Source organism: Lucilia cuprina, chromosome 3 (assembly GCF_022045245.1).
Source record: "Lucilia cuprina isolate Lc7/37 chromosome 3, ASM2204524v1, whole genome shotgun sequence".
Taxonomy (NCBI): Eukaryota; Metazoa; Arthropoda; class Insecta; order Diptera; family Calliphoridae; genus Lucilia; species Lucilia cuprina.
The window spans coordinates 36,868,792-36,935,392 of record NC_060951.1 but is presented as its reverse complement, the minus strand read 5'-3'; the positions used below and the strand labels follow the sequence as shown (position 1 = coordinate 36,935,392).

The window sequence follows — 66,601 nt, the reverse complement described above, 5'->3', positions numbered from 1 at the left end:
TAGTTCAGTTCTAGTTCAGTTCTAGTTCAGTTCTAGTTCAGTTCTAGTTCAGTTCTAGTTCAGTTCTAGTTTAGTTCTAGTTCAGTTCTAGTTCAGTTCTAGTTAAGTGCTAGGCATGGTTTCGCTTTCCATGCAGAGTGAGTAGTTTTAAGATAAATGTATAAACAATTCAATATACATATTCGTGTTATGATGCATTTTTTTATTAACAATGTTTATATACATTTGCCTATTTTAATAAACATGTTTGTAAATATAAAAAAACATGTTGCACATCGTGCTGTTAAACTTGAGCATGGCTTACCACCTGCTTAATGCAGAATGTTAATAACAGTTGTAGTTAAAATCTCAAAGCGTACGGTTGGCGGAAACGGAAAAAAGATATAAAACGAAATAAGGAATAAACATGTTTATTAATTAATAAAATATATGTGTAAAATTAAAATAGTTAAAAAAAAAACAAATACGTTTATAATAAATAACAAATTAAAGAAAAAAATCTGCTTTATCACAAAAGAACATTCATGCATCATTATTAAGCAAATAAATCGATGAATTTGCGGGCAAATAGAAATAAAAATATTAATTGTCTAGTATTTGTTTTTCTTGATATTTTGTGTTAGAAAAATAAACATAGAAATTTAAATTTTATTTAATATTTGCAATTACAAGTGAATGTTTTAAAAGTGAAAAAAAAGTTCTAAGATTTAAAAAAATATATATAAAAAGTGTTTAAGCTAATTTCAAAAAATGCGTCGTGTTTTCTATAGTATTTGTTTGGCTTTAATGTTTAACCAAATTCTCGGGATATGGGCTTTAAAAGATCCTGTTCCTGTTGAGTCTAGATCTTCATATCTGACATCTACTGAAATGGAATTATATCGTCATAGTTTGGAATTCATCGAAGAGGCCGCCTGTCGTAAAGATTTAAATGCAACTTTAAGGGGACTTTTAAACGGCCAGCAGTGGGCAACTTCAAGTAAGTTTCGTTTACTTATTTTTATAAATAATTCACAACATGTTTGGCTAATTTATGAGTATTTGTTTTTATTTACATAACTGCAAATTTTACAATATTTCAAATTTAACATTCATTCATGTCATTCATTGCGTAGATTTATAAATTCAGATGGGTTCAATATCACCTCTTTACTAAAATTGACGGTAGTAAACAAAATAATAAATAATAGGATTTCCTTTTTCTATTTTCTATATAAAGAAAACTTACAGAAAATTTTTATTAGCAAACGTAAATTTATTGAAAATTTTCTACTGTAAAGAACATTATACAATTTAGTTTTATATTTTTTTGGAAAATTTAATATTAATTTTATAGTTTTAAAATATTTTAAGAAAATTTTAATTTTTTATAAAATCTTCTTCAATTTCTTGATTATTTTTTGCTATAATTTAATGATTTGATTTTTTTTGGTATAAAAAGCAGAATTAATTAAGATTTGTTTTATAAAAAATACTTTTCTATATTTATGCTGTCATTAACTTAATCATTAATTTATTTATATTTAAAAAAATTCCTTGACATTTTTACAAAAAAATATATATAAATAATTTCTTTAATTATTCAAACATTTTTTTAAGATAAATATAGAAATTATTTTTTTACTTAGAATATTTTTTTGTTTTAACAGCTTATTGCTGCCGTCTTTATAAAATAGACTTAACTCAGAACTAGAACTGAACTAGAACTGAACTGAAACTGAACTAGAACTGAACTAGAACTGAACTAGAACTGAACTAGAACTGAACTAGAACTGAACTAGAACTGAACTAGAACTGAACTAGAACTGAACTAGAACTGAACTAGAACTGAACTAGAACTGAACTAGAACTGAACTAGAACTGAACTAGAACTGAACTAGAACTGAACTAGAACTGAACTAAAACTGAACTGAACTAGAACTGAACTAGAACTAAACTAGAACAGATCTAGAACTAAACTAGAACTGAACTAGAACTGAACTAGAACTGAACTAGAACTGAACTAGAACTGAACTAGAACTGAACTAGAACTGAACTAGAACTGAACTAGAACTGAACTAGAACTAGAACTAAACTAGAACTGAACTAGAACTAATCTAGATCTAAACTAGAACTAAACTAGAACAGAACTAGAACTCAACTAGAAGTAACTTGAGCTAAACCGAAACAAAATTCTATAAAAAATGTCTATTAGAATACAAATTTTCGATAAAGTTTCTTTAAAAATATAATTTTTTGATAAAACTTCAATAAAAATAGAAATCTACAATAATTTTTCTAAAAAGATAAACATTTTCTATAAAATATGTAAATTTTAATTTTTAAAAATAGAAATATTGGAAAAATATCGATAAAAAAAATAAAAATGTTTAAAAATTGTCTATAAAAATAAACTTTTTGCAAAAATATATATAAAATATAAATTTTGAAAAAATATCTATAAAAATAGATATTTTGCAAAATTTTTTGTAAAAATAGACAGTTTGCAAAATTTTCGAAAAAAAACATTAATTAAAAAAAAAATAAAAAATATATATAAAATAGAAATTGTGGAAAAATATCTATAAAATAGAGATTTTGGAAAAATATCTATAAAATAGAGATTTTGGAAAAATATCTATAAAAATATAAATTTTGCAAAATTTTGTATAAAAACATAAATTTTAAAATAATTTCTATGTTTAATTAAATAATGACTACATTTAGTTTTTTATTTAAATAAATTTGTTTTATTTTTATTATATTTACGCATTTTGTTTTATTTTTTTATTAAATTATTATTTCAAATACAACACTTTTTTTGAAACGTATTATTTTGTTTTCGAATATTTTATAATTTAAATTAATTCTGTTTTTTTTTTTGTTTTTCTTTAAGTAAATAATATTATTTTAATAATATGCTAAACATTTTTTTGTTTTTAATTTTTTTTTTAATATTTTAATAATATATTTATATGGTTTTTTTTAATATAATTTGTAGCTTTTTTATTTTGTTTTTTTTTTAACTAAAATATTCAAAAAGTTTTTTTTTTATTTTAAAAAATTTAAAAATATTAGCTAATTAATTAAATAATAAAAATTAAATATAAAATATATTACAAAATTAAAAATAAATGATAAAAATGTATTTGTTCTAAACAAGCAACTTAAAATTATTTAATAATAATTAAAAAATTATAATTAAATTAATATATAGTATTTAATTTTGTGTATAAAGAAGAATTGTTTTTAATTATTTATACACAGTTCCTGTGTTAATTCATTTAAAGACTATTTAATTTTATTTAAAAGATTTCTTGCAAAATTATTAAATTGTCTTTTTTTATTGCCGTCTTAAGAGAACTGTGTATTTGTATTTAATTAGCATATGATATGCAAAGTCTATATTTAATATAGAAATTATGTTTTTTTTCACTTTTCTTAATGGAGTTTTTAAAGCAATAGAAAGTAATTGAAAAAAAATTAAATTAATTAAATTAAAATAAAATAAACTATAAGTCCTTTTTGTTTTATATTTTAAAAGTTATAAATAAGTAAGAATTAAATTTAAACAAAGCTTTTTTATATAATTAATTATTTTTTTTTTCAAATTTTACAGACACCTTTTTTATTTTATACATATTTTTTTTAATTTGTTTTCAAATTTTGGGCAGTTTTTTTGTTTGTTTTTTTTTTCTTCAATTTTTAGTTAATTATATTTTTTATTGCATTTTGTTTAATTTTTATATATATATTTTTTTTTGTAATTCTATTAAGGATTCGGGCAAATATATTGAAATCAAAATAGGTGTTTTTTATTTTTTTGTATTTTATTTGTATGAGAACCATGACTATTTTTAATAGATTTTCTTTGTTGATATTTTATAATTAATTCGTTTTTTTGTATTTTTTTCTTATATTTGTTTAAGGTTTAAGATAATTTTTTTTTCATTTAGAGTGGTGGGTTTTTTTTATTTTGAGATAATTCTTTATATTTATTAAAGAGAAGCAGGAAAAATAAAACCAATGGTGAAAAGTTGGATCAACTTGATAAAGGTAAAAAACTAAGACAGTGAAAAATCAAGTTTTTAACTCATAGAAAAACAATTTGGCACCCATAGAAAAAATTTAACTACGAATTTAAATCAAAAAAATTTGAAAACTTATTTTAGGATAAATTTTAGATGTCTCTCATTCAGAAATAATGATTCGCTGTATTGTAGTTCATTTTCGAATTTCTTATATCATAAATGTTTTAGGAGAAGTAATCGTTTACCATTTCTATTGATATAGATTGCTGATATCGACATGGAACTACGTGAAACCAGTTGCGTCTTCAACGTTGTCTAGAACTGAACTAGAACTAAACTTGAACTGAACTTGAACTGAACTAGAACTGAACTAGAACTGAACTAGAATTGAACTAGAACTGAACTAGAACTGAACTAGAACTGAACTAGAACTGAACTAGAACTGAACTAGAACTGAACTAGAACTGAACTAGAACTGAACTAGAACTGAACTAGAACTGAACTAGAACTGAACTAGAACTGAACTAGAACTGAACTAGAACTGAACTAGAACTGAACTAGAACTGAACTAGAACTGAAATAGAACTGTTCAATCACAATAGTTGATTTTGTTTGTAACAACTGTTTATTGTTTACAAAATAAAAAATTCACAAAAAGGGAATGTTATACCAAAAGTTAAATCAAATTTTGTTTTTTTTTATATAAAACAGATTAGTTTTTATGTAAAAGAAATAATGTTGATCCATTATAAATTCAATAGGTTTCTTCTCTGATACAGGATATTTTATGAATTTTATAAATATTTTATTTTAATGTATGAATGAATAATTATATTGCATGATTGATAAAGTTATAGGCAAAATATGATGTTATTTCAATAATGACAAATGTACGTGGATAAGTTGTGCATATTTTTGGATTAGGTTGAACTTCATTTGTAATCAAAAAAGTTGTTAAAAAGTTTTTAAATTAAAAAAACAAAAATCTTTAAAAAATAACTTAGTTTAAAAATTTATAAAACAAATTTTTTAAAATAGAAATTAGATAACACAGAAGAAACTTTAACAACTTGTTTGAGAACTTTTTAATGAAGTTTGTTTTGTAATTTTTATGAAAATGTTTGATGTTGTAAATAAAAATTGTTATTTTTTTATTGTTTTTTTGCATGGTTTTTTACAATTGTTTATATATATTTTTTTACAATGTTGTTGTTTTGTTTTTAAAAGGCTTTTTGTTTTAATCAAATTAATTTTGTTTGTAATTGTATTTATAGGTTTTTAATGATTTCTTTAATTAATTTTTTGTGTATTTTTGTATTTTATATTAATATTTATAAATTATAACATTTTTTATTAATTAATTTTAAATTTGTTTAACATGTTCCTTTTTTTATTTGATTTTTTTTTTTAATTTTTTGTTGTACAATTAAAAAAATGTATTTTAAACGCATTAAAAGTAAAAAAATAATGAAAAAGAAATTTATTATAGAAATATAGGCAAAGAGAGTAAAAGAGAGAGAGTGAAAGATAGAATGATTTGTGTTAAGAGTTACAACTAAATTTGTAATGTTTTGGAAAATTGGGGAGGGAGTTTAAATTTTTATTTAATTTTTTAAATATAATTAAAAAATATTTACTAAAAAACGCCTTTTTTGTTGATGTAAGTTTTATTAATATATTTATATTTGTTTTTGTTATAAATTACCTAAAATCTAAGGAAAAAAATTATTAATAATATAATTATAATTATGTATTTAAATAACATTACAAAACATTTGTTTTTTATTTTATTTTTTTCAATTTATTTAATATAATTTTTGTTCTAAATGTTAAACAACAGAACGAACTTATGAAGGAAAAACATGTGTATGAAAATGAAAATTCTAATGTGGAAAAGTTTAAATGTTAAAACATAATGAAAAATTAAGTTATTTTTTAATTTACACATTTTGCAGAAATTTCTTTCTTAATCTTATAGAGTAAATTGAGCGCGTGTACTTTATTTTAGCTTTTTAATTATAGTTTGAAGTTAAGATAATAGTTATTAATTTTTGTTTAATAATAAAAGGGGTGTTTTGGTGGTGGTTTAGTTTTTATTTAAGGTTTTGTTTCTTGAATTTTTTTTTAAGATATTTTTTTTTTGTATTTTTTGTGCTTGTTTTAGTTTTGTTCACTTGTTTTTTATAGGTTGGTTTTGTTTGTTTTTTGTTGGTTTAATTAAAAAGGCATGCTAAAATAAAGGCCCTCATCGGGGGCCACACGCAAACTCTATAAGAAACGTGGTGGTCCTGTATTGTACGTCCCAGGTGGTGGATGTTGTTGTGCTGCAGGTGCCGGTGAATGTTGTCCCTGACGCAATACATCAAAGGGTGAATTTGAACGTTGCATAAAATGATGATAATTATTAGGAGGTAATTGATGCTGTAATCAATGAAAAAAGATCAGAATTTTCTTATTTCGAACAAAAAACACGAAAAATGTAAATGAATTTTAAATTTTGTCGAAAGAACAACTTTTTTCTAGCAAAGTTACTAGAAAACTTAACAATCTTAACAACTTTTTACTATAAAGGATCATAAGAATGTGAACAACTTTTTACTAGAAAAGTTAATCAGAATCTAAACAACTTTTTACTAGAAAAGTTTATCAGAAGCTGAACAACTTTTTACTAGAAAAATTGATCAGAATCTGAACAACTTTTTACTAGAAAAGTTGATCAGAATCTGAACAACTTTTTACTAGAAAAGTTGATCAGAATCTGAATAACTTTTTACTAGAAAAGTTGATCAGAATCTGAACAACTTTTTACTAGAAAAGTTGATCAGAATCTGAACAACTTTTTACTAGAAAAGTTGATTAGAAACTGAACAACTTTTTACTAGAAAAGTTCATCACATAAACGATTTCCTACTAAAAACTATAAAATTTCTAAAAAATTATTCGACACTTACCTGTAAACCCCGCAAACCTCCCATTGGTCCCACTGCGGCTCCTCCTCCTCCACCTCCTCCGCCAGCACCCATTATATGACTCGAACCATCACCCAAATCCAATTGCAAAGACTCAGGCATATCATTCGTACTACTGGCCGAACTACTAGCATTCGCTAAATGTAGCTGTCCCAACGAAGCCGTGGCCATAGCAACATCAGGCATCATATCCGATAAATGACCAGCGTTAGGACCATCTGAACAACCCATAGCACCACCCTCAGCACCGCCCATATCCAGACCTAAGGCACTGCCATGAGCAAAACCACGATAATCACCTTCGGTTATAAGGGCGGGCAAATCATTGCGATGATGTGCTGACGCTGAAAGTCTAGCAAAATTATGAGGCAATCCCGAGCCCATGCCGACGCCAGAACCAAAACCTAAACCCAACAAACCGGCGGCATGTTGACGGGGGAATGTTAAATTTCTGGTATAACAGGCAGGCAGACCATCGGCCGCAGATGTTGAGGCTGCACCACATGATGTTGAGCCGGCAGTCGAGCCCACCGAAGACGATAGATAACTAGCGCCCATGGCCGAGTGTCTAGGCACTGAACCGGCTGAGGCTGCTGCCGGTGAGGGTGGTGGCGATTGATCATCATCCTCCAGCAGACAACAGTCGTCGACGGACTGCACCGTGGTCGTAGAGTCGGCCATATTTTGTACTTCATCTTGAACATTGCGGGTATTGCTAAGTAGTGATGTCTCTAGTAGATCCGATACAGCATCGGGTAGATTGAACTCTCTTACCACACGCAAACGTATTTGTCTATCGATTTCATGTTTGGACGAAAGAGGCAGATGTAAAGCCCTCTGGCACATGGGTGATTGCCGTAGTTTATGTTCACGTTTTAGCATAGCAGCCAAGGTTTGTGTATCGGGTGGTGGTATAGCAGCGGCAGCAGCTAAGATATCCACAGTATCGGTACCAGAACCCACCCCCGTATTGCCTACACCACTATTCGAGGCGGCATTCATTCGAGAAACCATATACAGAGTATCAGGTATGTCGGGCATTTGCCGAGAACGACGCATTCTCATTAACTCAGCTTGATGATGTGATGAAGTCATGCGATCTTCCAGTAATGCCTTCACCTCTTCAAAATATGGCATAAATAGGCGAGGCCTAACAAATAAGCCTTGATTTTTCCCTCCCCTTATCCAAGCATTGATACGTAAATTCTCGCGTTCATCGCCAATCATATGCGAGGGCGGTGTACTCACTAGGCCACGACGTATTGCCTGGGCCAACACTTCACTATTAGGCGGTAAGACATGATCCATTCTCACTAATGGCAAAAGGTCTGAGAGTATTTCTCTTAGTTCTACATCACTTAGATCACGTTTCTTGACACCTTTACGTGTTACCGAATGGGCAGTGTGCGATAAGAGATTCGGTTCTCGATCCTCCATGCGCCGTATGAGCTCCTGTTCTCCCCATTTGAGTACAGCCTGTAGAACTTCCAATTCGGAAGCTTGTAAAAAATTCGATTGCAAAACGTGAATAAGTTGTGATTTATCGAGTTGATGCAAAACAGGTGATGAGATAACTGCAGAGAATTCTTCGCGTAAATATTGGCAAGCTTGACGGAAAACCCACGCAGAACCATGGGGCTGAAGAAAAAGTAAAATTCCAAAAAAGATTTTTCAATAAAAAACATTTAACATAAATATTTTTTCCAATAAAGAGCTTTTTGAAGAAAAAGCTTTATTAATCATAGCTTTTTAAAGTATTTTTTACTAATTAAGCTTTTTCCGAATGAGATTTCTGAAAAGCTTTTTTGTACTAAATGACTTTTTAAAAGTTCTTTTATCAAACGACTTCCTGCTTACAAGGCTTTTTTATTCAGAAAAACATATACTTAAAAAATAAAAAGATAAACTTACCTGACTTCCCCACTTGAGCACCGTTGGCAGAGTGTCCAAGGTCAGCCACTCCAATATGAGATCTTCGCAACCTTGTGCTAAAATATCCAATTCTAAAAATCTACCAATTTGATATAATTCCATAGCCTCCTCGAGCGGTGTCGGTCGTGTTCGACCCGCCGTCAAGGCATGAACTTCACCCAGCGAACCAGCCGCTGCTGTTCCCGAATTTGCTCCCCTTAAAATTAATGTTAAGTCTACGGTATCCAAGTAAATGGCATGTAAAAGAACACGAGCATAACGTTTTGGTATCACGGTTTCATCCAACACTATACGCGTCGGCACATGCAGAGCACGCTCTGCATATTCAGCATCCATATTACGTGTTCGTCTAGCTATGAGATTACGAAAGAAAGGCGATCGCGCGCTTAGAATCGCTTTGTGGCAAGGTAATTCCAGTTTCGGTCGGAAACCATATTCTGAATTCCCCGAATCGGGTCGATTGTATTCGCCACCCAAACCCACTACACCCATGGCTGAAGAACCACTAATACCGCCTCCACCACCGCCACCATTCTCGGAGGTGAACACCAAAGCAGCATCAGCATAATCTCCCGTTTCGAGCAGATAACGCAAATCATGTTCGAGGGGATTGGGCGTACCGAAATCATCGCCTAGTTGACGCAACAGACCAATATCCATGCTGGCATCATGAGGACATAGATCGCCGGTATAGAGATATCTTAATAGGGAGGCAAACATTTGAACATCTATGGGTGAGGTGGGTAGCTCGAGACAAATACGAGCACCAAAGCCGGGGCAACCGGCTAAAAGATCACGAAAATATGTGCAACGTGAGGAGAGTATACAACGGTGCACGGGAAATATGGCGCCACGGAAGACGAGATCACAGTCTGTACAAGTCTTCGTTTCAAAAAGAGCCGCAAGATCTTGTTTGTAAGTGGTAGCGGGAGGCCGTGCTAGCTCGGCTTGCATCTAAAAGAGGAGGGTAAGGAAGTTTTTTATTAAATAAATCTTTAAAATGTTTTTTGTCCACTTACCGATAAATCCCTTAGTGCTGCCAAAGCTTCATATTCTTCACACAATGCCGCCAGCTCTAAGGGAGTCCAATCCGAAACAAAATCTCTCAGCACTCTAGCATGATCACAGGCTTTTGAAGAACGCCGTCGTCTTATGAATTTACGTTTAAGGGTGGCAAAACCCGTAACACGTTTACGTCGTTGTTCCCGAAAATGGGGACCACCACCACCCGGACCGCCTAGCGAAGCGGATAGTAATGAATTGGCCCCTGTGGTAGGTAGTAATAAACTTGTACTAGTACTTGCACCTGCTGGCATACCACCACTACCACCTCCGCCAGATGAATGACCTTGTGATGTTGTCATTACAGGCGGATAACTACCAGTCGATGCATTGGCACCCATTGTAAATGTGTTTGTTTTTGTATTTGTTGTTGGCTATTTTGCGTATGTGTGTGTGTTAGGTTGAGGGGCAAATGACGACGATAATGCAATCAGCAAGAGATTAGAAAACCTTATGACGTAGTTTGTGTTTTTATGCTGTTTGTTTGTAGCAAACGCGGTTTCTAATCTCTCAACTCTCTTTGCTTGTTTTTTAAAGCTTTTAATCAAAACATTTTCTTTGCTATTTGTAATTTCTATTTTAAACTTTAATTGTGATTTTTTTTAAGAAAAATAAGTTGTCCCAACTATGAGAACAGCATAATAATGATTTTTCTCCTGTTTATTGGGAAGTTATTTTAGTCTGAAAAGAAAAGAAATATAAAATAAAATTATTTTTTTTATAGATTCATACTAAATTAAAAAGTTTTCCTAAGGTAGTTTTACTTAAAAGCTTTATCGTGCAATAGTTTTCTTTTATCGAAATATTTTTTTTTGACATTTTTACTATTTTTATATAAAAATCACTTCTTTCAAAAAAAAATATTTTTATTAAAACATTTTTTAATTAAAAGCTTTTCAAGTAAGAAGCTTTTTACTAAAAAAACTTTTATAGTTTTTTTAATAAAAAATATATTTTACTAAAAAGTTCTTTTATTAATAAGCAATTTCAATAAAAGGCTTCTTACTTTAAAACTTTTTCACTAAAAAGCTCTTTTACTAAAAAGCTTTTTTATTAAAAATATATTTAACAATAAACTATTTTAAAAATTTAAATTTTAATAAAAATCATTTTTTTCAACAAGTTTTACAAAAAGCTCTTTTAGTAAGAAGCTTTTTTCTAAAAATAAACGTTTATAGTTTTTTAATCAAAAATATATTTTACTAAAAAGTTCTTTAATTAACAAACAATATTAATAAAAGGCTATTTATTTAAAAGCTCTTTTACTAAAAAGCTTTTTTATTAAAAAGCTATTTAATAATAAATTATTTTAAAAATTATATATTTTTATAAAAAGCATTTTAACTAAAATGCTTTATAAAAAATGTTTTCATTTTTTACCAAAAGTTGTACAAAAAGCTCATTAAGTAAGAAGCGTTTTACTAAAACAAACTTTTATAGCTTTTTAATAAAAAATATATTTTACTTAAAAGTTCTTTTATTAATAAACAACTTTGATAAAAGGCTTTTTTAAAAGCTCTTTTACTAAAAAGATTAATTAAGATTATTAAAAAGCTATTTAACAAAAAACTATTTTAAAAATTATATATACAAAAGCTTTTTTAATAAAAAGTTTCTTAAAAGCTTTTTACAGATTAATAACAATACTTTATATACTGCAAAACTTGTTAAACTAAAAATCTTTTCTCAATTAAAAGATTTTCTGTACTAAAAAGACTTTGATAATTTTTTTGCAAAAGAACTTATTGTTTTTTTGTGAAAAAGCTTTTTTATACTTTTTCAATTAAAAACTTTATTATAAAGCCTTTTCACTAAAAAACTTTTCAAAAGCTTTTAACTAAAGAAAATACAAAATGTTTTGTAAATTAAATTTTGGTTTTTTATTCTGAAATTATATCCAATAAACTTTCTAAACTGAAAAGCTTTTTTCACAAAAAATCACTAAATGAAAATGCATTTTTACCCAAAATATATCCACAAGAAACTATTTATTGAGAATATGTATTTTTTTTTTTTTTTTTTTTTTTTTTTTTTTTGCACTAAAAAAGCTTTTTTGGCAATTATTTTTTTTGCACTAAAAAAAGCTTTTTTGGCAATTATTTTAAAGAAAAAATATTTTATCCTTTAAAAGCTTTTTGTCTCTGAAAGAATTTGGTTAAAAAAAATAAAAAAACGTTTTGTGTAGTTATTTTTATTTTTTAATTTTTAATACAATTTAAATATATTTAAACAAAATCGCAAAAGTTTAAAAATTTAAAACTTAAATTCTGTTTTAAAAATTTTATAATTTTTTTATTTAAATTCCCATTTAAATAAAAAATAAACTAAACTAATTTCTAAAACTATAATTTAATTTAGAATTATTCTACAAAAAAAAAAAACACCCACACAAACAAATAAATATAGTGACATTTTATAAAACCACCTGTCAAAGTTACATTATTATTACACAAAAAAAACACTAGATGTACAAACGCACAAGCATACTCTCTATCACAGATATTTCCAATTTACCCATTTATTTTAATATAATTTTCTCTTTAATCTAATACGTACACATACATACATAATATGTATGTAAGTAAATACAAACGAACTAACAAACAAATCAACTAAATTTAATATTCATATCTACGACAATGTTATATATATTTTTTTTAAGAAATCGAATAGAACTTTATAAATAAAATAAAACAAATTTCATTTTAAAGTTTTGAAATGTAAAACAACAACAAATACCTTTAACAAAAAATAAAACAAAAACAAGATAAAAAAGAAATTAAAACAAAACCAATGACATTATTTATAATATCCATTTAACCTTGACCCACTCAACAAACTTTTCCAAACAACACACAAACACACACACACAGAAGGAAAGAAACACAATTGTTGTGTGTTCCACCAGAGAAGTGGTGGAACCAACAACAACAACGAAAAACAGAGTGAATGGTTTAAAGACAAACAAACGTACTAACAGCAGAAGAAGAAGACAACATTCAGCAGCAACACCATCATTTAAAATATTGTACATATATACTACACACAGCTACACAAGTAATTGTGCAAGTGTTTAAATAAGAGAATGTGTGTCTGTGTGCATTTTTTTCACAGGGCAGGAAGTCAGGCAACAGTAAAAAAGTTACACTAACTAAAAACTGTAAAAAGAACGAAACTAAACTAAACAACACTAAAATGTGCAATAGTATACATGTACGAGGGCGGTATGAAAAGTATTTTAAAAAGCTATATTTCTTAATATTAGATTTTCCAACAGCTTTAACCAATAGCTTCAGTTCTAGTTCAGTTCTAGTTCAGTTCTAGTTCAGTTCTAGTTCAGTTCTAGTTCAGATCTAGTTCAGTTCTAGTTCAGTTCTAGTTCAGTTCTAGTTCATTTCTAGTTCAGTTCTAGTTCATTTCTAGTTCAGTTCTAGTTCAGTTCTAGTTCAGTTCTAGTTCAGTTCTAGTTCAGTTCTAGTTCAGTTCTAGTTCAGTTCTAGTTCAGTTCTAGTTCAGTTCTAGTTCAGTTCTAGTTCAGTTCTAGTTCAGTTCTAGTTCAGTTCTAGTTCAGTTCTAGTTCAGTTCTAGTTCAGTTCTAGTTCAGTTCTAGTTCAGTTCTAGTTCAGTTCTAGTTCAGTTCTAGTTCAGTTCTAGTTCAGTTCTAGTTCAGTTTTAGTTCAGTTCTAGTTCAGTTCTAGTTCAGTTCTAGTTCAGTTCTAGTTCAGTTCTAGTTCAGTTCTAGTTCAGTTCTAGTTCAGTTCTAGTTCAGTTCTAGTTCAGTTCTAGTTCAGTTCTAGTTCAGTTCTAGTTCAGTTCTAGTTCAGTTCAGTTCTAGTTCAGTTCTAGTTCAGTTCTAGTTCAGTTCTAGTTCAGTTCTAGTTCAGTTCTAGTTCAGTTCTAGTTCAGTTCTAGTTCAGTTCTAGTTCAGTTCTAGTTCAGTTCTAGTTCAGTTCTAGTTCAGTTCTAGTTCAGTTCTAGTTCAGTTCTAGTTCAGTTCTAGTTCAGTTCTTCTAGTTCAGTTCTAGTTCAGTTCTAGTTCAGTTCTAGTTCAGTTCTAGTTCAGTTCTAGTTCAGTTCTAGTTCAGTTCTAGTTCAGTTCTAGTTCAGTTCTAGTTCAGTTCTAGTTCAGTTCTAGTTCAGTTCTAGTTCAGTTCTAGTTCAGTTCTAGTTCAGTTCTAGTTCAGTTCTAGTTCAGTTCTAGTTCAGTTCTAGTTCAGTTCTAGTTCAGTTCTAGTTCAGTTCTAGTTTCAGTTCTAGTTCAGTTCTAGTTCAGTTCTAGTTCAGTTCTAGTTCAGTTCTAGTTCAGTTCTAGTTCAGTTCTAGTTCAGTTCTAGTTCAGTTCTAGTTCAGTTCTAGTTCAGTTCTAGTTCAGTTCTAGTTCAGTTCTAGTTCAGTTCTAGTTCAGTTCTAGTTCAGTTCTAGTTCAGTTCTAGTTCAGTTCTAGTTCAGTTCTAGTTCAGTTCTAGTTCAGTTCTAGTTCAGTTCTAGTTCAGTTCTAGTTCAGTTCTAGTTCAGTTCTAGTTCAGTTCTAGTTCAGTTCTAGTTCAGTTCTAGTTCAGTTCTAGTTCAGTTCTAGTTCAGTTCTAGTTCAGTTCTAGTTCAGTTCTAGTTCAGTTCTAGTTCAGTTCTAGTTCAGTTCTAGTTCAGTTCTAGTTCAGTTCTAGTTCAGTTCTAGTTCAGTTCTAGTTCAGTTCTAGTTCAGTTCTAGTTCAGTTCTAGTTCAGTTTCTAGTTCAGTTCTAGTTCAGTTCTAGTTCAGTTCTAGTTCAGTTCTAGTTCAGTTCTAGTTCAGTTCTAGTTCAGTTCTAGTTCAGTTCTAGTTCAGTTCTAGTTCAGTTCTAGTTCAGTTCTAGTTCAGTTCTAGTTCAGTTCTAGTTCAGTTCTAGTTCAGTTCTAGTTCAGTTTTAGTTCAGTTCTAGTTCAGTTCTAGTTCAGTTCTAGTTCAGTTCTAGTTCAGTTCTAGTTCAGTTCTAGTTCAGTTCTAGTTCAGTTCTAGTTCAGTTCTAGTTAATTCAATTCAAGTTCAGTTCTAGTTCAGATATAGTTTAGTTCTAGTTCATTTCTAGTTCTAGTTAGTTCAGTTCTAGATCTCTTCTAATTCATTTTTTTTTAATAGCGAATTTTTTTAAATAATAAAAGCAAAAGATTTTCAAAGCTCCTCCGTATAACACCAGCAGCAGCAACAACAGCAAACAACATTGACACAAACATAAAACAGTTTCAAAATAAACCAACAACAACCATATTAACACATCATGTTTCTCAAAAAAAATATTTAAAAAAAGGCGACATACTCTGTGCACATGACTGCCTCTGACGTTTTTATGCCACTCAGCTTTGCACAGAAACAAAAAAAAACAAACATAACAGAATAAAATGAAAAGAATTTCTCACCACCACCAACGACCGACGACTGCTGGCAACACACACCACCATTATTACTTTTTTTATTGTAACGCCATTGTAAGAGCAGCAACAAAACCCCAGAAACAGCAGCATGCAACACCACCAACACAAAGACCCCACCACAACAGCAATAGCATCAGCAACAATAGGAGCCCAACAAAAATTATACTCTCACACTCGTGTGGAGTAATGAATGTGAATGTTAGGGGAAAAAAACCAAAGCAATTATCAGCCAACTTCCGTTTAACAATCGTAGAACTTCCTCACAATCGTTGCTTTTTTGTCTGCTTGTTACTCTGCTCATTGTATGCTTGGGGATATGGGAATTAGGTTTTTACTGGACCCTATAGGAAATCGTTTGCTGTTAGCTAAATATGTAAATATTTATATATGCTAGGTCAGTTCTTTTATAGAACACATATTCAGAAATTGTTAAAACAATTCCATATAAATGTGTCAAGAATCGAAAGCAAAAATAAATATAATAATGAAATTAAAAGCCCTATTCGGCGGGTTCAGTTGTATAAGGCTAGGTGAAATAATGGACCGATCTTAATAGGCTTCGTTCCTGAAACAAATATGCCAAATTTTATTGAATTATATTCAAAATTCCGAACTGTAGTTTGATAACAAAGACATAACTATATCGACTCAGAAAATGATTCTAAGCCGATTGGTGGGTATAGGACCTATATAATTGTGCGTTACAAACATCAGCACAAATTAAATTATCTCCACAATTAGGAGCTGTAGTTTGATTATAATGTTTCAAATTTGATTGAATTATCTTTTAAATTGCGACCTGTAGTTTGATTACAAAGACAGACGGACGGATAGCTAAATCGGAAAATGATTCTAAGTCGATTGGTATACTTTAAGATGAATGTAGGACTGATATTGTTGGGCGTTACAAACAGTAGCACAAACGTAATATACCCTCTCCACTAAGGTGGTATAGGGTATAGTTATATAGTGTATTCCAATCAATGTTCATACGAAATGGTATGAACATTGCCTATATACAAACATGGATCCAGAGTTTTGATTTCCTCTCTTTTTTTTAAATTTTTTGAAGTAACTAACATGTGACCCTTAATAACATTTTTTATTCACTAACCTTTCCAAATTCTATTAAAGAGGAAGTTCTGATTTCGATACTAAAACTTTTGATTATGAGAGGAACTTCTTATTCTTTTAACGTTCAAAATTGATCAACTTTCGGTTTAGTAAAACATGGACTTTGATGAGATAAAGCTTGCTGTCAAGGAAACAAGCCGTCTTTGTTTTTTTAACAAAGTATCAAATTTGCATTCTATACTTATAACTCCCACTACATACATAAATACAGTAGCTGTATAAAGAGGTGGCCAATACCTCTAGTCTGGCCAGGACAAAAAAAATTGGTTACAATCTACTGTTTGGTTTAGTCCTTGCAGAGATTGAAAAGAGGTAAGAGCAGAGGACCGCATAATCTGGTACTACGGGTGGCCAGTTGCCCGCAGGACTATGTCCTGGCTGGTCTGTTGGTTGAGGTTCCAAATTCTCGGGAAGAGTAAGTCGCGTTTAAAAGACTGATGTAAGGTAAAGTCAATATTTCGGGATAAGTTCGGTGCTGTGGCCGAAACAACAGATACCCCACAGAGGAGTGACTGTGGGTCTAATTATATATGTACGTCCTATGAATGAGATGTGTTGAATGATGATGGATGAAAGGTATCTTATGCAAATGATACTATTGAATTTTCCTTCCATGTCCAGATATGTTCAGAGTATCATCAGAATTACCACAGTGTGTCCCTGTAGGTAAGGACAATGTATTCGGCTTATTTGATGGATTCGTACTTCGGTCCACCGGTTACGTCTCTAGGTGCTGTTGCCGAATTAACAGAGGCCATCCAATGGTCAGAGATTATATAGTGCTTGCACATGGACCGGTCAAACTCAATATACAAACATTGCCACCTGAGTTCTTCATTAAAGGATTAAGGGGCGATGGTAGATCGTTCTCAAGTCTACCCAGTTAATGAAAAAGACCACCGTGGGGTAGGGCATCATGCCAGGGGCTCGCATAAAACTCTCGATATTCATTAGCTGTAGACAAATATAGCTTCAGAACGAACACAAATTAGTATATAATTTTTAAATTTTTGAATCCTAGCGACATAATTTATAAAAATAATGTTATTTGTTACATATTTGTTTTGGAGCCAATGTGAACCATCAGAATAGGCGGCGTCTATTTATAAAAAAATGCTCGGTGACGGCGTGCCGCTGATTTTGAGTCGATCAGCTCGTTTCTCTTGCTTGCTGTTGTTACTAAAGAAGGTCAAGAAGTTTATTTTATTTTTATTTATTTTGTCAATGCAATATTAACTTTAAAATCATGTACATAAAATTTTCCTATTGGCCCTATTTTTAGTACTGCAATAACTTTCCATATATGACTAAATAAAATTGCATTTCTATATAGTGTTTTGGCTTCATCTACTTATAACGCTTTAACACCAAAACAAAATCAAATAAATATATAATAATACATTTTTTAAAAAATATATAAAAAATACTAAAAAATTTTACATCATGTATGATGTTGTAAATGTTCTGATTAAAATTATATGGTCAGTAAAAAATAATAAATAAAATAAAAACTCAAAAATAAATATCAAAGTTATGCCAAGGAATGTTAATGGAATTCATAGAATAAAAGAAAAGATGAAAAAATGAACAGTTTGTTTTGGTCTAAACATGAGAATTTCTATCTTAATTATAGTTTTCTATTCGGTTAGTAAATGTTTTAACGTTAACAGATTTATTCAACCGGAAATAACTAAATCGGAAGTAATTCAAGTGTCAAAACGAGTGGTTGCAACAGACATACATACATACATACATACATACATACATACATACATACATACATACATACATACATACATACATACATACATACATACATACATACATACATACATACATACATACATACATACATACATACATACATACATACATACATAAGAAACATATGGGAATTTATCGTATTAGTAAAATAACATACATATGTATGCAAAAAATCATCTTGGAGTTTCTTGTCAATTTAATATAAATTAGGAATTAATTAAAATAAATTTTATTTATAGAAGAGTTAGATGTTACTAGAGAATTGTTAACCCTGCAAAATTTTGAAAACAATTTCACATTGTCGTTTATAACGACACTAATTGGCAATGATTACAAATAATTATTGGAGAAAAGTGATCGCTTTAGTGACGACTGAAAGGAGGTAGTAAGCGGTCCACCACTTGCCCCCGAGTGACTTCGATGAAGATTACTCAAGTGGCAATTTTTGTACACAGTTGTTACTAAAGAATTGTAAACCCTGCAGATCTTAAAAACAATCAACCACTTGCCTCTCGAGTGAATTCCATAAAGAACACTCAGGTGGCAATTTGTGTATATGACTGTGCTAGAGTACTCATGCTCCCTAATGCCGGCATTACACGAGCATACATGTAATAAGATCTGTCAACATTTTGGGATCGTCTAAACGTAATATGTAATGAAACTATCGCACATTGACAGAGAATACGGATGAAAAATTTGACAGTAGTATGGCTCTTTTCATTTTTTGAAATGATTAAAAAAACGAGCAATTCGCATTATAACAGGGATGTATTTTTTATAAAAACATACAAAAAAGTGAAACAGCTGTTTTCATCTTACTTTCTTATTGTTTTATACCGATCGTGTGTGGCCTCCAGTAAGTTAAGTGCCCTCCGGTAGTAGTTAGTGGTTAGTGTTCTAGTCTGGTAGACTAGAGGTTCGATTCCCACCTGAGACACTCGTTAAGGAGAGCACAACACGTCCGATAGAGGCCTAGGAGTATTTCTTCGGATTTGATGTATATATGTACATCCTCCTTTTCGTGTAAATACAAAAAACATAAATCATTCAATTTTTATTCTCTTTTTTGTCATATGGATGGAATTTCATTTTACTTTTTTATTAGACTTTACGTTTCTAAAGTGTGATCGTATGAAATGCCCTTAATCTGTAGATCTCTACTCAAGCCACAATCTTTAAAATACCGCGTAACCAGATTACATGTCTCTATTCATATGGCACCTAGAATCACATTTGGTCGAACGAAATACACCACCAATTAGTCTATATCAAGAGGGTATAACAATGGATGCAGGTATTTCCAAAGTCAACCAAACACAATAATGGCGTAGCATGTCGCAATATGTATTCCGTTGTGATGGCAACATCAGCGAGAACTTCATGGCCTTTAAAAAAATACTAGCATCACGAAAGCCAGAGGATCAGAGTCTTTCCGAAATTTCACTAGATAAGTTCATTCTTAGATTCCTCAGTATTTACTGGTGATTAACTACGCAATGAGTAAGATTTAGAAATTCAGCATTATTCGTTCTGCCAAATCACCCAGTGACACCTGGAGCCATGGCAACGGATAGCGACCACACTTACATACATAGCCTGGTTGGCTCAATTTCATCTTTAGTCACGGATGTAGTTTTTATAAATGAGGATAAAAACAATCGTCACTTTAGTGGCCCTCTTTGTAAGGGAGAGAATGGACACTTGAAAAACAAACTTAAGCTTTTTGCTGTCTCTTCGTAATATATGGGGTTCCGCATGACTTCCTCGTAGAACAAGCACATGATAAATAGTCGGTAGGTAGGAGTAACTGTAAATTGTAGGTTGAATATGTAGTTTGGGACCGACAGTTTGTACTGCTGGAATATAAGCCATTAAACTAACATTATCTCTACCCGCGATTTTAGGTTTAATCCATAGCTACTACTTGGAACCCAAAGGAACCTCATCAATAACCTGCCTGGATAAGTCTGCAAATTAAGTGTTGGTGTCAAGTTTACTTCCTCTGTTCTTAACAGGCTTACCACAGTGTGTTTTCTCTAAGTAAAAACTTGTCTTTGGCTTATTTAATAGAATCGTATGATTTTGATTCCGGGCGCTGTTGCTCCTAAAATTTGTTGAAAAGATTTTGACTCGTAAGAAATTTGCTTATGTCGAATTTCATCGCTATACTCTTTCATTTAAGGCAGTAGTAAGCGTTAATGTTATTTTTAGAAAAATTCACTTTTTACGGACAATTTTCGAAAAATTCACTTTTTTATGGAAAAATTTCGAAAAAATCTAATTTTATAGAAAAATGCACTTTTTATGAAACTAGATTAGTCGGAGACCCAAAGGGTCCATTGTGATTCCCCTAATAATGAATAAAGAACAAGAAAATAAGAGAGAAGACAGAAAAGTAAGAGAAATAAAGTGAGAAGAGTCATGGATGGGAAATCTCCATTGTCCTTTAGGCGTATAACCAAGGTATTCCCCTAAGCGTTAATGTCATTTTTAAAAAGGGACTGATGTGAAGGGTTGGATCAATCCTCATATGGATCGATCCATATAATTTGGTAAAAAGAATTTCGAATTCATCGCTTTACTTGCATTTTTAAAACAGTTATTGTGGAAAATTTTAAAACCCTAGCTCCTTTTAACAGAGAAACAGATGGACTGACATGGCTAGATAGTCTTAGAACTGAATAAGGACCCAAAATATGCTTACTTATTTAAAGTTAGTTTGAAAGGAGGATGTACATATACACAACAAATCCGAAAAAAATCCCTAGGCCTCTATTGGGCCTGTTATGCGCTTCTTAACCAGTGCCTCAGGTGGGAATCGAACCCACCACCTCCGGTCTACCAGACTAGAACACTATGCACTAACCTACCGGATGCCACTACTTCTTTACAAGCCAAATAATAAACGTCTAATATCTTCATTTATGAGATATACCTCCGTATCTGTTTTATGTAAAACTCCACAAATTATTATAAATTACAATACTTCACAACTGTAACCGATGTATTATTGTTCTTAAAAACTTTAACACAATTCTATCTTTTAAAATTTTATCTAATCACTCTACATCTCCAAGATCATTTCCAAACCCTCCAAATACAAACATATTTAGATATTCTATAAAGGTCTGTCATCATAAGAAGTAAAAGGAAAATCTCTCGAAACAAAAATAAATATTTATATATTTGTATGTGTAAGACTACAAAGACAAAAATGATAATGACTATATGAATGTTTTTAAAATATTTAAAGAATTTTAATTGTTTACTTTCTTTTTATAAAAGGCTTTTGGACATACTGCACATACACACACACACACAAATGTAAAGCAAACAAATACATTAAACAAATATGTAGACTCAGGGCCTAAAATTAAGGCTAAGGAGGCTAAATACAAGGCCTTTATAAAAAAATTTAACAGGAAGGCATATAAAATCAATTAAAAACGTGTAAATAAAAAATATTTTTTCAAGATATGAACCCTTTATAGGCCCTTTGATTTAAAAACCTTTTGTTTTATATATGTGCAAAAAATTTGTTTAAATGACCAACAATGAAATGTTTATTATTGTATTTGTTATCGTTTGCATATTGCTTTGAATATTCATTATCAAACATGCATTGTTATACGATTTTTACTTTCTTTTGCAACAGTTTGAGCAAGATGGCATAGATAGCTAATCATGTTTGCATCAGATTTACATATACATATGTACATACACATTTAAGCAAAAAAATTAAAATTGAAATTTATATGAAACTATAGCTACACCAGGCGCGGATCCACGGGAAATTACCGCCCAAACCGAAATTTTTTCATACAAAATATAAAAATGAGGAAAATGGTAAATAAGTGAAAAAACAAAACTTTCCCCCCAAACACTCTCGCTGGATACGCTTCTGAGCTATACCCAGTGTGCTTTGCCACCTTAAAAGCAATATGAAGGATAAACTGTCTTCACAACTTTTCAGGTTTTCAGGTTTAACAGATTCCTCCATATACGATTTTTTGTATTTAATTTATACGCAAATGTTCACATGTATATCACAGTTCATTGTGCAAAATTTTAAGATTCTAGTTCCAATAGTAAATAAAATACTTACTTTATTTTTTAATTTATATAACTTATTAACCAAACATTCACATGAATGTCAATGCAATATTTTCTCAGATATACCAAGACTCACTTATGAAAGTCCGCCCAAAGAACTTTGTGCAAAATTTTAAGATTCTCTCCCCTATTATACATTTTCATAACGTTTTCGCAAAAACGAAATCGTAAGGAAAAGAAGAAACAATTCCATTCTAATTCAATGCTTTAGGATTATTTTGCGTTATGACAGTATCTACGTTTTTGTATGTTATTATCTTAGTGATGAAGTTTCAAATCAAGATGCAGAATACCAAATTTCGATTCGATTTGAATTGAAATGCAGAATAGGAATGTCTCTATATTAGAGGTGACACGTCCACTGAACCTAGGCTGCAGTATTCATATGGATGTCAAAATTATTCATACAGAATTTTAGTACTCTAGCTATAACGACTTTCAATACCCTTTTTACATGTGAGCGTGGCACTTCGCCCGCTACAGTTCCCTCCATACTTACAGAATGACATTGAAAATTTGAGAAAAATTGGTTCAGCTGTTTATAAAGTCCAAAAAATGCAAACATACATTAATTGGTATTTACATACTAGATTGACGAACAAACAAACAGACTTACAATTTTCTTTTGTAAAGAAATTCACTTTTTATAGAGAATTTTCAAAAAATTCACTTTTTATAGAGAATTTTCGAAAAATTCACTTTTTAAAGAGAATTTTCGAAAAATTCACTTTTTATAAAGAATTATTAATAAATTTACTATTTATAGAGAATTTTTGAAAAATTCACTTTTTAAAGAAAATTTTCAAAAAATTCACTTTTTATAGAAAATTTTCAAAAAAATTCAATTTTTATAGAGAATTTTCGAAAAATTCACTTTTTATAGAGAATTTTCAAAAAATTCACTTTTTATAGAGAATTTTCGAAAATTTCACATTTTATAGAGAATTTTCAAAAAATTCACATTTTATAGAGAATTTTCAAAAAATTCACTTTTTATAGTGAATTTTCAAAAAATTCACTTTTTATAGTGAATTTTCAAAAAATTCACTTTTTATAGTGAATTTTCAAAAAATTCACTTTTTATAGTGAATTTTCAAAAAATTCACTTTTTATAGAGAATTTTTGAAAAATTCACTTTTTAAAGAGAATTTTCGAAAAATTCACTTTTTAAAGAGAATTTTCGAAAAATTCACTTTTTAAAGAAAATTTTCGAAAAATTTACTTTTTAAAGAAAATTTTCGAAAAATTTACTTATAGAGAATTTTCGCAAATTTCAGTTTTTATAGAGAAATTTTGAAAAAATTCACTTTATATAGATAAATTTTCATTATCCAAAACCATTATAAACAAAAGATTCCCCTGATGAAACCCAATATGTCGCCTACGTCACATCCTGCTAAATCTCCCATATCGTCGTGGAAACTTCTACATAGCCATGTCAGTCTCAGACTCTGTACTCTGTGACAACTGCATAAGATATGCCCTACTGTTTCCAGTTTCCTCCTCATCCTCACACAACCTATAAAAATCATGCGTATCGCTGACCCAAATACCCCTAAAGGTCGCAATTGTACATTGACCATTTAATACCCATATTTAGGTCCTTATACTCTTCCTGTGCAGTCTTTATAAAATTTTGGTTGCTTTTGGGTTTAATTTCGGCCAAAGTGCCCTAAAATCCCTGCAATCCAGCCTGCAGTACCAGGATCGGTTGGTAGAATTATTGAATTTTTCAGAAATTAATCTCTTGTGCCCTTATCAACCTTTCTCAATAATATTATACGTCAATTTCTTTCTGTGTACAAAGAAAAATTTTATCAACTAAAAGAATAAAATTCAATTTCATTCATTTTGATATTTTGTTTTGTATGTAAATATTGCATCACTATATGAAAATTTGTTTTTTTTTTTCAACATTTTCATTTCGTTTGTTTAGGTTTTCCCTTTTGCTACAAATGCCACAAACGTTCTTTTTTCTAATTTTGCTCCTTTCAACATGTCTTCTTGCGGTTTTTAACTTGAAAGACGATGACAGACAACACCTTCTTCCTTCATTTGATTTTATACTTGATTTTAATATTTTCTATTTATTTGTGTTTATTTTCTACAAATATGCATTCGTATTTTTGATATGAATTTGTTTTAAATTGATTGAAATATTTCTTATCTATTCCACACGAGGGCAAAAACAAAACAACAACAGTTGTAAGTATGTAAGTACTACCCCCGAATAAAATAAAAACATCATCACAACCACAACCACTTTGTTGACTGCCACTACTCATCCATCCACTCCTATATATGTACACCCACTTATGAAAAACTTGCGTACATTTAAATGTTTGAAATATTTGAAGTAAAAATTGTTTCATTTTTTTTTGTTTGCTCGAAAATTATTGAGCAAAAAAAAATACACAAAACTGTTATTTGGGTCAAACAAAAATATTAAAATGTGAAGGAAAAAAGCATGCATAGACATGCATCAAAATCAATTTATAAGTATTTTATTTTGATTGAAAGCATTTTAAAGTGTTCCACCACATAGGAAGTGAACTTTTGATGTTTTTAAGAAAATTAAGCTAATTTTATTTGCAATTTGAATGGGCCTTTTCATATTAAGGGGGGCGGGGTGTGCTTGTAAAGTTCTTTTTCATTTAATCAGTAAAATTTTTATATTTGATAGTTTCAACTTTGATACGGTAAAAACATTAGTCCAAACTATAGGTCAGACTATAGACTAGATTAGACTTCAGACTTTAGACTAGAATTGACTAGAGTTCAGACAATAGTCGAGACTATAGCCTAGACTAGTGTTCCGACTATAGACTAGATAATAGTCCAGACTTAAGATCTCCAGACTAAACAGGATTAAAAATGGATATAGTCTAGACTATAGACAAGAATATAATCCAGATTACAGACAAAACTTTAGTCCAGACTACAGATTATTGCCTAGACTATAGACTAGATTTCAGACTATAGTTCAGACAATAGACAAGATAATAATCCAGACTCAAGATCTAGTCAAGACATATTCCACATATTTTTAGCATTTTGAAGAATCTGTGGATAATGATATTGAAAAAACGAAATAGTCGTAGAAGTCGTTATGCGCACAGACCCAAGGGCAATGACAAGACAATAGTCCTCTCAGATCTCACAAGGCTTAAACATGCAGAGGCCTTGTAAATGGACACTCCTAGACTTATCAAAGGCTTTCGATACAGTCAGCCATACCACACTCTTCCAGGACATCCTGCTGTCCACCATGCCCAACATCTTGAAGAAGTGGAATGTAAATTATTTGAGTGGCGGTCAGTCGTTAGCTGAGTTTAGAGACAAATGTTTCAAAAACCGTTGAGTTAAACAGGTTAGAAGGTTAAACAGGGTTTACCTTCTAAACTCCCCATACCTCCGCAAGGTGTGGAAGTTATATCTATGGCGACTGTCCAAAAAGGTTGATGAGCTATGCGATCGAGTGAATGGTTATTTCAGAGAAATACACAATTTCTTCACTGGACGTAACCTGAAACTATCACCAGCGAAGTCATCAGCTACACTTTTCACTACCTGAACAAATGAGGTAAACTTGAACCTAGGCGTCGTTGTCGATGAAAACCAAATACCGAATGTGATTCACCCAAGATTTTGGGGATCACCCATGACACTGCAATTATGCACAGATTGCGAAGTATGAACAAGGTCCTCAAACAGCTTGCCGGCAGCACTTGTGGAATGGACAAAAAAACCTATAAAACAATTGGCCGGTCAGTGGTCAATTATGCTGGTCCAGTGTGGTCTCCTTCGCTAATTGAATTCGTATACAGCAGCTTTAAACGACCCACCGCCCACAGGAGAAATTGAGAAGAACCTGCCGCGGAAAACAAAAGATGCTCTGGCACAACTTAGATCGAGATGGAGCAACAGGCTCATCGCCTAGTGGTCCCGCATAGACCGTGCCATCTCCCATATATGCCCAGCATATGGACAGGGTCCCCATAATACCCACCACATACTCAACTGTCCAGTCCACCCTACTTTACTTAGCCCAAAGGATTTATGGACTAATCCTATTGAAGTGGCCCACTTTCTTGACTTGGGCCTAAATTCAGAACCCTCGGATATAAAATTTTATAGTTTAAGCTGTTACAACAACAATACTATAGTATAGTTATAGGCAATACTGTTTATTGTCCAGACTATAGACAAGACTATTGTACAGATTATAGATGATACTATATAGTCCAGTCTATAGGTAGTTACCTATAAAAATGTATAGAAGTTTTTAATAAATTCCTAAAAACTAAATAATTTGCAAGATATATATGCATTTTTAAAAAATATTATAACTTACTAGAATGTAGGGTGCATTGAAACTACTTTATGTAAATGTCAATAAAAATTGTGGTGGCATTTGGTTGAAAATAAACAAATTTAAATAATTAGTTTTTTATTAAAAGAATCGCAAAAAAAACGTATTACACAAAATCAAAAGCAACAACATAAAATAAACAATCAATTTAAAGGTGCTGCGGTGGCAACAATAATAAATAAATAAAAAACACACACACACATTCAACTATAAAAGTTGAAAGACAAAAAACAACAACAATATGTATAGTTTAAACAACGACAAATTACAACAATTTGTAGGCAGAAGAAATATAGAAATAAAAAAAAACTAAAAAAAATCAACTAAAGACAAGAAATAAAACAATAACGAAAGACTCAACAAAATAAAAAACCAAAAAAAAGTAATGAAAATGTACACAGACAATCCAATAGAGTTGTTTAACTTAAAGATGTTGATGTTTGGGATGGTGGGGGAAATGTAAAAAAGATGTGGGAATAAGAAAAAAAAACAATAAAAAAAGTACATCATGGTTGGGGACGAAGTTTAACAGCTTTCACTAAAATTTATTAATAAAAATAAATAAAATTTCAAGCAGCTCACCTTTTAAATACAGATTTTGTCAAATGAAAATTGACATTTTCAATTTCTGTTGATTTTTATTTTATTTTTTTCTATTTTTCTTCAGCTCTGTTTGATTTCTTTACAATGCACTTGTCACCATTTTTTTTTTTTTTTTTGTAAAACACTTTTTGTGTATTTTTTATTTGCTGCTGGCTTGTTTTAACATTTTTTTCCTTTTTTACTTATTTTCTTCAGGTATTGCTTAATTTTTCTTTTATTTGATTTATTATTAACAAAAATTAAATTAACACTTTATTATTTTGTGGTAAATAGAAAAAGAGGCGCAGCACCTTTTTGGATTAATATATATTTTTTTCTTTTTTTATTTTACCTACACGCATAAATACTTTTTTCTTTTTTCCTTAATTCTTGTTGGAGATTTTTTTCTTTTCTGTAATTTTTACACAACTTTTTTGCATTAACATTTGCTTTTTATTTCTCATGCTTTATGGCAAGCATTTTATATAAAATTGTATTAAATGCACCTTTAGCACTCTTTTTTCTTTATTTTTATAATTTTCTTAACAATATTTCCTTGAAAATTTCACATTTTTTCACAAGAAGAAAATTTCACTTGACTAGCGAAGAAGAAAAAAAAATATAAACACCCCTCGATAAAAAAACTGAGATGTGACATTTTCATCAATTCTCATTAATCTTTTACAAATTGGGAGAATAATTTGTAAAAGAATAGTAAAGACGATAATACAGTTTCCCTAATGGTTATTTTACACAAAAGTGTTGTAAATGGGTGGATAAAAAGTAGTCATTAAGAAAAAAATATTGAAAGGAAAATTTTTTAAAAAAGAAATTTCACAATAAAATTTATTTGTTTGTAAATTTTTAAAATAAAACTCAAAATATATTAATAAATTTTATTTATATATAACATTTTTCGTTATTCTTCTATAAATTATAAATAATTGTTGTTTATTATATCTGATCGCCTTTACTTACATACACTGCATTAACAACTTCATGTTTAAATGAAGTTCAATCATTTTGACACTTGTTCGATAGAAAACTGTGCCGTTCAAAATTAAAAAAACGACGTCGATATTTTAAATTTTACTAACGGCTTTCTATTTATAAGAATATAAAAACAATTTTCAATTAAATAAATAAAATATTTGATTAAAAATGTGAAATAACAAAGAAACTTCATTCAACAACTATAAATTACAATAAATTTAACTTAAACAGTAAATTTATACTGCAACGGCGTATCGCAAAATTAAACGACGGCTGCAGTTAAACTCTTATCAGTTCAGCGACATGGGACTCTATTTATAGGTTCGCAAATAGAATTGTCAAGGCAATTTTCTTTACAAAATCATTTCATTTCTTGGTTTTTCCTCTTTCCGCATTTGAACGAATTATAAAAGAAATATAATATATATAATAAATAAAAGTCCATGAAATGAAAACGAAACAATTAATAACTTAAAATATATAAAATAATTATATAAATAAAAAATAACATTAATCAGAAATAATTAAAACAAAAAGGAAAACTTAAGTGACCACCCACAAATCACCATTACTATTTAAAGTATAGAGAAGTTATTAAAGTACATTTTTAGATGTTAACAATACTACTACGCAACACCGTCCTGAATGTACGACACAGGACAGCAAGAACACTCCTCAATGGCCAGAATGATGTTAAACGCAATTTTTTCTGCTCCCTACAGAGACAGGCCCAATTGCCACAATTATCGCCATATGATGTGAGTCCTAAAACATGGAAAAGCTATTCATGTATTTAATAACCATTAGTATGTTATTTTTTAAAGGTTAATATGATTCTAAGAGAAAATGAATTCATGTATGCCATTCCGGAGGACCAGAACAGTACCATACACAGTTATGAATCCAATCAGGTGGCCTCCAATAAACCCTGTGAAGATTGTCGTACCGAGGGCAGTTTTTTACATAAAAAAGGTAAGTTTAACAATACTATTAGACAACTTATAATAGATTTTTTTTATAGGTTTCATTTGTGGCATTTTCGATGGTCATGGTGGACCTGCCTGCTCTCAAGTTATTTCAAAACGTTTACTACGTTATATAGCCGCTTCCTTGGTGGATCGTAAAATCCTTAAAGAACAAATTGCTAAAGGTTGCAATAGTCAATCGTTTTTAAAGTGTCACAATGACAATGTGTGTTAAAGATTTTGAAATGTTTTAATTAGTTTTAGAATTTCCTAACAGATTTTCTATTTTTAGGTGGATTTTGTTAAAGAAATCAAAGATATTTATGAACATAGCTTTAGCAAATATATTGAATCGTTATCTAGTCAAGAATTACAAGATATTGCCACTACTATGGAGCATGCATTTCTTTCGCTGGACAATGATTTATCGCAAGAAGCCTTAAATAATACAAATATGAGAACAATGGCGGTAGCGATGTCAGGTAAATTAAGATCAAATTTGTACAATTTCTTTTGTTTTTATAGAAAATTTTCGAAATTAAGAATATTTTCTTAAATTTCTCTCTTTTTTAAGAAAATTTTCTTAAATTTCTCTTTTGTAAGAGAATTTTCTTAAATTTCTCTTTATAAAGTTTTTTTTTAAGTTTCTCTTTTTTAGAAAAATTTCTTAAATTTTTATTTGAAAAAAAACTTAAATTTGTTTCTTTTCAAGTTTTCGAAAATGTCTCCTTTTTTTAGAAAAAATGTTATCTTCTTAAAAAAGCTTTTAAACTTCCTGACTTTTCCAGGTGCCGTTGCTTGTGTTGCCCATATCGAAGGCCTCGATATACACTTAGCTAGTACCGGTGATTGTACAGCAGTTTTGGGCTCAGTATGCCCAGAAACCGGCAAATGGTCATCGAAAAAACTTAATCAGGAGCATAACTACGACAATCACCAGGAAGTACAACGCATACTAATGGAACATCCCAAAGAGGAACACGATACAGCCATAAGAAATGAACGTTTACTCAGTCAATTGGCACCACTGCGTGCACTGGGAGATTTCCGCTATAAATGGTCAAATGATATAATGGAAAAACATGTAGTACCTGTCTTTGGCGAACATGCCATACCGCCTCACTATTATACACCACCCTATCTGTCAGCAAAACCAGATGTTGAACATCATCGTTTAACTGTCAATGATAAATTCCTAGTAATCGGCAGTGATGGTCTATGGGATTTTCTATCACCAACACAAGTTGTGCAATTGGTGGGTGAACATTTGAATTCGAAAAAATCTCTAGAGCCCATTAAATTGCCCGATGAAGATGTTACCTTGCAGGCTATCTCTGATATATTAGCAGAAAGAAAGTAAGTATTTTAGTTTTGTTTAATTAGAGAGAATTTTATTTATTTGTCTTTTTTACAGAGCTGGCCGTACCCGCAAGCCTTCAGATCAAAACTCTGCCACTCATTTGATACGTCATGCCTTAGGCGGTACTGAGTATGGCATTGAACATTCGAAAATTGCTTACTATTTATCACTACCTCAAGATGTTGTACGTCTATATCGTGATGATATTACTATAACTGTAATTTACTTTAATACAGATCGTATTAATGCATTAACTAAACAAACTACATAAAGTGTCTTTGTTTTTAAATTTTAAATGTCTACGAAAATTAATTAACAAACTAAATTGTATTTTTTTACTATAAATTTGGCATTAATTGGTATTTCTTTTTTATTATTGTTATTATTATTTTAAGGCTATATTTTATTTTTAAATGTATATATTTATAGTTCAATTGTTACTATTATCATTTTAAACAAATTCTGTGTTCATTTAATTTAAAACGACATCAAGTGTTCCCAATTTAATACCTGCATTAGTTTATCATTAATCTCCTTTTTTTGTTTGTTTTGCTTATGATTTTTTTAAGCAAGTTTGTTTTTAATTTTAGCTTTAAAACATAAGCCGCCGTTAGTTTTAAAATGTGTTCCTTTTTTTACTTCGTCTTACAAAAATTTCACACATTTTTGCACTAACATTATACACACACACACAAATTATTTTGTTTATTGTCAATTGCCAAAAGAAGAAAATAAAAAAAGAAGTAAACAAAATGTTCTGAACAAAAAGCTATTTAAATTATAAATAGCCAAGAATAATGGTGTTGTTTTTATTTGGTTATTTTTATAGAGATAAAAATAAAGTATATACATATATTCTGGATCCTTATAGCTAGCTGAGCCGATTAAGCCATGTCCGTCCGTCTGTCTGTATTTTTGTTGATATCAGTTTTTAGAGGCAATAAGAGATTTTTTATTCATTCTCCAACAGAAATTGCAAAAAACAAAATACATAATCATACGGTAAATTTTGTTATTGTACTCTTGTTCGTAAAACACAAAGCAGAGCGAGAACAGCAGAGCAAGAGTAACAGAGCGAGAGCAGCACTAGTGTGATGTTATTGGCTAGACCTGGTTCACACTGGGAAACTTTTGTTGAGAAACTTTTGATTTTGTGTGTGAGAGAAAGTGATAATTGATATTTCTTTCTCTCACACACAAAAACATCTCTCACACTGGGAAACTTTTGATTTTGTGTGTGAGAGAAAGAGATGGTTGATATTTCTTTCTATCACACAAAAATCAAAAGTTTCCCTAGTTTGAACCAGGTCCTAGAAACATGAAATTAAGTATGTAGAGCCTAGCATAAGTTAGAAGAAGCCATAAAAGTAAACTCTTTGGTACTTTTTCGTTTTTAAAAAGGTACTTTTTAAAATTTCTACAATATTAAGCCTACAAATATGAAATTAAGTATGTAGAGTCTGGATTCTTTCTTTTTTAGAAAGTTTTCGAAATTTCCTTTCTTTTATAGAAAGTTTTCAAAATTTCCTTTCTTTTTTTAGAAAGTTTTCGAAATTTTCAGTCTTTTAAGAAAATTTTAGAAATTTAATCTTTTCTAAAATATTTCAGTTTTTTAGAAAATCAAAAAAAACTCTTTTTTTATAAAATGTTCTCTTTTTTTAGAAAGTTTTGAAATTTTCTCTCATTTTAAAACAAATTTTCAATATTTTCTTTTAATTTTTTAGAAAAATTTCAAAATTTTCAGTCTCTAAAATATTTTTAAATTAAATTTTTCTTTCTTTTTTAGAAAAATTACGAAATTTGCATCCTTTTTTTGGAAAATTTTTGAAATACTCTTCCTTTTTTAGAAAAATTTTGTTTTTTTTCCTTTTTTGAAAATTTTCGAAATTTTCATTATTTTTTTTTTTAGAAAAATTTTTAAATATTCTTTCATTTTTAGAAAATTTTCTGTTATTTTATAGAAAATTCAAAAATTTTTAGAATTAAAAAAAATATATCTTTTAAAATTTTCTCTATTTTGAAAGTTTTTGAAATTTTCTCTAATTTTTAAATAAATTTTTGATATTTTCTTTAATTTTTTTTAAATTTTTGGAAATTTTCCAAATTTTTAGAAAAGTTTCCAAATTTTTCCTTCATTTAGAAAATTTTCGTTTTTTTTCGAAATTTTTCAAATTTTTTTTTCAGGGATTTTTTCTAATAATAATTCTTTCTATTTTAAAAGTTTTTTAAAATTATCTCTATTTTCGGTATTTTCTTTCTTTTTTAGAAAATTTTCCAAATATTTTTGGCTTTTTGTTAAAAAATTTTCGAAATTTTCGTTTTTTTTTAGAAAATTTTCAAAAGTTTTAAGAAAACTTTCTATTTTTTTAATTCTCTCTTTTTTGGAAAAAGTTTAAAATTCTCTCTTTTTTAGAAAGTTTTTAAAATTTTCTCTTTTGAGAAAAAATTTTATATTTTCTTTCTTTTTTAGAAAAAAATTTCAAAATTTTCCTTAGGAAATTTTCAAAATTCTCAAAATTTTATTTTTTTCTATTTTTTAGAAAAATTTTCCAATATTTTTAACTTTATGTTAAAAAATCTCCCTTTTTAGAAAATGTTCAAAAGTTTTAAGAAAATTTTCTCTCTTTTAAAAAAAATGTTTTGAAAATGTTTAAAATTCTCTCTTTTTTACAAAGTTTATGAACATTTTTTTCTCTTTAAAAAAATCTCTCTTTTTTATAATTTAAAACATTTTTTAGAAAATTTCAAAATTCTTTCTATTTAGAAAATTTTTGAAATTTTCCTTCTTTTTTAGAAATTGTTAAAAAAATTGTGTCTTTTTAGGAAATATTCAAAATTCTCTCTCTTTTTAGAAAATGTTTTAAATTTTCTTTTTTTTTTACAATTTTTTTTGAAACTTTCTCATTTTTTTCGATATGTTCTAATTGAAACTCAAAAAATTCTCTTAATTTATTTGTGATATTTTCATTTATTCTTTTATACATTTACAGCTAAAAATATTTAAATTTATTTAATGAAAAATCAAAATATTGATATTTTAATTTCAATATATATGTTTTTTTAAACGTAATTATTTATATAAATAATTTCTCTTAAAACTTTTTTTATGTTTTAAACGAAACCTTGTTTTTTTTAATAGAAAATAAATCTAATAAAAAAAAAACTCCCTAATGAATAGAATTATGCTGTTGCTGCTGCTGCTGAGCTTTCTGGGCATGTTCCGCCTCTCGTCGCAAAACACAATTAAGAAATTCCACTTGTATGGAAGTGATTTCTTCGGGGGGAAAACGTTGTATTTTCTTTTTAAGAAAATCAAAAAATAAATCACATTCTTCTCGTTGATGATTGCAAATCATGTTTGCTGTTGCTGCTGCTGCAGTTGACATTGTTGCCGAAGTGGAGGGTGTGGTGCTGTTATTTGCGTAGGCTGGTTGCATTTGTTGGGAATTTGTATTTACCGAGTTGAGCAACGTATTATTGGCATCATGTTTCGTGTCAGTGGGTGTGCTGGTGGCTGTTGTGGGGGAGGCTGTTAATTCGGGCAGAGTGTGTAAATGTACTGAGGGTGAAGCAATGGTGGTCGAATCCATGCTGGTAGAAGATGTTGAGGCCATAACCGTGCTGGAGGAAGTGACGGTGGGTAAGTTTTTTAGTTTTATTGAACCTGTTGATCCTCCAATAACACTGCCCGCATTATTATTGCTATTGTATTGAGATCTTGTAGGATTTAGGGAGGTATACATATATGTGGCAGACGTACTGGCTGTTGTGGCCGGCGGTGGTATCGCTGGTGAGGGTGTCAACTCGGGTAGAGTTTGTAAATGTACCGAAGGAGAGGCAATTCCAACACACGAGGCCGTAGAGTCGAGAGTAGAAGATGCTGTGGATGTAGTCGTAGAACTGACCATGGGCAAGGTTTTCAATTTAATTGTACCCGTGGCACCTATAACACTACTAGCACTACTTGAGTATTGAGATGTTGTGGGATTCATTGACGCTATACAGAAATCATTTGCATCGATATATTGAAATTTTGTATCATCCGAATTGGCAGAATTCGTACCAGCTCCCGCTCCAATAATTGTCTCACAATCCACACTCGGCGTATTGCCTGATTCTTCATACAAACACACCTCCTCATAGTCCACATCACCGCCCGTATTGCCATCATCGTCCAGTGTCACATGCTGTTCATGCTTCACAATCTCAACACAATCTTCCATGCTGTTATTGTCATGATTCAATTCACTGTGTGACACCATATTGGGATCCTCATGTGAGACATCGTTGTCATGTGTTACGTCCTCGTATGTAGTCAATATAAATGTGTCCGCATCATTGACTGAAATAATATTTGAATGTACCATATCCTGCGGCACAACATGATCATGTTCGTCGTTACTCTCCGAAACACTATGCAGAAGATTATCTTGCGGTGCACTGTTGTAGTTTTGTGTACGATTCGATTTTAGTTTCGGTTGATAGACATTCGAAAGGAATTCCATATCCTTGGCGTAACGCCATTTCGAGAGGCCATCACTCATTTTAGGTTTACGCAAACGATATTGATGATATGTATCGCGTAGATTTTTCCATTTGCGGCGACATTCCTCAACGGTGTATTTGTCTGAAAGAAGTTTAATATTAAGAAGATATTTTATAATCGAATGAAAATTTTGGAAAATTAGGTTTTTATATACAAAAATTTCTACAAAAAACAGGTTTTTAATAAAAATTTCCCTTGAGGAAAATTTTTTTATTTTTATGGGAATTTTTTGAAAATTGTTAAAAAATTGAATTTTATTAAGAAAAACTCTAAACTGATTTGGTTAAAATTCATTTTAATAAAAATTTCCTTGAAATTTGAAAAAAAGATCCTTTAGGGAAATTTTTTTGTGCAAGGGAAATTTACAAAATTTCTCTTAAATTTTAATTACTAATGATAAATATGTAAAACTTTGTAAGAAAAATTTTTAAAATTCAAAATTTTTCTATGGGGAAATTTTCTACTAAAGGGAAATTTTAACAAAAACCCAATTTTCAGCATTAAAGTGAAAAACTATTGATTGTTATACAAAATTTTAAAAAGAAAAGCTTTTTTATAAAAATTTCCCTAGAGGGAAATTTTTTTATTTAAGGGAAATTTTTAAAATGATTTTAAATTTAATTTTATTGAAAGAATTTTATACGGTTTTATTTAAATATTACTTTGAAAAATTTCCCTTTAAGGAAAATTTCCTTTTTAAGGAAAATTAACAAAATTTTATAAAGTTTCTGTTAAAAATTAAAAATTCCTTAAAAATCTTATATTTAAATTTGTTTCTTATAAATTTTAAGCATAAAATTGGAAAAGAAATTTCTAAGGAATTACATAACAGTACTTCGGAGTATAACTGTTATACAGTCAGGAATGTTATAATTTTTTTTGTTATGCCACATCAACGAATACAAAGTTCTACTCAAAAAGAAAAAACCATAGCAACTAGTTGTAGGTATACACTTACTTCCTATGGCCGCTGCTATCTCCGCCCAACCATTTAAAATATCTATACGCCTGCGTTGATTCGGTTGTAATTTATAATTATACAATGTGGGATTTTGTCGCACCAAATGTATCAATGTTAGAATATCATCTGTGGGAGCCAAATCCTTTTGATAACGTCTTCTCTCTAATGGAAAACAAATTTCATAGTTTATAAACATTTTCGTGATTTTTTTTTACAAATTTTACATACTTTGTGTATTATTTTCCATTTTATTAAGTTTTTTACAAAAAATTTTATTGTTTGCAATTTTTTTTGCAAATTTTTTAATCCTTATTTAACAATAATTTACGAGTAACTCGTTTCTTCTGCTACTGTAGTTGTGGTGGTCGTCCGTCATCTTCATCATCATCGAATGAATTAATTTTTCGCTGCTCTTTAGATTTGCCAAGAAAAAACAAATTACAATTGTTGCGAGTTATTTTATTTCCGTTCGTTTATATTTTTTTTTAAATTTGTTAACGGTTTTATAGTAAATAATTATCAGTTAAATATTTAATATTATTTTTTAAGCAATTTTAAAACTTTTAAAGCATTTTTAAAGTAAATATTTTAATTTTTTCTATAAAAAACACACTTTACTACCTGAAAATTTTAAGAAATCTATTGAAGAGTAGAGTGTTTTTGAGTACTGACAGCTGTGAGAGTGTCAAAGAGTTAAAGAGTTGCCAGTTGTTTTTCTATATATAGTTAGTTAATAACAAATTATTAAAAATATAAAACAAAATAATTTTAATATATAAATTATTTAATAATTAACTTAATATTTACCTTAATTATATTATTTATTTAAAAAATAATGTTTTTTTTTTTGAATAAAATAAAGTTTTTAGTGTTAACCACTGTGTTAATGATAAGGCAGTGCTTAGAATAATATGGCAAGCTTATTGTAAACATATTTTTGACATTTACATTTTGTTGGTTGAAAAAAAAAACAAACATAAACATACGCCAAGACGTATGTGTTTTTTTTTAAGGAAATTTTGTATAATTTTTGAAAAATTGTCATAAATTAGCAAGGAATTTATAAAAATATAATAGAAAACATAAATATGGCACAACCACCACCCAAATTCACTGGCACTGGCCTAGAAGAGGTAAATATACCGGGTCAGGCGTATTTAAGAGAGGCTCTTACCTCTTGCACAGATCCCTTAAAGGCTATAGAAAGTTTTCAGGTGAGTTTTGTTTTTTTTTTTTTTGGAAAATGCAACAACAAATATATAATATATATATGTATGTTAATTTTCCTTGGTCTTTAGCTAGAAAATGGTGTTTTATTGCCCTCTTTGCGTCCCATGTTGCCTTTGTTGGATTTGCATGGTGTACGTCGTCTTGATTTTCATACCTCTCTTATGGAGGAATTAAGGGATAAACTTATAGCTCATATCAACGATTTGGGTCAGAAAGATCCCCGAGAGCGTGATAAGAAATTGAAAGAACTTTTAGTGAAAAGTTTTCCCGTGGTACGTGTTAAGGCTTTGCGTCCCGTTGTAATGGCCATTTTGCGCAACACTCCTCATATAGACGATAAGTATTTGCGCATATTGGTAAGAGATCGTGAGCTATATGCTGACACTGATACTGAGGTGAAACGACAAATATGGCGTGATAATCAATCACTGTTTGGTGATGAAGTTTCACCCTTACTCTCGCAGTATATACGGGAAAAGGAGCATATTTTATTTGATCACACTAATTTGAATAATCTCTTCTTTCATCCGTCGCCCAAGGTAAGGCGTCAGGGTGAGGTGGTGCAAAAATTGGCCAATATGATTGGCACCAGTGTTAAGTTGTACGATATGGTATTGCAATTTTTACGTACTCTCTTCCTAAGAACACGCAATGTTCACTATTGCACCTTGAGGGCTGAACTACTAATGGCTTTGCATGATTTGGAAGTGCAGGAGATTATTTCAGTCGATCCTTGTCATAAGTTTACCTGGTGTTTGGATGCCTGTATTAGAGAGAAAAATGTTGATATTAAAAGATCTAGAGAGTTGCAAGGTTTTTTGGATAATATCAAACGTGGTCAGGAACAGGTTTTGGGTGATCTCTCTATGACTTTGTGTGACCCGTATGCTATTAACTTTCTAGCCACTTCGGCCATAAAGATACTACAGCATTTGATTAACAATGAAAGTTTGCCGCGCGACAACACTATTCTCATTTTGTTGTTACGCATGTTGGCTTTAGGTCTTAGTGCTTGGGTTATGATAGATTCACAAGATTTCAAGGAACCTAAGTTGGACTCACAAGTTGTAACGAAATTTCTACCGGCTCTTATGTCTTTGATGGTGGATGATCAGTGTCGCAGTTTACATTCCAAATTACCACCCGATGAACGTGAATCGGCTCTGACAACTATTGAACATTCGGGTCCTGCTCCCGATGCTGTAGAAGCCTATATACAGGAGAGTTCAGTGGCCAGTATTTTAGCCATGTATTATACTTTAAATACGGCTCGTCAAAAGGATCGTGTGGGGGTTTTACGGGTGTTGGCTATATTGTCATCGTGTAAAGATGATCGCGCCTACGAAGATCCTTTTCTACATTCATTGGTAAGTGATTGAGGGGAATTTTTTATCTCAAATATTTATTTGTTATACAATTTTTGGGATTTTTCTTTTTCTAAAGATTGCTTTATTGATTCCCATGGCCGAGGAATTTACCACAGAAGATTTTTGCACCACATTATTTGATGAATTTCTATTCGCCGGCTTGACCAGAGACAATGTAACAAGACATATGATTAAATTATTGTGGTAAGTTTTTAAATAAATTATTTTTTTTTTCAAAAATACACCATGGTTTACTCCTGTGTCAGGTATGTTCATAACAAATTGCCACCAGGTCGTTTGCAATCCCTTATGAAGGCCATGCAACCTACAACGGGCCACAATGAAACCGTACACAAACTCTATGAAACATTGCAAGAACGCATAGGCACCTCACTGCAGGAATGTCCAGTACCCGAGCCTACAGAAACCGATTTTGATTCACCTCTAAAAAGTGTACCTACACCTGGTCCTCATTATATGCAATAAAATGTACGTTGAAAACTTTTTAAACATTTTTCAAAATAAAGAAAACTTTAGTATTCTTTGTTGCAAAAAAAAGCTTTTTACAACAAAATCTTTCGTATCAAATGTCTGCCGATGTTTTTTCGCTTTTCAGAAGAAGCTTTAATGCTGTTTATAAGAAAATTATGTTCATAACTCCTCCGATATCAAAAACAATATACAACTTTCGTTTTCATTATTAAGTTTTATTTAAATTGTTTTTATCTTTAAATTACATAAATATTACTTAAATATATACATAAAAAAATAATGAATGAGAAAGTTAAAGCAAAATATATAATAAAACGTACAATATGAACGAAAACTTATAAAGGGAAACATATTACACAAATAATGTTGCCTTAATTTGGAATCCAGCACATTTAAATCTTATTACGTTGAAAAACTTGTGAGTTAAACCATCATTATAAGTTAATAAATGTTTTTTTTTTTTTTTTTTCAAAAATATAAATAAACTAGAGTTTCCTTTCATATAACTAAACGTAAAAAAAAGAAATAGAAATAATAGTAAGAGAGGAGAACTAATCTATAATCTACAATAATAATTTTAATTTCATTAAATATTTATATAGATTTTACAGTATTAATAATACAACAAAACATATTCTCGGTTTAGTTTTAGCGTTTTTTTTTTCTTTCTTTTTTTTGAAAATAACTTCTTTTAAAAAATACCTAAATAAGTTAAATTATCATAAATTTAATTGAAAAAAATAGCTTAGCTGTAATAAATAATATTAATTTCATGTTTAAACGACGACGACAACGACGACGAAGTAGTGTGATTAATTATGAGAACAACTATTATTATTCTGTTGGGCAGAACATTTTGGCGAGCAAGTGTTTGTGTGTGAACAAGTTATTGTTTGTAACATCATTAAGTAATATCCATACGAGTTTCTAATTTGGCACAATTCAAACTAGAATTGGAGGAAGTGGTGATGGCAGCAGCAGCATCATTCTCTTCTGGAGATTTTGTTGTTAAATTAACAGATTTCTCTTTTTCAGTTTCTTGTAAAATTTGTTGCTCCTGCTCCTGTTGTTGTTGTTTTTTAAGCTTAGCTTGTCGTCGTATTTTTAACTGTTGATATAATTCATTGTATTCCATATAAATGCGTTGCCATTTAATATGAACTTTAAGTTGTTCCAAAACTAAATCCAAAATTTCATGTTTGGATATATTCTTTAAGGGGAAAAAATTAATAAAAAGAAATTATTCGAATAAAGATTTGTGTCTTCTACTTACCAATATGTATTCATTTTGTGAGCTTATACTTCTAGTCCCTGTTCCCAAGAGATCGTTGAGTAGTAGACGCAGTTTATTTTCATTATTACCAATAGCCAAATGAAATGCTAACATGGTGTACCAGTATTTAAGTTCCTCTGCGGAATTTATAGCTTCACAAAGTTTTATTTGATTTTCGATGAATGATATTTTAGCAACCGATTGCCAGTCGTTGGCATTTCTAAAAAAAAAGAAGAAGAAATAAATATTTTAGTGAGAAGAACAACAATCATCCAATGAAAAGCCTTTTTCAGGGAGCTTTTTTGAATTTTTCCAAAAAAGCTTTTCAATAGCACTTTTTCATAAAAAGCTTTTCAATAGCACTTTTTCATGAAAAGCTTTTCTATAAATAGCTTTTTTACAAAAAAGAAGCTTTTCTATAAATAGTTTTTTTTTATAAAAAGCTTTTCTATAAATAGCTTTTTTATAAAAAGCTTTTCTATAAATAGCTTTTTTATAAAAAGCTTTTCTATAAATAGCTTTTTTTATAAAAAGCTTTTCTATAAATAGCTTTTTTATAAAAAGCTTTTCTTTTTTATAAACAGCTTTCCATAAAAAACTTTTCTATAAATAGCTTTTTCATAAAAAGCTTTTCTATAAATAGCTTTTTCATAAAAAGCTTTTCTATAAATAGCTTTTTCATAAAAAGCTTTTCTATAAAAAGCTTTTTCATAAAAAAGTTTTTTATAAAAAGCTTTTTCATAAAAAAGTTTTTTTATAAAAAGCTTTCCTATGAAAACATACTTTAAAATTATTTTTAATAGAAAAAATTGCATTTTTTTAAAAAAAGCTTTTCTGTAAAAACTTTTTTACAAGCTTTTTGAGCTTTTCTATAAAAACTATTTTAGTAAAAAATTTATATAAGTTTTTTTTCTATAAAAAGCTTCTCAATAAAACGTTATTTTCTAAAAAGCTTTTCTATAAATTGCCTTTTCATCAAAAACTTTTCTATAAATTGTCTTTCATCAAAAACTTCTCTACAAAAATATTTTTTTAATAATTCTTTTTTAATTAATTTTTTTTGAAAAGCTTTTTTTAAACCAGTTTCTATAGAAAGCTTTTTTATTAAAAATTTAATTATAAAACTAATTTCTACAAAAAGCTTATTTTTAAAAAAGATTTTATAAAGAGCTTTTCTATAAAAGCTTTTTTTGAAAAACATTTTCTATAAAGTTTTCCTTTTTATATGTTTTTATAAAAGCTTTTCAATAAAACGTTATTTTCTAAAAATCTTTTCTACAAAAATATTTTTTAATCCTTTAAAGCTTTTTTAACCTGTTTCTATAATAAGCATTTTTATAAAAAAATTTTGTTATAAAAATAATAAAAAATTCGAATAAAAAGCTTTTCAAATACTTACAAATCAATTCCAGTACTCTGCGTAACAAAAGTGGTTGTAGCCGCCTGAATCGATGTTAAAGGATAACATAAATAATTCTTATTCAATTCCTTAGGTATAGACGTACGCAGACCATGACGCATAATCGGATCCTTGGTATTCAAAACCAACCAAGATTGTAATTGAGCAGAATATGAAAAGGCCTGACCGTTTGAGAACAGAATCATAGGTACACCCTGTTCGGTTATAGTAAACTGTAACACCGAGCCATGTTTGCCAAAGATCTCATTGCAGGTGGTGGCTAAAACAGCCGAACACGTGGCAATATTCCAAATGCGCAAAAGGCCACATTCGGTAATGACACCCACTAAAAGGCCCTTGGGACACTGAAAATAAAATAAGAACATTTAATCTAACCTCCTCTAAAAAAACTTAAAATAGCAAAAAAACCTACAAAGGCACATTGTATGGCAGCTGTTGTTAGAGAGATAATTGGCATTAGGGGACTACCGGTTTGTAAATCCAATAAACGCATAGAACCATCTAAACTACAAAGCATTACGCATTTCAAACAAAAATTGAAATTTACCACAGGGGAACCTATTTAGGAAATTATAAAATCATTATTAATTGTTATTTTGAATTAACAGCCAATGTTGTGCACTCTTACCCACAAATGTCTCCCACAATTTGCCGGTAGCTAAACGAAATGCTGTTACTTTAGCCAAAAGACCATTATTTGTGGGCACACAGCCGTTGCTTACGTGAACGCGATAATCTAAAGCAGTCTTTTGATATTCACACTTGGTGGTGGCTGTTATGGTGATTTTAGGGCCCATAGTAGAGGCCTGATAAGATTTTGTAGCTGAAGCAGCGTTACTGGTGGTGGCGGAGGTTTTATCATCATTGCTAAAGTGTTGTGGTGTTTGTTTAAAGTTTGGAAATGATTGAAAGTTGTCCTTGGAAACGGTAAAAGGTTCAACACGTGGTTTGGCCGTTGAGCTTTTAACTAAACGTGAATCCAAGCGGCTGAAAACGAAAATTTTGTAATTCTAACAAATTGTGTTTAAATATCAAAACTTACCCCCTTTCCTGATCTGTTATATTAGTTTTAGGTAGTGTGTTTGCTGACGAGCCAGGAGATGTTGTACTGTCTTTCATACTAGCCGAAGAAGTGGAAGCTATTACTGCCTCACCCTCTGAGGGCATAGATGCACTTCCCGTTACTTCTGTAGTTGCTTGAGCAAAACTGCTTGAATTTGTATTCGTTGTTGTATTAGTTTGTGCCACATCTTGATTTAAAGGTATAAACACTGGAGTTATGCGCCGTTTACCATCTTTTGTGCGTGTCTCCATTTGTTTATTAATGGCTTTAATGGGTGTACTTTGTCCAATTTCCATAGCGTTTGCATTTTGTGTGGAAGTGCTGCTGCGACTGCCATAACCAAAACCATTGGCGGCCGCTTGTGTTAAAGAGTTTTCGATGTTGTTATTGTGATTGGTAACCTGTATGGTTGGCAGTGTGGGTGGTTTTATTTTGTCCTGAGTACAAGTTAAAAGTTCGGGATTTTCTATGAGTAAATCTGTTGCTGCCGACGAACCGTTTGTCAGAATTGCTGCCGTTTTGCCATAAATACGTTGATACAGTGTGTTTTTATCCTCCTCGGAGAGAGGTGTGCCCAATTCATTTTCGGAAAATTGTAAACAAGCCACCGTGCCATCGCCACTACAGGCCATGAGTATGCATTTATCGGGACCCCAGGACAAATCCAGAATACTATCATTAAATAGTTCATGTATCACCACCAGAGGTCTTTGCAAAGCTGTCATCCACACTGATAGGGAACGATCGCGGGAACCCACGGCCAAACAACAATACTGTTGGGGTTTTTGTGACTTGGGCGCTTGTCTTTTCAATATGGCGGTATGAAAACGTACACACGTAACCGCTTTGCGATGACCCACAAAATCCTTATCACACTTCCAACCCTCACGTTCTATAATTTGTGCTGTTGGTCCTCCGCCATTCATGGCATGGGCCGATACCAAGTATTGACCATCCGGCGACCAGGACAAACGTAAAATATGTGTGGTGCCACCGCACTCTTCAAAAGGTTCTGTGATTGTACTACTACAAGTCCAGTCTGATGTTTTCCAGATTTTTACACTACGATCATCACTTTGTGAAGCTAAATATTTACCCACCGGATCCCAGGCAACACCCTTGACTAGACCTGTGTGTCCCTTAAGCATTGCCACCATGGCAGGAAAGTTTTGGGCATCCCAAACAATAATGGTATTATCAATGCTACAGCTGGCCAGCCAACGATCTTGTGGGGACCAGGCTAAGTCCAAAACATCTCCCGAATGGCCGCGCAAAGTGAAAACACATTTCCAAGATTCAGGATTTTTGTGTATGCCTCCAGTGCCGAAAACACCACTGGGACCCTAGAATAAATAAAAAAAATATTTGTAACACATTTGAATGATTAACTATTGCTCTCACCTTCGATTGCCGCCATATCATGACCAACTTATCATCCGAACAGGAGGCCAACATAAGTCCGCTTTGCGACCAGCGCACACAATTAACACACGCAAGATGATTGTCCATTTGACACAGCATTTTCGGCACATTCTCATCTAGTTCGGCTTTCTCGGATAGCACGGGTATTAGATTCCATATCACGACCCGGCCGGAATCCACTCCTTGCCCACCAGTAGCAAATTTAAGACATTCCTGATGAACATCCACAGAGAAAATTGGTTTTTCTGTAATTTAAAAAACACAAATGAGAAAGTCATTCAACTTTGAGACAACAATTAAATTAATGGTGTGCAAGGCCTCATGTTTTACAACGTTTTTTTATTTTATTTCTCCCTTTTGCCTTAATTAACACTTACCATCATGATGCACCCAACTTGGCTTTAAAAGTTTCATGTAAATAACTTTTTTCTTTTAATAAAATTTGTTAATAATTTATTGTTTTATTATTAAATTTGTTATTTTTTTGTATTTATATAAATATTTTTAAAGTTTTCTTTATTTTTTTTTGCTAATATGTTGCTGCAAAATTTTTGTTTAATCGCTCATTTTTTCGCTCTCTCTACTTTTTCTTTAACTCTTCTTCTTTTTACATGTTTTGCAAATTGTTTATGTATGCTTTTTATGAGATCTTCTTCTTCCTGTTAATTTTTTTTTTTAATTTAGTTTATTTTTTTTAATTAATCTTAATTATTGCAAAAACAAATAAAAAATATGTTGTAAAAATTAAATTCAAATATTATTATTTAAAAATATTAGAATACAAAAATGTTTTGTGGGCATTATTGTTGTTTATTTTATCTGCCAGTTTTTGCCGGGTTTTTTTGTCTTTACTTTTTACGCTGTCTGTCAATGAAGAGCACAATTCTAAACAGTGTTAACAATCTTTTATTTTTAATTTGGCAGTTGAATAGTATAAAAATAAAACGAGGCAACTCTGTATAAATGACACTGCTTTATCGATATATTTATACTTTGCACACCCTCATTCACTGCCGAACATACCAATACAAAAAAAGTAGAGTATAGAAGAAAAACAAGTCGGCTGCAATTGTTGTTTAGAATGTCATTACAAAAAGAAATAACCGCGTAAAATCATGTTAGAGCAAAACAAAATTGAAAAAAAAACAACACAGAATTCCCAGAGAGTAAAAAAAAGAAGGCATAAAATAAAGCACAAAACAGACAAGACCAACTGAAGTGAAAAAGAAATACATATATGTAAATATACAAAAAAAAGAAAAAAACTACAGCCAAGCATTTTTCGTTTAATGAAAAAATTTTTGTATTCAAAGTGATTTTCAACGTCGTTTAAACAAGAAGTGAAATTTTTTCAAACGCGCTGCCCTGTGTGTAAAATAGCAAAAAAAACAATTTGTGAAGAAAAAAATAAAATATCTACATTAATTTTGCTAATTACCTATAAAAAAAGAAAATTTTAACATTTTTTAAATTAAAAAAAAGAATTAAAAACTAAAAAAACAACTATAAAAAGCTAAATATACAAGTGTTTAAAATATTGTGAAATTCTGCCTAAAACTTTTTTTGAGAAAAATTAAAAATCTTTTAAAAGTGTAATATTTAAATAAGGTAAGTTCTTATAGATATAAAAAAACATCTTTTAAATTAGTTTATTAATTAAAAATATATTTTTTTATTGGCTAAAATTAGTATTTAGTGTTTCTTTCTATATGTATTTTATGTGTATATTTATATACTTCCTTTATCTAAAGTTTCCACAAAAAGTCAACTTTTCATTTTTTTGGCGTTTATATACCTACAACACGAAGCAAATATATAATTGTGTATATAAAAATACACTACACATATGCAGTTTTATTTATTTTATTGTTTTCTTGCTCCCTTTCACGTGTGTAAGTTTATTTGTTGTGTTTAATTCTTTTTTTTTCTCATATACTTGTACTCTCCCACCTTCTCTGCCCATCTTTTGGGTTTATATATTATATGTACATGCAAACGCTTTTATTTTTTATACATGTACATAACAACAAAAAGCTTGTGTATACGTTTTTCTTTTGTGTATCACAAAATTACATACTACTACTACGACGTTCGGCTACTACTTGTCAATCATGTTTATACATTTGTATTTCTCTCAATTTAATTTTTTTCTTTTTTTTTGCCACATTACCAATTATTTAACAACTCTCATTTGTATTTATACTACATACTTCTTTTTCTTGTTTTTATGTGAGAGTAGAGTTTAATTTAGCTTGTTGTGCTTCTTCTATTTTCATTTGCGTTTTTTTTGCGTGTATTGAAAGCAAAGCAAAAAAGAAAAGTAAAACAACCAGCTGTCTGTTGGTGTTTTCTTTATTATTTTGACAACTTCAAAACAAGTATACATAACCTAACATTTTCTTTTACAATAGATACACAGGCATACATACAATTAATACGATATGTAATTTTATTTAATCGTTTGGTTTTTTTTGTTAAAAAATAGTTGTTTTTATTATTTTTTAAATAGTTTTTTGTGATATTTTTGACTTAAAAATCATTTTTATATAGGTATTTAATTATTTTGCAAATTTTGGGCTAATGTTTAATAAGTTATGAGTTAACAGAAAGTCATACTATTAAACCACTATTCAGACTGAATCAAACAATTTCGTTTGCAGAAGAGTTCTAATTATTTTTTTCTCGAAAGGATTTTCGTTAGCATTTAGGTCAGATCTTACAAGGTTGTCAGTAAAATGTTCAGCAAAATGTCTAAAAATCATCTGAACTTGCAATTTTTCTTCTGCAACATTGTCAGTAAAAGCATTACCGAAAATATTGCAAGACAAAAGTTGTAAGTTGACAGTATTATTAGACATTTTCTGCGTATTTTACTAACAACCGTGTATACCTACATAGCATTAGTTATTGGGCTTTTCATATTTGCAATTTTTACTTGTTTTTTTATATTTTAAATCACTTCCCGAAATCTATCAAAATTTTAATGCTTCACTTACACTTCATCAAATTCCGGTAAATTCTTAATTTTTTTTGACCTCAGCAAGAAAGAAAACCCAATTATTTTACCAAATTGTGTTTTCGAAGGATATAACATGATATTATCCTTTTAAGCATGCAGTGCCATCAAATTTTTAAAAAAAAGGTCATGGATCACAAGTGTCCCATATGAATTATAGAATTAAAACCATTAAATAAGTGAAAAATACAGAAATTCTTGATTTTTTATTTAGTAAAAAGAATTTAGCATTTATAAATCAAATTATATTTAACTTACAAAACACTTTTCATTCATGTTTTTCCCATGTTAGAAAATTTTCTGGAAAATGTCTTTTTTTTGTCATTTGTTTTGTTTCAAATGTCATTTTTTTTTCTTCAGCAGCGTAGTATTTTTTAGTAGAATTTTCTATTCTTACTACATAGTTGCATTTCAATTGTATTTTGTGTAGATGTGCCAAAATGTACTTTGTTTTGAATGTAAAATTTAGTAAAAATCAACTAGATTTGCTCGAAATCTTATAAATACAAGATTTTGATTTGATATTAATGGAATATACCGACAATGGGTGTATTAATTTTTGATATTTTCTTAGTGTTTGCCTTCCTTTTTATTGTTGTCAAGGTTTTTTGTCTTTTCTCTATTAATACCGACAAAACTCTTGGATTTTTTAATAAAAATGTATATACATTCCAAATAAATATATATGTACATACATACCTATGTAGATATTTTGCGTACATCTTTTATTATATACTTAATCATTTCTTGTTGTTTCTTTTTCTCTTTCTCATATTTTTTTTGGTAAACGTTTATAACTTTGCTTTGTTTTCAATTTTAAAAAGTTATTCTGCGTTTTACCTTGACAGTGTTTTTTTATTATTATTATATTTGTTGTTGCTGTTAGTCTGTTGCGTTTTTAATAAAAAAACTCACTCTCCCTTAATGAGTGACGTTTTTCCCTCTCTATAATTAATTGTTAAAGAGGAGGAGAGTATTTTAGCTTGGTATTACATACATACGTGCATTTATTACAATTCTATAAATTGTATGTAACTAAGTGATTTGATTATTGTTGTTATCAATGACATATTATGTTAATAACATTAAATTGTTAATAAAAGAGAATGTTGTATTTGGTACTACAGTAGATTTTTGTTTAAAAACGTGTTAACGGAAATACCTAAATATGTATGTAGGTATGTACCTATGTACCTATGTACCTAAGTATTAGTTATTTTATCTAATTGCGATTTTTTTGCAAAAAAGAAATAAATATTTCTTTTATATTAATGACATAATTGTGTATATTCTCAAAATATCAAAACAACAAATATTTTTCTTTATAACTGATTAAAATTTTCTGTGTAGAACCTGTACTCTGAAATTAATAAATAAGATGAAAAAAAGCTTAAATAATACCAACAAACATTACGACAAGAAAAAAACTAACAGCAACAACAAAAACTGTATACAAGAAATTAAGAAAACAAACTAAATAACAACAGAAAACCATACATACATACAAACATATGTATGTAGGTATATAAATAAAAAGCAAAGTAAAATAATATTAAAACAAATAGTAAGAAGAAGAAGAAAAAAACCTGTCACAACAATGAATTTAGTAAAAACCACGACCTGAAAACAAAGCTTAACACAGAGTAATTGCAAATAAACAGAGAGTGTGAGCATTATAATAGGGGGAGTAAGTGAGGGTGTAGTGTATAGTTATAGTTAGACAAAACTAGCGCAGGCGCTGTTAATGTAAAACCCCAACATATCTATTAACTAGTTTAACAACCCTGCTTTAATAATAACAACAAAAAAACATTAACTTTTGTAAGTTATATACCTACACATACACACATATGTATGTATAAAAAATATATGAACTATACAACAATTTGCATTTTTGTTTTGCTAAACTTATCTTTATTTTTTGTTTTGCTTTTTTTACTCTTTCCATTATTACTATCTTTATGTCTCTTTTTTTCGGTCTCTTTTCTCAAATAGAAACTTTCATATAGAATATTTTTTTATGTTTCTTTTGGTTTTTCTTGTGTAAAAAACACCACATAGAAACTGAGAGAAAAAAATAATAACAAATGAAATGCATTATATTTACAGTAAGCTTAACGTACTCGTTTGGTCTCTCTCTCACACGCCCGCTAGCACGATTTATTTTGTCAATTTTAAAAAGTGGTGGCCTTGTTTTTAGGGCAAATCGTTTGCTAACGATTCATTAAAATAAAAACTAAAAAAATTATACATACTAACTACTAGTATGTAATTGTTAATTTTTGTGCATTTAGAAGTACATTCATACATACATATGTATGTACCTATATTGTGAAATTCCATAGAGAATGGTGTTTGAAATCTGGAATAGTTCTTCCAAGTCACAAATGGTTAAAGAGGTTCGATGATGATGGAAACTATAAAGATATTTAGTGTAGTCAGATAGACGTTTTAACAATTGCCTCGAATTACTGTTTATTCTATGACATATATAACACATCGTTACCCAGCAGTTCGACGGGACAGTCCCGAACTGACCACTTAACCTACCTCCTACGAGAAAGTCAATCGTCACTCTACACTCCACAAAGAGACAGTAAAGAGACGATTGCCTCCGCTCTCGCTTACAAGGGGGACACTAAAGTGACGACTGTCTTCATTCTCGATTACAAAGAGTTTATTTGTAACGAAAGACCAAAAACATACGAATTGGAGTCAGCCAGGTGGTAAGATATTAATGGAACTAAAATTTAAAAATTTCCAGTGTCTACTTTCCAGAATACTATGGGACAATAATGTGACGATTGACCCAAAAGATATAAATTTGAGTCAACCAGATGGTGGCATATTAGTAGAAAGTAATAAACATTTCTTTAAAAGATGGGTAAAATAACTACTTTAGGAAGCACAACAATAAAACAACTTTTAAGAGTATAATCTCTAAGTTACTTGAGGACAGTAAAGAGACGACTATCTCCGCTCCCGCTTACAAAGGGCACACTAAAGTGACGACTGTCTTCATTCTCGATTACAAAGGGTACATTCGTGACGAATGACCCAAAACATACGAATTTTGATCATCCAGGTGGTTAACTATTAGTGGAAATTACTGTCTTTTTCGTATGCATTGACTCTTTGCCGAACTGCTGGGTAATGCTAGTTAAGAATGGATGTCTTAGCCGTGAAACACGATTGTCAGATTTTACAACGTTGTCTGTAAAATGTTCAGAAAATGTCTAATAAACGTCTGAACTTACAAATTTTCCTTTGTTACGTTGTCAGAAAAATAATTACCTAAAACATTGCAAGACAAAAAAAAGTAAGTAGATAGTATTATTAGACATTTTCTGCACATTTTACTGCCAACGTTTTCAGATCTAATAACCGTGTATACATAGCGTCTTTCTATTCTAGAGAATAATTACAAATGAAAGGTACAATTAGGGCGGGGTTTTTTAATACTCAGTTAAACTAGCCTTAACTAGCAGTTAGATTAAACTCTGAACAAATTTAGGCGGACTTTAAGCGATGATTGTGTTATTCAGTTATGGATTTGGGATCAGTTAACTTTGTAAGTATTGCCAACTTTTCAGTCAAAAATATAAACATTAAACAGCTGTTTTTTGCAAACATTACTTTTGTAAAATGAAAAATTTTGGAAAAATTTTGATAACCATTTTTAAAGATCAATTTGAAATGCAGAAACATTAGATAAATTTGAAATTGAGAATAAAAACAAAGATTATGACTATAGAATGAATACCTTCTCGTGAAACTTAAGTTATCTAATATTTATGATTTTTTTGAATCACTTAAATTGAATATCAATTTGGAATACAGAAAGTTTAAAGCTAAAGAAATACTTACGATTGAAACTATTTCAAGTCTCTATCGACATTACACGAAAGTTGATATTAATTTTATAATCTCTAGTACCTACAGTGAATCAACTAAGTTTTTTGCCTACCTTTTTTAAGAGAATTTTGTTTTTTGTTCATAAATAAAATTAAAAAAAAAAAAAAACAGGTAAAAAGTAAATATATGTTTTCCAATTAAAAATAGAAATTGTGTAAAATGGGAAAAATTAGAAAAACTATTAAAATACAAATTTTATTTTGCCTATGTAAAATTTATAAAATTTTACATAGGCAAATTACTTAATTGATTCACTGTATATACCTATATAGACTGTATGCTCTTTACTTTTAATTGAACCCTTCTAAACTAAATTATTTAATAAGAAACTTAATTTGTTTATGCTATTTAAAATAGAGCACAAATACTTTAAAAAACAAAATTAATATTCAAACAACGAATATATAATTTGGGTTTTCTTTAAATTTCAAATTGCATTGAATTATAAATAAAATTTCTATATATAAAAGTGTGCTGGTATTTAGACACACATTATGTTTTTAATAATAGTATGACCATGGTATTTAACAGTTTCATATGTATTTGTCTCTTCGATCTCTTTAGGAGATTGTGGTAACACTTGTTACCAACCAAGACGAAAAATTATAGACTTTAACTAAAAATCAACCTGTAAATAAAATAAAAATATATTTTATTAAACGAAAAGCACCACAAAACAAAAACTTGTATAATTTAGTATAGAGATTTTTTTCGTTTAAAGTTTATTATAACTTTACTTTAGTTTATTATAACTTTACATTATTTAAGTTTTTTTATTTAGTTTTTGTGGAAAAAAGAAAGTAAATTATTTGAGGTTGGCGTTTTTTTGTTTGTTTTTTTTTTGTGTTTCTTCATTTTCTTTTGTTTTCTTAAACAAAATTTTTCAATTTCAAATTAAACATTCATACATGTAACCACCGACCAAACGACAACCTGTCTAAACAAGTCTTTAGAAAGAAAAAGGGCCGGTTAAAATTTGTGGTCTTTATATGTTTTTTTTTTTTGTTGGCATAGATTCGAGTTGTTTTTGTATATAAAACAAAATACACACTTAAACTAGGTTGATCCGCTATTATTTATTGTTTTTAATTTTATTTTCTTTATTTCATCGATCAACCCGAAATAAACGACATCATCGACAGCAATACTATAAGAAGAATTAAGTAATAGGTATGAGGCTTCTATATATAATGAGTATGTGTATGTATATAAAAGCTAATAGTAGTACCTTTGCTACTCTCTGCTACATGGCAAAGTATGGCAAAAACAAAACAAAATAAACAAAAAATTTGTTGGGAATTTCTATATGTTTTGTCTATATATAAAATTTATGCGCCCGCGTGTACTATTACGTTTGCATACTATTGTATATAATTATATCGAAGAAGAGAGTAATTTTTTGTTTACTTTCTATAGATGCATACAGTATTGAAAATAATAACCCAACAGTTCGACAAACAGTCAATGCATACGAAAAAGACAGTAATTTCCACTAATAGTTAAGCACCTGGATGATAGTAATTCGTTTTGGGTCATTCGTCAGGAATGTACCCTTTGTAATCGAGAATGAAAACAGTCGTCACTTTAGTGTCCTCTTTGTAAGCGGGAGCGGAGACAGACGTCTCTTTACTATCCTCAAGTAACCTAAAGATTATACTCTTAAAAGTAGTTTTTTTTGTTGTACTTCCGAAAGTAGTTATTTTACCCATCTTTAAAAGAAATGTTTATTACTTTCTACTAATATGCCACCATCTGGTTGACTCAAATTTATATCTTTTGGGTCAATCGTCACCTGGCTGACTCCAATTTGTTTTTTTTTTTTTTTTTTTTGGTCTTTCGTCACAAATAAGCTCTTTTTAATCGAGAATGAATACAGTCGTCACTTTAGTGTCCCATTTGTAAGCGAGAGATCGGAGACAATCGTCTCTTTACTGTCTCTTTGTAGGGTATAGAGTGACGATTGACTTCGTCGTAGGACAAGCCCATGTTAAAATGGTCGGTCAACTGAGTAGTCATGTGGCTAGGGGCCTGTCCCGTCGAACTGCTGGGAATAGATTAGATGGGTTAGATTCTACTTAATTCGTTTCGTAATATTGCTAAATTTTATACAGAAGTTCTCTTAAATTAATGCCCTAGTTTGTATGAGGATCCTAATCGTCATCCGCCGTTGTCTTACCTCAACGACTAAAGATACATTTGGAGTAAAACGACTAAAGATACATTTGGAGTAAAACGACTAAAAATTACATTTGGAGTAAAAATATGATTAAGGGCGGGTTTTTTCAAATAAAAATAATTTACATTCTTTGTTTAAACCTAGTTTAATGTGTGTGTTTTGTGTTTTTCAATAAACAGTAATTTTACTTAGGGCGGGTTTCTTACTACTAAGTTAAACTAGGCTTAACTTGCTGTTAGATTAAACTCGGAACAAATTTAGGCGGACTTTTACTGATGATTGTGTTTTTCAGTTTTAGATTTAAGTTCAGTTAACTTTGTTAGTATTGACAACTTTTCACTCAAAAACATAAACAATGAACAGCTGTTTTTTGCAAATAATACTTTTGTAAAATGAAAAATTTTGGAAAAATATTAAAAAAAACATTAAAAACAATAATAACTAAAACAAAACAAATCAGAAAATTGCAATTTACTTAAAATATTAAGAAATCATTGTTTTTGTTAATTTTTAAACTAAGATAATAAGAAACGTTACTGTTTACTGAAAAACACAAAACCTATATTAAACTAGGTTTAAACAAAGAATATAGATTATCTTTATCTGAAAAACTCGCCTTAGAGTCCAATCTATAGGTTTGCTTTATATCATATGACGGACGGCCTTAAACAACTATACTTTCTTAATTTTTTTCTGGAAAATAAATTCACTTTCACGTTTTTTTCTTTCTTTTTCTTTATATTGTGTTTATTATTCTTAAAAATATGTATGTATGTGCTTACAAAAATGTATTTTGTATAGGCAGCAGAACAACCTACTACATACATACATAGGCAATAAAACAATATTTTCTATTTTTTCCCCAACTTGTAACTAGTTACAAAGACGCATCATCCAGCTACTATATAGTAGATAGTAAACTGCCAACAACCCCAATTTACCTTTTGTCATTTTTTTCCATAAATATGTACATATGTATATACACATTTTTGTCACTCAGTTACAAGTACTTACGTTATTTACATCATATTATAAATATATTTAAAAAAACCCCCACTTTACGTCTTTGCCATCACGTAGGCATAAATTTATTAAAAACAAAAACTGCCGGATTTCACGAATTTCAATTCGTAACTCTGTATTTTATTTTTTTCATTAGAATATCAGTGGTATTTCAATCTGCTCTCCTTCCATTTTTCACTCTGTCTCTTTGTGTATCTTTTTTATTTCTTTTTTTTGAAATAGTTCTGTTTTGTTTATGTGTTTTTTTGCACTTTACTTTGTTACGTTGTTTCTGAAGTGAAAAAAAAGATACACATACAAAAACAGCTGCTTAACAGTGTTTTTTTCTTTTGTGTGTTGTTTTTTTCAATTTTTATATTCTTTTTGTGTTAAAATTCTGATATGAATTTTCTTATATAGTTGTCTCTTTCTAGCCTAGTGTGTTTTGCGTTCATATTTTTTGTTTGTTTAACATTGCAAAATTGTTTTATTGCTTTATGTCAAAGAAGAAGAAAAAACAGGGTTGTTAAAATTGTATAGGTATTAAGATTTCTTTTAAATAAAATGCAGTTAAAGTAGTTTATTTAATAGAAAATATATAAAAAATATGTAGTAATAAGTTAAAATATGTAACTTAAATGAAAAAACCACTTTTAAACAAAAAATTTCTGTAGATTTTAATACTTTTTTTGTACAACCCTGAACATTTTATTTGCCGTTTGGCGGAGAGTGTATAGAAGAAAAAAAAAGTAGCTAAATGGAGCACATACATATAATTACGTATTTGTTTTCTCCACTTCTTTTGTTATTATTCTTTAGGTTTTCTTCTTCTTTTCTTAAGTTCTCTTTTCTGCTTGCCATTAATGACAACACACACTATAATGATTGTTGTTGCTATTACATGTTTGTGCATTTTGTTTTCTCTTTCCCACAAATTTGTGAGTTTTTTTTGCTTTATTTTAATTTGTGTGTGTATTCTTTTATCGGAGGAGGCTTGAAAACAGAACGAATAGAAAATATAGAAAGAAAAAAAACAAAGTAGAAATCAAAAAAATCAACGTAATATCACAAAACTAGAAATAAACGTACATCAGTTTTTCTTTGTGCCTCTGGAGTTTAGACGTAGTTTTTATAACATTTGAATCAATAACATATTTTTGTGAAATTTGTTAACAAAAAACATTTTTAATAATCAGAAAAATAAGAGAAAATTTGCCTAAAATAAATAAATTAAAATTTATCTATAAAAAGTATTAAAAAAACAATTTATACGAAAATTAAAAGTTAATAGGTAAGGTGTGAAAAAAATAAGTGTTAACATTATTAAATTATTAAATTCCCAAATAAATTTAAAATTAGAAAATCAAAGTTATACCTACTTTGTAGAAAACTTTAAATTTATAATTTTTATTTAAAAAATCTGAAAAAAATACTATTAAGTGTTGTTGTATACATACAGATTTTAAAGTGTATATGCAGTTTTAAACGTTTTTTTTTTTACTTAATCCGCTTTCCCTATGGACACTTGAACTTTTTTTTTGTTGCCAACATTAGTACAAAAAAAGTTGTTGCAGTTGATTTTTAATCACAAAAAAAATAAAAACTAGCAAAACAACAACAATATTTTTATATATATTTATGTATATATGTACTTATATCGAAAAAATTTTAAACGTAGAAAATCTTCAAAATATTTTTACACATGACAAAAACAATATGAAATAAAATCACTTTTTATATAGAAAAGAACTTAATTTTTTAATAAAAAACACTAATATAAGTTTGCTTATAAAAAAAATCTACACAAACAATAAATTATGAATGTATATATACTTTATATACTCTTATAAATCTATATACTAAAATACGTAAATTATTAAAATTGTATATAAAATACAAACATGTTAACACACGTCTATATGTTCACACGTATGTGTTCTCTTTTTGATTTCATTGTTTTTTTTTCTCTTTTTTCCAACTAATTGAGCGAGTTTTTGTTGGTTTTGTGCTCGTTTTACTACTTTACCTAATATGTATATGTATACAAAAACAATTGTCTAAATGACTTAAGAACAGCAGTGGAAATCATAAAAGCAAAAAGAAAACAAAATAACAACAATGTAAAAATCCCGGCAAAAAGAATTGTGAAATGTCAAATAGTAATAACAGGGTAAAAAAAGTTGCCAGATTTCTTTTTTTTTTTTTTGCAAATAGCAATAAATTGGAAAAGAATATATAAAAAAATATTGTAATAAATGTTAAATTCTCTTTTTAACACATAAACCATATAGGAAAAATATACATGCTTAATTAACAAAAATTGTGAAATTTATCACAACACTTTTGAAATTTTACAAAAGCTTTTAAAAATATGTTTGTCTCTTGAATTCTTTACAACTAGAATATTCTCTAGAAATCATAGCTTATTACCTTATTTTTCTATTTTCCCGCTTATATTGTTACATTTTTGCCATTTTATTTTTCGCTTTTCTTTTATTAAGATACAAACTTTTTTTCTTTATTTTGCTTTAATAAAGAAAAAACTGAAAAGAGTTTGTTCACTTGTTTATTTATTTTTTTTGCTGCTTTTCTTTATTATTACTGGTGCAAGTTTTGTTGTAATTGTGTATATTTCTTCATGGTCCTTTGTTTTGTATTCTTGTATAGCATTGTTGTTTTTATGTGTTTTACAAAAAAAAAATTACATTGATTTTTTTTCTCTTTGTTTTGTTAAAGTTTTTTTGCTTTGTATAATGGAAGAGATAGAGACTATTTTATTATGTCTATTTCAGTCATTTGTGTAAAGTTGTTGTTATTATTATAATGCATCAGTATATTGAACTGCATTTTGATAGGTAGGGAATTAAGAAAAGAGAAAAAAGAAGAAAAGCTTTTGGTAGAACATTACATATTTTAAAAATTTGTCATTTCAGTATTTAATTACAATATACGGTAATATTCTATGACAATATACACATACACACACACCTACATAGTGGTAAAAAAATTTTAGTAAAAATTAACTTGGAGTTTTTGACAGTCCTACCATGATACGTTTTAATTTATAATACAAATTTACACCCCGACTAATATTTAGGGCGGGTTTCTTACTACTCAGTTAAACTAGGCTAGATTAAACTCGGAACAAATTTAGGCAGACTATGCGGTAATTGTGTTTTTTAGTTTTGTATTTAAGTTCAGATAACTTTGTTAGTATTGCCAACTTTTCACTGAAAAACATAAACAATAAACAGCTGTTTTTAGCAAATAATATTTTAGTAAAATGAAAATTTTTAATAAACATTTAAAACAATAATAAATAAAACAAAACAAATCAGAAAATTGCAATTTACTTAAATGCTTAGTTTATTTTTAGTTATTGTGCAACTATTAATAATTAGAATGAAGTATTAGAAAAATGGCATTAAAAAAAAACTAATAAACAAATTAAAAACAAAATTTTTTAATACATAAATGTAAAACTAATAACCGTATTCTTAATAATATACCTATTTCATTTCTTCTTCTTTCAGAACCTTTTCTCAAAGAACATTTCAAAATGCGTTGTTCTCCACAAGGATTACAGCCCTGAAAGACGCCCCTGCTAAAAAAGAAAAGATACAGATTTTTTTTTACAAAAATCTATTCATCTTAAACTTGAAATTTGTTTAATAAACAAGATAAATATAAAATAAAAATTAACATATCTTAAAAAGCAGATTTTTTTTGCTAACAATCCAAATCCAACGACAGACAAACATGTTTAATTTTCATAAACCTCGAACTTATCGCTCAACCGAGGGCTGTTGCATTTGTAAAGCCAAATCGAGTTCATCACGTTTTACCGATTCACGCAAATATGAACGAGATACTATGCAATGTTTTGATCTCAAATATCCACGACAGGGCGAAATCTGTAATGCCTGTGTTTTACTGGTAAAACGTTTTAAACGTTTGCCTGTAGGCAGTAAACGTAACTGGAGTCACGTGAGTATTTCATTTTTTTGTTTAACTAAAAAAGTTAAACATATTTTAATAAAACTTAATTTTGTTTTCACCAACAGATTGTTGATGCTAAAGCTGGCATAGGGCCAGGTTACAATAAAATCCAAACAAAATATAAAAGTGAAAGAATAAACTCAAGAGCAGCTGCTGCTGCAGCTGCTTTACAGCAACAGGTCGCAGCATCCTCATCAACGAGCAGCAATAATGCTGCAGTTAATGGTAATTCTCCAAATGGCATAAACTATATACCGGAGAAATTTTCGAAAATTTTTAAGAAAACTAAAAAACTTAAGGATTCTTCTATGAAGCGTAAAAACAACCACAATGGTTGGTCTCACAGCAATACACAATCCTTGCCCACTACACCCGATTCTTTAGACAGTGATTATGAAGATTCTAGACATCAGCTTAACTTATCTGGTGGTGCGGCTGGATCAACCGGCACTGGTACTATTGTACAGTTTCAGACACAAACAAGAGCATCTGCTTACAAAGCACAAGCAGCAGCCGAAGCACGTAAAAGGATTATCAAATTGGGCACAAAACGGCGTAAATGTTTGCCGCCTCGTAGATTTAGACGTACATTGGCACAGGAGGAATCTGTGGAATTTTTCGATGAAGAAGAATGGCAAGAACGAAAATCGTGTTGTGGCATGTTATATGAATGTGCCGCCTTAGGAGGAGCTTTAATAATAAATGCTGATAGTTACAAGCCATGTGAACAACATCAACAATCTTTAAGACTTTTAAACCCAGCAGCTGTAGCAACAACATCAGCTTCTAGTAATGATAATAAACAGTCTCCCTTACCGCTAATACAAAAATCTATTATACAAACCGTGCCGGCAGTAGTGCAATTAAAGCCGCCAACTCCTACACCAGCGTCAACGTCAACGCCGTCTGTTTCAGTGTCATATACCAGCAGCAGTACTAATCATAATAATAATTTCAAAACGGCCACAACTACCACCACCACACCAACACCAGTGCTTAAAAAACATCATTTATTCTTTAAAAGACAATCAGAATGCTTTCCACAAGGTGATCATGTCACCCATACAGCAACAACAACAACAGCCAACAGCAATAATGATAGTAATCACTCTACAGCAGCTCATGTTGCCAACATTATTAAGACTGAGTCTGAATTTAATGTTCCACAGCAGCAAAATAATACAAACAACAGCACCACCATACAAAGACACATCGAAAATGCCATACATTCTTCATCTCCAAACACAATAATAACTACAAATCCTTTAATATCATCCTCAGCATCATTAAGCATTTCGGTAACAACATCCTCGTCATCTTCATCTTCTACAACAATGCCACAAATGCCTAAACATTCCTTAGCTAAAGTGACTACCATATCGCCCCCACTAACAAGCACCACCACTACCACACTTCATCATCAACACCAGCACCATCTTACAGCGGCCAATAACAACAACATCAGCAACAATTTGGTTAAACCTAATACATTCTTGCATAAAATTAAGGCTGATTCGACAGCTGCTGGTAAAGTTGTTAAGCATTCACTGGAGAAATTCAACACCGCCGTTAGGCTTAAGACCAGTGATATACACGAAATGAAACCCATTATTCGAACTGTCGATAAATCTTACATTTTAGCTAAACCACCAACACAAGCAAATATTATTACATTAAATGCCAATACTTCACAAGCTACTTATCAGTCATTGGCTGCATATAATGCTGCCGGCCAACCGCCTCTAACAACGGCCTCACTATCGGCCGCATCACCCACATCATCGACTTCCTCTACATCATCTACGAAATTTAGTGATAACTCCTCGGATTCAGGTTTCGATGAGAATATGTTGGATCGTAAATCGGCTAGTCCTTTGGTAAGTAAAACAATCAACTACTATTTAATATAATATTTATTTTTTCTTGTATTTTCTTTTAATTTTAGCAAGAAGATTGTGAAAAGAAAATTTTAAGTCGTCCTGGTGTCCAGACAATGTTTTTGGCCAGTGGTGTACAAATTCAAGGTCAGCCACAAAATCTAGTTTTAACTGGCAACGAAGTGGCAGCCAAGATATTACAAAGTCGTAAATACAGCTCAATTACTGCAAATCCAATTTCAACAAATGTAAGTTTTTTTTTTAATAGAGAACTTCAAAACAAAAACTAAACCTGAAACACAACTAGAACTGAACTAGTACTGAACTAGAACTGAACTAGAACTGAACTAGAACTGAACTAGAACTGAACTAGAACTGAACTAGAACTGAACTAGAACTGAACTAGAACTGAACTAGAACTGAACTAGAACTGAACTAGAACTGAACTAGAACTGAACTAGAATTGAACCAGAACTGAACTAGAACTAAATTAAAACTGAACTAGAACTGAACAAGAACTGATTTAGAACTGAACAAGAACTGATTTAGAACTGAACTAGAACTAAACTAGAACTGAACTAGAACTAAACTAGAACTAAACTAGAACTAAACTAGAACAGAACTAGAACTGAACTAGAACTGAACTAGAACAGAACTAGAACTGAACTAGAACTGAACTAGAACTGAACTAGAACTGAACTAGAACTGAACTAGAACTGAACTAGAACTGAACTAGAACTGAACTAGAACTGAACTAGAACTGAACTAGAACTGAACTAGAACTGAACTAGAACTGAACTAGAACTGAACTAGAACTGAACTAGAACTTAACTAGAACTGAACTAGAACTAAACTAGAACTGAATTAGAACCGTACTAGAACTATGCAAGAATTAAATTAATTATAACAATTTGTTTATTTTTTTTTCTTTCTTCCCCTATAGTCACGTTCACATCATCCCACCACAACAGCTGTAAAAATTGCTCAAATCTCAACAACATCGTCCTCGTCGTCGGTGACATCTGGTCCACCAAACTCAACTATGAGTTCAGCAGCTCAAGCTAAAATGCGTGCAATATACAATAACAACAATATGATACAACATGAAAATGGTATAACAACAATTGTGCCAGCCTCATCATTAGCGGCAACAACACAAACAGCAGCCATGCAAAATATTGCACCCAGTACAGTGACTATAACACCAGCACCACCCGTGGGAACACAATTTAATACACAAAATGTTATATCACGTAAATTAACAGCGGCCAATATAATTAATTTACAAAGCAATACAACAAGCAATTCTCATAACAATCAGCAGCAGCAGCATCATCATCAGCAGCAGCAACAACATCATCAACAACAACAACAGCATCATTTAAGTAGTAGCAATAACAATCATCATCATCTTAATAATAGCTCGACTAATCAAAAAATAATTTTATTAAAAACTTCACCGAATAATACAACCACTTTTACGGCAACAGCAGCCAATTATAATACTCTGTCTGGCGGAGGAGGTGGTGGTGGACATCATGGAAACAATGGTGGAGGTGGGCGTTAGGTTTAAAGTAAATTTAAATTTTACTTTATATTAAAATACAGCTCCTTTTTTTAAATGTTAACATTTTGTATAAAAATACTTTCCTGCTATAAATATAGTTTTTTTTTTATTTTATTTCTTAAGCATATTTAAAAACCACCTTATATTCTTAACAAATCTCCTTATTGATACTATTGACCCAAATGTACTTTGATATTTTCTTACTTTTTTTTATAGAATTTTAATTTATTTTATTTTTTTCTTTTTAATTGTTAATAAGAATCTAATTGGATATTCTTCTTTTTTTTTTGATTTTTCTTTCTTTTTTCTAATACTCAAAAACAAAATGATGTGAAAATATTTAAATTAACTACAGTTATATTTTTTTCTTTTAAATTTAAAGTGAACTTAACCGAGTGGCTTGTTACAATAAATTTTTAGTTTATTTTTCTTTAAAAGAAAATTTTTTTTATTAGGCTTAAACTTAAAATAAAACTTTATTGTACATTTTTTTAAACGCCATTTTTTCCTTTAATTTTCCAAGAAAAAAAAAAAAAGTTTTTTGTATATAAAAATTTAAGGTTTTTCTTACTTTTAATTTTTACAAAAATTATCTTTGTGTAAAAAGTTGTTTTTAAGGTCTCTTTCTATCTTCCTCTTTTTTTCCTTCCTATAATATACATTTTACTTATAATTTTATGCAATTTTTTCTTTGTTGTTTTCATATTTTTAAGATTTTTTCCTTTAAACTTACATATGTGTAGTTTTTAAAATAAAAAAAAAAAGCAAATTTCCTAAGAAATTAATAAACAAAATCTAAAAATTTTTAAATACATTTAACAAGTAATTAATTTTGAAAAAACGTTGTAAAAAGAATCAAATTTTGAGGAAATTTTAAAAATTTCTTTAATTTGGAAAAAAATTTAAACGATCTCGAATACTCTTACTTGGTCTTAGGATTTTCAGCAAATTTTATTTAAGTTCTGTGCCTGTAAACATTGAAATACAATAGTGAAATCATTAAGCAGAAACATCTTTTCAAAATCTGGCTACCCCTTAGAAACTTTGCTTAATTTACAAGGATGTTAAAGGTGATATTCTTTAAAGTATAAAAGCTGTTAGATTTTTCAACTTTTGTTTACTATTTGCAAGGTAAGCAAACATGCAATAACAACTTTTGATCTCTATAGCATAAAAACACTTGTAAAGGTTGTAATCATAACAAGTCGAGTAAAAAATACTACAATTATCAAAACCATAAGAAATTCCATGAGCTTATAAGCTAGAGTAGCAAAGCTGCTTTGCTTTTTTGTTGTTTATTTCCTTTATATAGTTAAGAATATTTGCAACCCCAGTAAATATACTAAAACCAAGTTTTTAAACCTGCAAAAAGTGTTTACTTAAGCGAATTTGGATTTCTTAAGTATAGCAAGCTTGCAAACCTTGCAAACATAACAATTGTATCAAAAAAATACTATAGTTAGCAACAGCATCAGAATCATATAGCTTATGTGCTAGAGTAGCAAACCTACAATGCTTTTATGTTCCAAAAAAAAGTTAAATTGAAAACAAATTCTAAAGAATCAAAGAGTATTTGCTGCCCTTGCTACTATACTAAGGGCGGGTTTTTCTAATAATTTTTGTTCTTTGCTTAAACCTGGTTTAACATATATTTGTTTTGTGTTTTCAGTAATAATGATTACTGCAGTAAAGTTACACATTATCTTAGTTTAAGGGCGTGTTTTTTAGTTATCAGTAAAGTTACTTATTATCTTAGTTTAACTGAGTGTTACTGGTCAATTAAACTTAAGTTATAAGTAAGAAAACACAATTAACAAAAACAATAAAACAATGATTTCGAAAGAACAAAAACTTAATATTTTAAGTAAATTTGCAATTTTCTGATTTGTTTTATTTTATTTATTATTGTTTTAAATGTTTAACATTTTTCCAATATTTTTCAGTATTATTTGCAAAAAAAAACAGCTGTTCATTGTTTTTGTTTTTGAGTGAAAAGTTGGCATTACTAACAAAGTTAACTGAACTTAAATCAAAAACTGAAAAACACTTTCATTGGTTAAAGTCCGCCTAAATTTGTTTCGAGTTAAATGTAACAGCAAGTTAAGCCTAGTTTAACTGAGTAGTAAGAAACCCGCCCTAAGTTAATCACCCTCACATTCTGCATTTTAATTTAAATCTAAATTTTCTTCGTTTGGCGACTTTGTTATTATGCATTTTGATTCGAAGCTCCGTTACTAACTTACCAAAACGTAGCTACGACCGTAATGCTGAATAAACACAGTCGTAAAGCCTTAATTACGAATCGATTGACATATAATTCCGTTATTTCTTTACGTAACGGTTTTAGGAAACGTATTCGAAATGCAGAATAGGGGTGAATGCAATTAAACATTTCGCGGTCATAATCCCCTCGATTCTGTACTTCAATTTGAAGCACTTTGATTTGAAGCTCCGTCATTAAAATAACAACTTACAAAAACGTAATGAAATCGTAAGAAAAAGAAGAAGCAATTCCATTTTATTTTAATGCTTTACGATTGCATGTATTCTGCATTACGTTCGTTAAAACGTTAAAATAAAATGGAATTGCTTCTTCTTTTTCTTACGATTTCAATACCGATTGTTGCGTAACCGAATGCGGAAACGTTAACGAAATGCAAATTGTAAAGTAGTGAAAACAAGTTTTGGCCGGGATGAATATTAGAAGTTTCTGAATGTTAAAAATGTTGAAACATTGTTTTAAAAATGAACCCGAAACTAAAGTGATGTCAGCTTTAAAGTTTCATTGGGCCCAGAGCAAATATATAAAGGGCCTTTAAGAAATATCTGATTTATATTATTTTTAAGATTTTCCATCTTTAAAACCCCTCAATCTTCAATATTTTTTTATTTTTATTAAAAAAATTAATGCGTTAATATATAAACAAAATAAAAATTTGAAATTTATAAAAAAAAGTGTCCAAAATAATCAAAAAAATAAAGAAAATCTAAAGGCTATTTTATCAAAACAAAAAAAAAATAATAAAAATAAACATAAATATATTAGAAAAAAAAAACACCAAAATTTGTTAATAACAAAATATAAAATAAGAAATAAAGAAAATTTAATTGTAAATAAGAAAATATTCTCTAAATGTGTTAAACAATTATTACGTTGTGTTATAACAAAAAATAAGATTTATTTAAACAAATGTAATTTTAGCGAAAAAAATCCACAAATCTTTTGAAACAAAAGTTTAAACTTAACCTTAAAATACTTTTTTTAAATTTAAGTAAACTAAAACAACAACAACAAAAAATCAATCATTTTTATTTATACATATACAAAAGAAACAAAAAATACAAGCATTTTAAATAATTATTGAGTTTTTACACTAAAAAACATAATAAATTATATATACGAAAAAATTATAACTTTATAAAAAACAGAGAAATATAAAATATTTAATAAAACTATAAAAAAATATATATTAAAAAATCTTTAGTAGCCTTAGAGTGAAAGACATTTACATTTATAAAAACTAATTTATAATTTCAAAAAAAAAAAAAAAACAACAACAACAACTCTATTAAAAAAAAACTCAATTATTATAATTAAACATGTCAAACAAAATGTTGATAAACTTTAAACGTAATTAATAATATAAATCATAATTTATAACAAAACTTATCATACCATTGTAGTGTGTTAAATTTCTATTAAATAAAATACAAATAAATCTTATAGAATTTAGATGAAAAAAAATTATTAAACAATAAGCGTGTTATTATTAATTTAAAGAAAATAAGCCTTGTCTATAAAAAATTTATATATAAAAATATAAATATAAAAAAACAATATTAAAAGCAATGTTTTCTTTTTTAATTTGAGAAACGAATAAAATATTCAATAAAATAAATTATTAAATAAAATAATGTGAGTTTTTTCTGCCAATTGGCCAAATAATATTATCGGATAAGAATTTCCAGAACTGATCAAGAACTGATCAAGAACTGAACTAGAACAGAACTGAACAAAAACTGAACTAGAACTGAACTAGAAATGAACAAGAACTGAACTAGAACTGAACTAGAAATGAACTAAAACTGTTCTAGAACCGATCTAGAATAGAACAGAACTAGAAATGAACTAGAACTGATCTAGAACCGATCTAGAATTGAACTAGAACAGAACTAGAAATGAACTAGAACTGTTCTAGAACCTGTCTAGAATAGAACAGAACTAGAAATGAACTAGAACTGAGCTAGAACCGATCTAGAATTGAACTAGAACAGAACTAGAACTGAACTAGTACTGAACTGAACGAGAACTCAACTAGAACTGAACATGAACTGAACTAGAACTGAACTAGAACTAAACTAGAACTGAACTAGAACTGAACAAAAAGTGAACTAAAACTGAACTAGAACTAGTCCTGACTAGAACTGAACTAGAATCGAACTAGAAATGAACTAAACTAAAACTGTACTAGAACTGATCTAGAACGTAACTTGAACTGAACTCGAACTGAACTTGAACTGATCTAGAACTGAACTATGACTGAGTTAGAACTGAACTAGGACTGAACTAGAAGTGAACTAGAACGGACTATAATTGAACAAGAACTA

At 29.6% G+C, this 66,601-nt stretch overlaps 6 protein-coding genes across 8 annotated transcripts; 3 read left to right on the top strand and 3 right to left on the bottom strand.

Annotated features, from left to right (window-relative positions):
• Nucleotides 1-6,184: 6,184 nt before the first annotated feature.
• On the bottom strand, nucleotides 6,185-27,978 carry LOC111688137 (BTB/POZ domain-containing protein 7). The gene is made up of 5 exons (XM_023450621.2): nucleotides 27,350-27,978; nucleotides 9,931-10,654; nucleotides 8,891-9,865; nucleotides 6,962-8,617; nucleotides 6,185-6,431 (listed from the first exon to the last, which is right to left on the bottom strand). Exons 2-5 carry the CDS (start codon nucleotides 10,312-10,314, stop codon nucleotides 6,279-6,281), a joined length of 3,168 nt encoding a protein of 1,055 aa, XP_023306389.2. The 5' UTR covers nucleotides 10,315-10,654; nucleotides 27,350-27,978; the 3' UTR covers nucleotides 6,185-6,278.
• A 760-nt stretch (nucleotides 27,979-28,738) lies between these two features.
• On the top strand, nucleotides 28,739-31,465 carry LOC111688484 (pyruvate dehydrogenase [acetyl-transferring]-phosphatase 1, mitochondrial). Its single transcript, XM_023451004.2, has 6 exons — nucleotides 28,739-29,100; nucleotides 29,167-29,314; nucleotides 29,364-29,533; nucleotides 29,600-29,789; nucleotides 30,096-30,663; nucleotides 30,722-31,465. The coding sequence occupies exons 1-6, from the start codon at nucleotides 28,954-28,956 to the stop codon at nucleotides 30,936-30,938; spliced, it is 1,440 nt and encodes a 479-aa protein (XP_023306772.2). The 5' UTR covers nucleotides 28,739-28,953; the 3' UTR covers nucleotides 30,939-31,465.
• A 2,289-nt stretch (nucleotides 31,466-33,754) lies between these two features.
• Nucleotides 33,755-36,777, bottom strand: LOC111688309 (serine-rich adhesin for platelets). Its single transcript, XM_023450799.2, has 3 exons — nucleotides 36,403-36,777; nucleotides 36,172-36,336; nucleotides 33,755-35,294 (listed from the first exon to the last, which is right to left on the bottom strand). Exons 1-3 carry the CDS (start codon nucleotides 36,419-36,421, stop codon nucleotides 33,835-33,837), a joined length of 1,644 nt encoding a protein of 547 aa, XP_023306567.2. The 5' UTR covers nucleotides 36,422-36,777; the 3' UTR covers nucleotides 33,755-33,834.
• Nucleotides 36,778-37,183: 406 nt separating this feature from the next.
• LOC111688493 (negative elongation factor B) lies at nucleotides 37,184-39,725 on the top strand. 2 transcript variants are annotated; one of them, XM_046946961.1, is made up of 5 exons: nucleotides 37,184-37,388; nucleotides 37,473-38,771; nucleotides 38,848-38,975; nucleotides 39,038-39,260; nucleotides 39,388-39,725. In XM_046946961.1, exons 1-4 carry the CDS (start codon nucleotides 37,263-37,265, stop codon nucleotides 39,255-39,257), a joined length of 1,773 nt encoding a protein of 590 aa, XP_046802917.1. In that variant the 5' UTR covers nucleotides 37,184-37,262; the 3' UTR covers nucleotides 39,258-39,260; nucleotides 39,388-39,725. The 2 variants fall into 2 exon arrangements, with proteins under 2 accessions (XP_046802917.1, XP_023306784.1); XM_023451016.2 differs by lacking the exon at nucleotides 39,388-39,725 and having other exon boundaries at nucleotides 39,038-39,363.
• Nucleotides 39,726-39,964: 239 nt separating this feature from the next.
• Nucleotides 39,965-45,453, bottom strand: LOC111688192 (protein HIRA homolog). The gene is made up of 8 exons (XM_023450674.2): nucleotides 44,819-45,453; nucleotides 44,421-44,686; nucleotides 42,999-44,362; nucleotides 42,585-42,943; nucleotides 42,369-42,514; nucleotides 41,936-42,300; nucleotides 40,537-40,756; nucleotides 39,965-40,473 (listed from the first exon to the last, which is right to left on the bottom strand). Exons 1-8 carry the CDS (start codon nucleotides 44,853-44,855, stop codon nucleotides 40,168-40,170), a joined length of 3,063 nt encoding a protein of 1,020 aa, XP_023306442.2. The 5' UTR covers nucleotides 44,856-45,453; the 3' UTR covers nucleotides 39,965-40,167.
• Nucleotides 45,454-45,710: 257 nt separating this feature from the next.
• Nucleotides 45,711-62,059, top strand: LOC111688144 (mucin-5AC). Of its 2 annotated transcripts, none has more exons than XM_046945411.1 (5): nucleotides 45,711-46,049; nucleotides 58,084-58,537; nucleotides 58,615-60,426; nucleotides 60,495-60,674; nucleotides 61,370-62,059. In XM_046945411.1, exons 2-5 carry the CDS (start codon nucleotides 58,310-58,312, stop codon nucleotides 61,991-61,993), a joined length of 2,844 nt encoding a protein of 947 aa, XP_046801367.1. In that variant the 5' UTR covers nucleotides 45,711-46,049; nucleotides 58,084-58,309; the 3' UTR covers nucleotides 61,994-62,059. The 2 variants fall into 2 exon arrangements, with proteins under 2 accessions (XP_046801367.1, XP_046801368.1); XM_046945412.1 differs by lacking the exon at nucleotides 45,711-46,049 and adding an exon at nucleotides 55,774-55,841.
• The last annotated feature ends 4,542 nt before the right edge of the window (nucleotides 62,060-66,601 follow it).

Bases quoted from the DNA above. Each gene is read 5' to 3' on its own strand.
- LOC111688137 (XM_023450621.2), bottom strand. From the start codon at position 10,314: ATGGGTGCCAATGCATCGACTGGTAGTTATCCGCCTGTAATGACAACA. The intron at 9,866-9,930 runs GTAAGTGGACAA...CTCCTCTTTTAG, and splicing joins CAGCACTAAGGGATTTATCG to ATGCAAGCCGAGCTAGCACG. The intron at 8,618-8,890 runs GTAAGTTTATCT...CTTTTTCTTCAG, and splicing joins TGCTCAAGTGGGGAAGTCAG to CCCCATGGTTCTGCGTGGGT.
- LOC111688493 (XM_046946961.1), top strand. From the start codon at position 37,263: ATGGCACAACCACCACCCAAATTCACTGGCACTGGCCTAGAAGAGGTA. The intron at 37,389-37,472 runs GTGAGTTTTGTT...CTTGGTCTTTAG, and splicing joins AGGCTATAGAAAGTTTTCAG to CTAGAAAATGGTGTTTTATT. The intron at 38,976-39,037 runs GTAAGTTTTTAA...CTCCTGTGTCAG, and splicing joins CATATGATTAAATTATTGTG to GTATGTTCATAACAAATTGC.
- LOC111688309 (XM_023450799.2), bottom strand. The intron at 35,295-36,171 runs GTAAGTGTATAC...AACTTCTTTCAG, and splicing joins GATAGCAGCGGCCATAGGAA to ACAAATACACCGTTGAGGAA.
- LOC111688192 (XM_023450674.2), bottom strand. From the start codon at position 44,855: ATGAAACTTTTAAAGCCAAGTTGGGTGCATCATGATG. The intron at 44,363-44,420 runs GTGAGAGCAATA...TATTTATTCTAG, and splicing joins TGATATGGCGGCAATCGAAG to GGTCCCAGTGGTGTTTTCGG. The intron at 42,515-42,584 runs GTAAGAGTGCAC...TTTCCTAAATAG, and splicing joins ATTGTGGGAGACATTTGTGG to GTTCCCCTGTGGTAAATTTC.
- LOC111688484 (XM_023451004.2), top strand. From the start codon at position 28,954: ATGTTAACAATACTACTACGCAACACCGTCCTGAATGTACGACACAGG. The intron at 29,101-29,166 runs GTGAGTCCTAAA...TATTTTTTAAAG, and splicing joins CACAATTATCGCCATATGAT to GTTAATATGATTCTAAGAGA. The intron at 29,315-29,363 runs GTAAGTTTAACA...TTTTTTTTATAG, and splicing joins CAGTTTTTTACATAAAAAAG to GTTTCATTTGTGGCATTTTC.
- LOC111688144 (XM_046945411.1), top strand. From the start codon at position 58,310: ATGTTTAATTTTCATAAACCTCGAACTTATCGCTCAACCGAGGGCTGT. The intron at 58,538-58,614 runs GTGAGTATTTCA...TTTCACCAACAG, and splicing joins GTAAACGTAACTGGAGTCAC to ATTGTTGATGCTAAAGCTGG. The intron at 60,427-60,494 runs GTAAGTAAAACA...TTTTAATTTTAG, and splicing joins GTAAATCGGCTAGTCCTTTG to CAAGAAGATTGTGAAAAGAA.